Here is a 72089-nt window from a genome sequence, read left to right as displayed (position 1 = left end):
TAGTGGCCTGTTCCACAAAAATACCAGGAGGGATCAAGCTGCACACAGGGGATGGTCCCTAGAAACTGGAGGAAGAGAAGTAATTTCCAACAGTAAAAACCGAGGCCCAGGGTGGCTTCAAGCGCCCCGGGCCACAGCCCACAGCAGAACCTCTGGAAAGGGGGTAGAATACCCACTAGGCAAGTGTGTCGCCCTGGGCAAGCCAGGGGACACAGGTCACACACCACCACACCCTACATCCCAGGTAGGAACACCAAAGCTAACCAAAAATCCTTGTTGTCTTCCTCCAGGGGCTGATGATTCACACCAGGGGGTGGGCCAGGCGGTTGGCTCCGCCCACCGATGAGTTCACAGCTCTGGAGGCGGGAAGAAACCAGGCAGTTAGAGCTCAGGGAGAGCTTGAGTAAACAGCTAAGTGAAAGTGAAGGAAGTAAAGTAGAAAAGGAGGAAAGCAAGAGTGGTGACAGAGAGAAAAGCCTGAGGTAGTCCAGCTGTGTGCAGGACAGGTCAGCAAGGTCAGCAACGGCGGTGACTGTCTGGAGGGGGACCATTTGGAAGTTCCTGGAAGGACCCCGGAGGCTGTGTGCCCGGCGGTCTGGAGCAGTGTTCCGAAGGACAGTCAGCACCAGGGCAGGGGCCTCTCGGACCCCGGCAAGGCTAGGAGTCGCCAAATTTGCCGAATCCGTCAGTGAAGGGGACGTAGATCCCCCAACAACCAAGTCCCGATTGAAGGCAACAGCCCAACCTGTACAACAGAGACACCGCCACCGCCAAGGCACCAGTTTCTGAGGGCCAGCGCCTGCGGGCAAAGAGTAGAGCTCCTCCGGCCCAGCTTGAAGCCGGGGAGCGGGTTACCGGTGGGGACCCATCGCAACCAACAAGTACACAAAGGTGCAAGGAAGAGGGACATCACCGTCACCTACTGGGAGAGCAATCGCAGCCGTCCGTGGGACCGTCTTACCAGCCGTTTGGTTTACCGTACAAACTGTGTCAACGTCTCAGGCTGAGTGAGTACCACAGTGCCGCAAGGCACAGCGCTGCCCCCGCGTCCCTGCGCCCACCAGGCCCTGCACCTCCCAAGCCATCACCGGGCCCCGGTATCACCAACCCCTACCCACGGAGGGGCAATACAACACCTGGCTGCTCCGCATCACCATCCCCGGGATCCCCGCACCGAGCAGCGGTGGTGAAATCACCACAACCGTGGGTGGCGTCACGGACAATAAACAATCCCCTCACCCAACAACCCCCTTTCACTCACGGGCGAGGAGTGCCGCTCGATAACCCCCGGGATCCGGCCCACAGCTCGAGCCACCACTGAGCAGCAGCCGCCGGACCCGAGCAGAAGGGGTGAGCGTGGTGTGCTGACACCCTCCTCCCCGCCCGCGACACAAGCCCTCGGCCTTGAGGCTGTAGTGGAGGCCAAGCCAGGTTCATCCAGCAAAGGCAAGGCTTAGAAGTCAGCTGAAGAATGGAACACAATAGAGGGGTGCACCGGCTTTTATTCCCAGATCTAACCGAGATCAGCGGAGGTTCCTGACAGGGGATTCCAGCACACCAGTGGGCAACCGGACAGCTGCCTTGGTAAACAACCATCGTGAGTAAACATCTTGAAACTGCACCCCCTGGTGTTGTCTCCGTTATTTTACTGCATAGACTTCCATCACTACATCGACACTTACAAGCACCAACTGTGGGGAGCAGGACCATCCAAGCTGCCATTCCACCAGCCCCGTAGGCCTCTTACAGCAGCGGCGGCTTAATAGCCGCAAACCACAGGTGGCGTCACGAATATAAACTTTAATCACCCCCAACACTGAAGCCATATTAATTCACTCCCGTCAGGGTCACGGAGTCGGGCCCCGCCACCACTGACGACCCCCGGACTAGTCCGGCCCGGCACCGGGTGTCCCATAGCCCTGGGGTGGGCGAGTCAAAACCACAACTTCTTTATAAACACAAAGTCTTTACTGAACAGACGGCTGATGATAACACTATACACACGAAAGTGGGCACATTGCTTCTTGGACGTTTCATATGCATCAAAGAGTAACTCCAGTCATATTGCTGCAGCGTGTTCATTCTCATTTGTCCTTACACTTCCACAAAGGCCTGAGCAATTCACCACCACGCAGCTCCACTTCACATGACAGTCCTCTAGAGTCGCTCCGTCCTCTCTGCGGCTTCACGTCATATTCCTCTACTGTAGAGAATGTGCCGATATGGCTGGACCAGGCTAATCGCTTCCTGACGCTTCTGGATCTGCCACCCAGGACTATCTATATGATTCACGCACTGTTTCTTCTAGGCCCGTCCCTTCTTAAGCTATAAGCCATTAAGGGCCATACTGCTGAGCGTCTCCCTTAGGGATCAGTCTCTCTCGGTCACTCACTCAGTGGATTCAGACTCTACTCCAGTCACTCTGTATTGTAGGTGGCTCTTTTCTCTGCTCAGAACCTCACTTTCGTGGCTCTTGGTCTCCTCTCCTGTTACAGGTCACCCATTGCATGTGGCTCTGCTGCTCCTTAGACCTGACGTCTGTCTCTGTCACAGGCTGGGCCCTGACTGACGTTTCTACAGCAACTATTTCTCTCCCTCAGCAGTTGCTCTTTCCCTATTGGCTAATCGTAGAATCTCAACTGTCACCTGTCTGTCACCGGGCAGATTTAACTTTTCCCCTGCATACCTATAAGGCTAGTTTCACACTTGCGTTCAGCGCATTCCGTCACTATGGAGAATAGCGTGGTCCGTTAACGCACTGCGCTATTCTCCATAGACTTGTATGGACGACGCACTGTAACGCAAGTGTCTGTGTTGCATCCGCTGGACGACGCAGTATCGTTATTTTGATGCTGCGTCGGGCGCATGGAACGCAGCATGTAACGTTTTTCTGCGCTTGGCGGAGTGTCAAAAAAACGTAACCTGCAGGAATCCGTTAGGCGTCCGTTGTTTTTATAATGGACGCCTATGGTGGCGGATTCCTTTAGAATGCGTCATTTGACGGATTTCGTTAACGCAGCTGTCTTTACACAACTGCGCATGCTCAGATGTGTAAAGACAAGGAAAAAAAACTACAACGGATTGCGTTATTTTGTACGATCTGTAGCATGCGTTGTGCCACTATATGCAACGCATCCGTTGCATGCGTCACACAACGCAATGCTACGGATCCCGTCCAACGCAAGTGTGAAACTAGCCTAACACTAATAATACCTTATTAAGCATCCTACATTATATACTACATAACATTACACCTTATACCTATACACATGCATTACATCATCAATACTGCTACACCTCTACATAGTGACATTCTCTACTCTGCTACATCCTATACATTACAATAGCTTACACTACACATATCTACATAACATTACTTTATATCTTATCACATGTATATATTTAATAACACATTTGGTATCTTCAGGGGTAGGAACTCGACCACCATCTTACATGGGAGCGAAAGAGAAAGAGAGAGAGATGCAAACACATTCTCCAGTCTGTCCCCATTCAGTTTCATCACTTTTCCATCAATTTCAGCCTTTTCCTCAGGTCCCCAGACCTCTTTGTTGGGTCCAGCAGAAAATTACTCTCATTTCCCATTGACTTGAATTGTACTCGCTATTCGGAATGAATGCGCGATTATTACTAAGTACTTGTTACGAGTGTAGTGATTACGAATATTATGGTACTCGCTCATCATTAGTCATTTGTGCCTTTTTTCGGTCATTTCCTGAGCAAAAACAATGGTGAAACGCTCCAAAACATGTCCAAGCATATTTTAGACTTTTGAACTTTCACATTGACTTGTACTGTAAAGTACAGAGGGTCTTCTGAGCAGAAAAGACCTGAAGAAAGGTCCGGTCACTGGTTTTAAATTATTGGTGTTTTTAGAAATCTACAGTAGTTGATAGACACTGAAAACATATGAAGACCAGCAGGGGTTAGTAATTCTCATCGCCCATTGAAGTCCCTGTGATGATTAAATCATGGGGCGCCGATGGGGATTCATGACAGTCGGGGGTCTGCTGAAAACCTCCATACCCATTATGACTGTGCTCCCATGAAAGCCAGCTAGACTGGTGTTCATAGTAGAAAGTGCTTTTTGCTATATAAAAAATACTAAAAATACTACGGTATTGCTGTATATAGCACAAGCGATCAGATGATTGCAAGTGCAAATAAGGTTAAAATGAGAATAAAGTTTTTTAAAAATAAGAAATATAAAATTCTGGACTTTGCCCCTATTTTGCACTCTTCCACTATTAAAAATTAAGAAATATATATATAAATAATAATAATCTTTATTTCTATAGCACCAATATATTCTGCAGCGCTTTACAATTCAGCGGTTTATATACCAACAAGCATAAGTAACAGGTATAGAGGATATAATAATTAAAGCAAAAATAATGACAACCCTGCTTATAAGAGCTTACAATCTACAGTGGGGTGAGGTGAGGCTGACAAGGTACAGGGGCTTATTACCAACAACGGTCCAGCAATCTCGATGATATGGGGGATAGATAAAGGCTGCATGAGCCAGTCACCAGCCAATCTTTGTAACGCTTTGAGTACAGAGGAGTTTGAGGGAAAATGATGTTCTGAGAAATAGTGGATGAGCTCTATATGAATTGATATTGATTAGGGAGGATTATAGGCCACCCTAAAAAGATGTGTTTTTAGGGAGCGTCTGAAGCTGTGCAAGTTGTGGATCATCCTAGTTTCTAAAGGCTGCTTTACACCTTCCAATTAAGCATACGATATCGTATGTGATCGCACACACCCCCATCGTATGTGCGTTACGTTCAATTTGTTGCCCGTGTTGCACAAACTATTAAATCCCGTCACACATACTTACCTTCCATACAACCTCGATGTGGGCGGCGAACATCCACTTCCTGGAGTGGGAGGGACGTTCGGCGTCACACCGACGTCACACGGCAGCCGGCCAATAGAAGCGGAGGGGCGGAGATGAGCGCAACGTAAATGTCGCGGGCGGGGAGGACGCCGCCGCTGCTGCGCTCTCGCTAACGCTCGGGTCCGGCGCTGCTGCGACTGCTGCTCGGTGGCTCGAGCGGTGGGCCAGATCCGGCACCCCTCGCCCGTGAGTGAAAGGGGTGGTTGGTTTGGGGGATTTAGTCCGTGACGCCACCCACGGGTTGTGGTGAAGATGGGCACAACCGCTGCTGGTGACGGGGATCCCGGGAGCGATGGTATGGAGCAGCTGGGATGTTGTTTTCCCCCTCCGTGGGTAGGGGTCGGTGGTCCCGGGGCCCGATGAAGTGACGGGGAGGCAGTGTTGATGAGGTGCAGGGTTGCAGGAACAGAGCGGCGTGGTGGCGGATGGCACGGGTGTACTCACTCAGTAAGAAAGGTACAAAGTCCTCGGTAAACCAAACGGTTGGATGGATGGGTCCCGCAGCCGGCTGCAGTGTCTCTCCCCGGACAGGTGATGGCTGCTGTCTTTCCCTGCACCTTTGTGTACTTGTTCGACTACGATGGATTCCCAACGGTAGTCCGCTCCCCAGTGTGTGGGTGCCGGAGGAGCCCGTTTGCCCGCAGGCGCTGGCCCTTGGGTCTCTAGCCTTAGGCGTTAGCTGTTACCCTCACGGTGTGGGCGGTTGCCTTCAATCGGGTCTTTGGCTGCTAGGAAACCTCTGGGGTTCCGGTCGCACTCGGATTTGACTATTGTCGGCAGCTCCAAGCCTGGTCGGGGTCCGATGGCCCTGCCTGTGTGTGCTGGCTTCACTTCGCTCCCCGGTCCGTACCGGCGGGCCGTCGCCCGTCCCCGGTCCTATGGTTCCGCGTTGCTCTCCACCACTCCTGCAGATGGCCACCACCGTCTGCCAACCTTGCTGTCAGTGCCTGGGCCACAAACCCAGACACCCAAGTGTTTACTCCTCACACTTCAACCTCCTCCACTGTTCTGTCACTTTTCCCGCCTCCTGGCCTGTGAACTCATCAGTGGGCGTGGCCAACCACTTGGCTCCGCCCCACCTGGTGTGGACATCAGACCCTGGAGGGAGGCAACAAGGCTTTTGTGTTTGGCTGGTGTCCCTATCTAATGGGGGGTGGGGTGTTTGTGTGTTATCTGTGACGACCTGGCTAGGCCAGGGCGCCACATAAACATCCCGCCCACCTCACCTCCTTCCTTCCGCATAGCCGGTGGGAGCCGCGGGACGCAGGTACGCTGAGTTTATCATTCCCGGGGGTGTCACACGGAGCGATGTGTCCTGCCTCGGGAACATTGAACAACCGGACGTTCAATTTTTAGTAATTGAACAATGTGTATGCGATGAACGGTTTTTCGTTTAGTCGCAATCACACGTAGGTTTCACACACTACAATATCACTAACGATGCCGGATGTGCGTCACTTACGACATGACCCCCGCCGACACATCATTAGATATATTGTAGCGTGTAAAGCCCACTTTAGGGTAGAGCATTCTAGAGAATTGTTGCAGCTCGGGAGAATTCTTGGAGTTGGGAGTGTGAGGTTCGGATTAGTGTGTATGATAGTCGAAGGGCGTTTGCGGAGCGAAGGGAACGGGTAGGGTGATAAACAGAGATTGAGAAAGGAGATGTAAAAGGAGTGCCGTACTGTGGAGAGCATTGTGGTGAGACCAAGCAATTTAAAATGGATCTTATAATTTATCGGCAGCCAGTGCAATGACTGGCACAGAGCAGAAGCATCTGCAAATAGATTAGCCAGATAGCTGACCCTGCAGCATTAATCTCACCATTTAATGTCTCTGTGTATATCGCAGTGCACTCCGAGTGCAGTCCGATGTTTCATACACACCCATAGATCTGTATGGGTGTGTGTGATTTGATATACGCTACCAAACACAGCATGCTGTCATCATTTTTTTCTAATGCCCAATCGGCATGCAAAATAAATTGCAAATGAACACTGCCTAATTGTTTAACATTGGCGCAAATACAAGACGATGTTTGATCAGATTGTACTCATCAGTATTAGGGGGGCTTTACACGTTGCAACATCGCTACCGATATATCATCGGGATCACGTCGTTAGTGACGCACATCCGGTGCCGGAAGCGACATCGCAACGTGTAAATCCTAGGTGCTACGATGAACGAGCACAGAAGCGTACAATATCGCTGATCTGTGTAACGTCGTTCATTTCCATAATGTCGGTTCGACCGCAGGTACGATGTTGTTTGTCGTTACTGCAGCAGCACACATCGCTGTGTGTAAACCCGCAGGAGCGACAAACTTCTCCTTTCCTACGTCCTGACGGCAATGCGGAAGGGAGAAGGTGGGCGGGATGTTATGTCCCGCTCATCTCCGCCCCTCCGCTTCTATTGGCCGGCCGATTAGTGATGTCGCTGTGACTCCGAACGCACTTCCCCCTTGAAGGAGGGATTGTTCGGCAGTCACAGCGACGTCGCCGAGCAGGTATGTGCGTGTAAAGCTGCCGTAGCGATAATGTTCGCTACGGCAGCAATGACCACATATCGCATGTGCAACGGGGACGGGTGCTATCGTGCTCGACATCGCTAGCAATTGTTAGCGATGTCGCAACGTGTAAAGCCCGCCTTAAACTCAAGTGGGAGCAAGGTCTAAAGATGAATATGTGCTAGAGATGTAAAGGAGCTAATGGCTGGAATACACTGCAGATATTACATACAAAAATGCACTGTCACTGCTTATTAAGTGCCAGCATTGTGGATGACACTGTGCAAAAATCTCATTCACACATTGTAGAAAATATGAAGTAGTAACTGTCTGGAACTACATATTTGGCATCAGTGACGTATCTAGAGCCTGATGGTCCCTGGTGGAAGCTTTGAATTTGGTCCTCACGCAACCCCTATCTACACCCCCCCCCTCCCACATGTTGGTCAGATGTATGAGCCCTTGTAGCATTTTAAATACTATAAAGACATATATGTTGCCCTCTCTATGTTTATGTAGAAATGGCCCCCCTCCTGTACTGATGTCCCCCATCCTTGCCCGGTTCCAGGTACTGTATATATGCCCTCCATCCTTCTATATATGTCCCCCATTGTGGTATATATGGCCCCCATCCTAGGCCCCTACCAGGTATATATGGCCTCTATCCTAGGCCATATACTGGTATAAATGTTTCCCATCCTGTTATATATGTCCCCCATCCTGGTATATATGCCCCCATCGTGGTATATATGTCCCTATCCTGGGCCCCATCCTAGTATATATGCCCCCATCCTGGTATACTGTATATGCCCCCCCATCCTGGTAAATATGGCCCCAACCTGGGCCCCATCCAGGTATATAAGCCCACATCCTGGTATAAATGTCCCCCATCCTGGTATATATGGGCCCATCCCAGTATATATTTTCCTCATTCTGGCTCTCCATTTTAAAAAAAAACAAACATTCTACTAATCTTCCTCCGTTCCTCCGCCACGTGGCGTCTTGTTCTACAACCAGCGCAGTAGTAAACAGATAACATCACATAACATCAAACCCAAGAGCCCCCAGCTGATGTCAGCTGCCAGTATTTGCCTCAAATTTGCTAAATACACTTCAGCATAGGTCCTGGCGTCAGTAGGTCCCCCTGTAGAATGGGCCCGGTTCCCTCAGAAATTACAGCTGAGGTCATTTAAGTTGCCACAATAAGTTCTTGGTGAATTTTTGACACTGAGTCTTTTCTTTGTGCAAAAAAATGTGTTAGGGCTCGTGCGCACGTTGCGTAATTGCATGCATGCACTGCAGCGTAAATGCATGCGTCCTGCGTCCACTGCACAATCTATGTAGATTGTGCATGATATGTGCGCACAATGCTTTTATGAACACAGCGATTTGGGTGCTAAAATTTTGAACGTAAAAGCAGCATGTCAATTAATTTGTGCGCTTTGGATGCAGCTCCTACTCTGTCTATGGTGGGGGCAGCAGCCATAGTGTATGAAATCGGCTTTTTTTTTTTTTCTGAAACACTGCATCCATTATGCAGTGTTTCTGTAGCAATTTGAAGCGCACTTGTGCTATCAAATTGCTGCAGAATATTCATCAGTTACGTGCACATGAGCCCTTACAGTTCCAGAAAAGTGGAGGGGATTTCCATAAGTCTCATGTCCTGCCTTTTTTTTGCACTGTGTAAACTGACCTATGGCGCATTTTAATATCCACAACATGTACATTTGTGTTACAGATGCATTGAGTTTAATGCGCTTATTTTCTCAATAGAATTGCATTAGATGAGGAAAATCTGCAGGTAAAAATTGCTTGTGCTCCAGGGCTATAGGGGGCTTTACATGCTACGATATCGTTAATGTTTTATCGTCGGGGTCAAGTTGTTAGTGACGCACATCCGACGTCATTAACGATATTGCAGCGTGTGACACTTACCAGCGACCGTAAGCGACCTCAAAAATGGTGAAAATCGTTCACCATGGAGAGGTCGTCCCAAAACCAAAAATCGGTAAGGGTTGTTTATCCAGGAGGTTCATCGCTCATGCGGCAGCACACATCGCTATGTGTGACACCGCAGTAGCAAGGAACGTCTCCTTACCTGCCGCCGGCCACAATGCGGAAGGAAGGAGGTGGGCGGGATGTTATGTCCTGCTCATCTCCGCCCCTCCGCTTTGATTGGCCGGCCGCTTAGTGACGTCGCGGTGACGCCAAACGTCCTTCCCCCTTGATGGAGGGATTGTTTGGCAGTCACAGCGACGCCGCCGACCAGGTAAGTGCGTGTGACGCTGCCGTAGCGATAATGTTCGCTGCGGCAGCGATCACACGATATCGCATGTGCGATGGGGGCAGGGACTTACACGCTCGATATCGCTAGCAATTGCTAGCAATATCATAGAGTGTAAAGCCCGCTTTAGACCGCACTTTGCTTTTTACCTGCTTTTTACCTGCTTTTTTGCTGCTTTTTCAACTGCAGCGTTTAATGCCAAAATGGATGTGTTTTGCTTTTCAAGCATAGTCTATGGGAATTTGGGTTTCTTGTCCGCACTATGCAGTTCAAAATGCTGTCTTTTTGTGGCACAAATTTGGGCAAAATCTCTGCTTTGCAGTGCAAAACCCAAATGGCAAAAACAATTGACATGTTGCTTCTTTGAAAAGCAGAGTTTTTGCCCAAATTTCTGCCACAAAAAAGCACCTATTTGAACAGCATAGTGTGGACAAGAAACCAAAATTCCCATAGACTTTGCTTGAAAAGCAGAACACAGCCATTTTGGCATTAAACACTGCAGTTGAAAAAGCAGCAAAAGAGCAGGTAAAAAGCAAAGTGCGGACATAGCCTTAGTGCATTTCCTCTGCTGCAGAAATGCATAAAAACGCATGCAATCCGCACATGACTGTGTCGCGGGCGGGGAGGAGGGTGTCAGCACTGCGCTCACCCCTCTACTCGGGTCCGGCTGCTGCTGCTCAGTTGTGGCTCAAGCGGTGGGCCGGATCCCGGGGGTCTCAAGCGGCGCTCCTCGCCCGTGAGTGAAAGGGGATTGGGTTTTGGGGTATAGTTTATTGTCCGTGACGCCACCCACGGTTGTGGTGATTTGTTGACACCACCGCTGCTCTGTATGGTGATCCCAGGAGTGATGGTGTGGAGCAGCAAGTTGTTGTGTTGCCCCTCCGTGGGTAGGGGTTGGTGATCCCGGGGCCCAGTGATGTGGTAGGAAGATGCAGGGCTTGGTGGGCGCAGGGACGCGGGGGCAGTGCTGTGCCTTGCGGCACTGTGGTATTCACTCAGCCTGAGACGATGACACAGTTCTCGGTAAAACACACGGCTGGAAAGACGGTTCCCACGGACGGCTGCACTTGCTTTTCCGCAGTAGTTGACGGTGACGGTCCCTTTGTCCTGCACCAAAGATGATGGTGGTTGTGATGGGTTCCCACCGGTAACCCGCTCCCCGGCTTGGATATGGGCCGGAGGAGCCCTACTTTGCCCGCAGGCGCTGGCCCTGAGAAACTGGTGCCCTGGCGGTGGCAGTGTCTCTCCGTTACGGTTGGACTGTTGCCTTCAATCGGGACTTGGTTGTTGGGAGACAGTCGTCCCCTTCACTGACGGATTTGGCAAATTATGGCGACTCCTAGCCTTGCCGGGATCCGAAAGGCCCCTGCCCTGGTGCTGACTGTTCCTTGTACACTGCTCCAGACCGCCGGGTCACCACCCATCCGCGGTCCTTCCAGCAACCTCCGAGCAGTCACCCCTGCGGACAATCACCGCCGTCTGCTGACCTTGCTGTCTCTCAGCCCGGGGCACACACCCGGACCAACTTCAGGCTTTACTACTCTCACTTTTCACTTTACTTCAACTTCTCTCCTAAGCTCCTCTACCACTTCACTTCCTTCTACTTTCACTTCCTTAACTGTGGTTCTTCCCGCCTCCAGAGCTGTGAACTCCTCGGTGGGCGGAGCCAACCGCCTGGCCCACCCCCTGGTGTGGACACCAGCTCCTGGAGGAAGGCAACAAGGATTTTAGGGTTAGCTTAGGTGTTCCTAACTGGGGTGTAGGGTGTGGTGGTGTGATGACCTGTGACCCCTGGCTTGCCCAGGGCGTCACATTCCCCCTTAGCAAAATGCAGACCGTCCGCGGGCTGCCCGTCCAACACCGGTTTTATTTTCTGAAAAATATAGAAAGGTAAAACGGTAACATATTTACATCTTATAGCATCATCCCACATCGGGAGGTTCAATACTTAAACGTTACGGTAACAAACATTTTAACGGTTGCGGCTCCGCTCTCTCCCACCCAAGTAACCTGGCCCTGATGCTGCCCCTAAAGCCCAGGCAGCACCCCTTGACTCAAGTCCAGCACAGGTCACCCGAGCGGGATCTGTCCTTCCCCTCCAGAGGGTAGCCACCGGTTCCTGTGGTGGCTGGGCCCCAGCCGGCTCTACTGCGGGCCCTCCCTCCAACCTGCCTCTCCGGAGGCGGTAACGGTAGCGGCAACAAAAGATTTTTATTTACATCCCACTAACGTTTGTGGTTGCCCTGCAAGTTCTCGGGCCTGTTCATAGAGAGTTCCCTATGCAACTTTTCAAACAGTCCCCACGGGGACAACGGTGCCGGCAACGGCCGGTTCGCTCAATCACGGTAAATCAGGTGAAGCTTCGGTAATCATTTTCTCTTATCATCTTTAAACTTGCAAACAAACACACTCTGGTCCCAACGGGGGACGGTGCAACGGTGGTCCGCTGCCTTTACTGGGCATTTTCGTCCTCCTCACCCTGCTCGGGGTGGAAGAACACGGGCACCAGCCCCTCCAGTGCATAGCAAGCACGGTGTGGAAGGGCCGCCCGATACCCGTTGTTTCCAGTTCGGGGAACATATGTGGCCTCCATGCCAGGCAGGGCAACGACTCCCTCCTCTTCCTCCGACACGGGCTCAGTGTCAGGCCTGGAGTCGCTATCTTCTGCCCCGGCGCCAGGCGGGTTGCTGCCAGCTGCCGCAGCCTCCAGGCTCGCCACTCTTTCAGCCAGGAGGGGTGTACACTGGACGGGTCATACGTAGCGCGATGCACGGGTACGAAGAAGGGAGGCAGCATGGGGGCCAGGGGCAGACCGGGTCCCTCAGCCGCAGCGGCCGGTCCCTCGGGGACACAGGGGCGTGGGTCACTCACCAGCTCCTCCATCATGGCCTCCACTCCATACACTCGCGCAACAGCAGCTATCGCCTCCACCTCTGCAGTCCACTGCTCCATCAGTCTGCAGATCTGGCTCCGGTAGTGACGGCAGATCCCCGCCGTCCGGGCCCTCAGCTATGCCGCTGTTCCGGGCACCAGCTCGGTAGCCTCCGCATAACTAGGTGGGGCGAACATTCCTTGCCAAGGTCGGCGGACTGTGGGGGGTCTCAGCGTTTCTGCTTGTACCGCCACCAGCTTCTTTTCGGCCCCTCCTCTATTGGGGCGGGGTTTTGGCCTTCGCGCCTCTGCTACTCGAGAAGACGCTCGAGCGGGAACTTTTCGCGCCAAAGATGGCGACTTCTGAAATTTTTCAGCCGGATACCTCCGGCGGTCACAAGGCGCACCTCTACCCAATGACAGAGCGGTAAGATCCTGTTCGTGACGCCAAGTTGTCGCGGGCGGGGAGGAGGGTGTCAGCACTGCGCTCACCCCTCTACTCGGGTCCGGCTGCTGCTGCTCAGTGGTGGCTCGAGCGGTGGGCCGGATCCCGGGGGTCTCAAGCGGCGCTCCTCGCTCGTGAGTGAAAGGGGATTGGGTTTTGGGGTATAGTTTATTGTCCGTGACGCCACCCACGGTTGTGGTGATTTGTTGACACCACCGCTGCTCTGTATGGGGATCCCAGGAGTGATGGTGTGGAGCAGCAAGTTGTTGTGTTGCCCCTCCGTGGGTAGGGGTTGGTGATCCCGGGGCCCAGTGATGTGGTGGGAAGATGCAGGGCTTGGTGGGCGCAGGGACGCGGGGGCAGCGCTGTGCCTTGCGGCACTGTGGTACTCACTCAGCCTGAGACGATGACACAGTTCTCGGTAAAACACACGGCTGGAAAGACGGTTCCTACGGACGGCTGCACTTGCTTTTCCCCAGTAGTTGACGGTGACGGTCCCTTTGTCCTGCACCTAAGATGATGATGGTTGCGATGGGTTCCCACCGGTAACCCGCTCCCCGGCTTGGATATGGGCCGGAGGAGCCCTACTTTGCCCGCAGGCGCTGGCCCTGAGAAACTGGTGCCCTGGCGGTGGCGGTGTCTCTCCGTTACGGTTGGACTGTTGCCTTCAATCGGGACTTGGTTGTTGGGAGACAGTCGTCCCCTTCACTGACGGATTTGGCAAATTATGGCGACTCCTAGCCTTGCCGGGATCCGAAAGGCCCCTGCCCTGGTGCTGACTGTTCCTTGTACACTGCTCCAGACCGCCGGGTCACCACCCATCCGCGGTCCTTCCAGCAACCTCCGAGCAGTCACCCCTGCGGACAATCACCGCCGTCTGCTGACCTTGCTGTCTCTCAGCCCGGGGCACACACCCGGACCAACTTCAGGCTTTACTACTCTCACTTTTCACTTTACTTCAACTTCTCTCCTAAGCTCCTCTACCACTTCACTTCCTTCTACTTTCACTTCCTTAACTGTTCTGCCTGGTTCTTCCCGCCTCCAGAGCTGTGAACTCCTCGGTGGGCGGAGCCAACCGCCTGGCCCACCCCCTGGTGTGGACACCAGCTCCTGGAGGAAGGCAACAAGGATTTTAGGGTTAGCTTAGGTGTTCCTAACTGGGGTGTAGGGTGTGGTGGTGTGATGACCTGTGACCCCTGGCTTGCCCAGGGCGTCACAACTGTATCAATAAACTTTTGTCAAAACCAAATATCAGTATCACAAACAAAACAAAATTATTTAAAATATGATATACCAAAAAGAGAAAAAAACCTGAAATAAAAACACACATATATTAAATCTGCAACATCAGAAACTCACCAAACAGGCAAATAACTGCCCTAATATTTAATAATGATTTCCTGCTCAGAATACATTATTATTCTGGATATCTTACAGCTATAATGTATATTTTCTATCACATGTTTTGCAGAGATAATAAGATTCAATATATTTTTTAAAGAAATCTAAACTTTTTATTGCACTATTATTTGCTGTTGTACATTATACTGTGTGCATCCTTCCTTTCCAGAACCCTCTCTGGAGGAAAGCACCATCGTTTAGGCAATAACAATGTATTCCCTTCTTCCTCGGATTTATTTTTGGACATTTTCCTCTGCCTGAGCTTCCTAGCAACTAATTGCCTTAACTTCCTAGCTGTTTTAATGAGCAGATGTGCAGGGACAAGTCTCCTCCCCGCCAGGTACTATCGGCAGTCCTAGGTATGCTGCTACACGGGGTATTGAAATCCTCAAATATTCCGGTGATGAAAGTGCACTATGCCAACAACCAATCAGCGCCAGGTGACGACTGACGCAGGACACTCACCCATCCTCATTGGTGATGGAGGAGATTTTACATTTTGGGAACACCTGTGATTTAGTGTATAAATAACCAGGTGCGGAGATTTCTTTACCTGATTCTCCTCCTCTTCTCTTTTTTCTTGCAGCGGACGCTCAGGTATGAAGAATAATACCTTTTTTTCACTTTTTCTTACATAATCTTCTTAGTTAGCCCTATTTCATCCTGCATACATTTTACGCAGGTGGATCAGCATTATGGCAATCATTTACTCTATGGTAGATGAGGATGACGGGTATAGTGTTTGTAATACTTTTAGATTGTTTGAAAGTTTCTTCAGCGCTGAATCCTGATTGGCCAATATAAGGATTTGCTCATTCTATCCTCTATTCTCTCTTCTAGCCTCTCATCTTTATCATGCCTACCCAGTTGGAAGGTGCCATGGACACTATGATCAGGATCTTTCATCATTATTCTGGCAAAGAAGGTGACAAGTACAAGCTGAACAAAGGAGAACTCAAGCAACTCCTGCAGAGCGAGCTGACAGACTTCCTTGCTGTAAGTTCACAGAGACGAATGCTCATGGCAATGTAAGATTTAGGCTCCTTTCACATGTCTGACGCTCACAATGTCCAGACTGGGCATAGGTTTCCTGATACAAACACAACAGCATCAAAGGCAAATATGAGGCTGTTGAATTTGGGTCAGGAGGTTTGGGGATGGTCCACACATTGTGGTTCATATTCGCATCCCCAATGGTGGACATGGGAAACCCGTAGGCTGAGTTGACATTTGATATCATGGATATCAGAGCCAGAGAAATTTCTTGGCAAAAGCAAATGAGTTGACATATGGTCTGTTAATTCTGGCCTTTGTGCTACGGAATCTAATGGAGGACTTGGTCCTATTGTTCGCGTTGTGATTGTTCTTTTCTGTCCGTTCCATCAGTTCTTATGCTGGATAGGTGCAGGTTCTGGTCCAATTGACTGATCCCAATGTTTTATACAATATTGGAATCTGTCCCTCCACTAATGTCTGGGAATAAATGTTGTAAAAGCAAGATGGCAACTGTTGAATTTTTTCAGTTTTGACATCCATTCTCAACCATTGACCATTGAGTTGCATGAGACTAAAAAAAAATGAGTCTGATGCAACATGTTATATATGTGAACTCAGCCTTATAGAGGACCTTTCACGTGATTTTATTTTTTAAACTACCGTAAGTACCTCCACGCAATTGTCATTGTTCTACTGACTCTGAATACTCCTATTTTTTTCTGTGCCGCTTTGTTCCAAAATTATTTCTTCCCTGGTAATAAAGCTGAAAATGTTCCTTTTAATAACTAGGCGTATACCACAGAATGTCTGTCGTACAGGAGAAAAAGCAAAAGCGCAAAGAATATCTCCGTGGTGTATGCCCAGATGGTTAAAGGGAAAGGTTGAATCTATATCTATGGAGAGAGGCAGTTGGAGGAGGCAATCAGTTTAACTTGAAAAAATCTAGAGGAAGGTGAGATGACAGTGTATTAAATCTGTCACAGTGGTAAAATATGGATCATCTTGGGCTCAGATAGATAGAGGTGGGCTTACAATTGGTTCAAACTGCAGCCGCACTGCAACCCAGGAGGTGAGGGCACCACTTCTACCTCCAAAGCTGGTGGAATTGTGCATTATGATTAGCTAATGGATGATGCCCAATATCTGATTAGTAGGGGTGTGATCCCTGTGATCCCCAATGTCTGATCAGTGGGGGTGTGATCACTGTGATTCCCAATATCTGGTCAGTGGGGGTGTGATCACTGTGATCCTCAATATCTGATTAGTAAGGGTGCAATCACTGTGATCCCCAATATCTGATCAGTGGGGGTGCGATCACTGTGATCCCTCTGGACATGCTGCCAATATCTGATCAGTGGGGGTGCGATCACTGTGAGCCCCAATATCTGGTCAGTGGGGGTGTGATCACTGTGATCCCCAATATCTGATTAGTAAGGGTGCAATCCCTGTGATCCCCAATATCTGATCAGTGGGGGTGCGATCACTGTGATCCTCTGGACATGCTGCCAGTACTTGGATCAGTGGGGGTGCGATCACTGAAATCCCTCTGGACATGCTGCCAGTACTTGGATTACTCGGGGTGGACGTACAATTGGTTCAAACTGCAGCCGCACTGCAACCCAGGAGTGAGGGCATCACTTCTACCTCTAAAGCTGGTGGAATTGTGCATTATGATGAGCTAATGGATGATGCCCAATATCTGATAGTAGGGGTGTGATCCCTGTGATGCCCAATGTCTGATCAGTGGGGGTGTGATCACTGTGATCCCCAATATCTGAACATGCTGCCAGTACTTGGATTAGTCGGGGTGGACTTACAATTGGTTCAAACTGCAGGGGTGCGATCACTACTATCCCTCTGGACTTGCTGCCAGTACTTGGATTAGTGGGGGTGCGATCACTGAAATCTCTCTGGACATGCTGCCAATATCTGATCAGTGGGGGTGCGATCACTGAAATCCCTCTGGACATGCTGCCAATATCTGATCAGTGGGGGTGTGATCACCCTAAACCCTGTGGAATGTTGACAATATCTGATCAGTGGTGGGGAGGTGCGATCACTGTGCTCACACTGCACATGCTGTCAATAGTTGATCAGTGGGGGTACGGTCATTGTGATCCTTCTGGACATGCTGCCATGATTGGATCGGTGGGGGTGCAATCACTGTGATCCCTCTGCACATGCTGCCATTATTGCATAAGTGGGGGTGCGATCACTGTGATCCTTCTCAATCACTAGCATGTTAGTGACAGCCGTTCATAGAAAATTCCGTGCATCTTGGTCTCCTTTCTCCATTGGATACAAAGCAGTCTCAGTTGATCATCATAATGGATGAGCTAGTGCTCCCAAATGGAGATTTGTATTAGCTCACAATGTGCCTTGATGGCTTCTTGCTGGGACTTGTGGTTTCACCCCAGTTGTAGACTTACAGTTTGGCGATAATTGGAAGGCTATATATATGTATGTATGTATATTGCAGGTAGAGCTTAGTTCATCACAATACAATTCTAATAAGGCTGCGGTAGCAACACCAATCCTCAGACTAGTTGTCTGCCCAAAATCTTTTGTGTCACCACTTGTCCGTGACTTGCTGTCTTGCAATTATTTTAGTGATTGTGATTTTCCTGTAAATAAAAAAAAGCAAAACCGCAGATAATTGCATTGAAGCCTATGGCAAGCGAGTCGTGTGTTGTATCCAGCAACGGAGAATTGAACACATTTGGAAACATTTGTCACTATGTGTCGCAGGTGTGGTGGATCATAAGTCATAATACGACCCCAGAGGGAATCCTTGGAGGTGACAATGTAGTGTCACTTGACACATGTAGCCCCAGTTTTATCACCATGTTTACTGCAATGTTTGTATTGAGTCGTTGGGTCAGTTTTGTCAGTGAAAAGTATTCTATAGGGTTTGTAGTGGAATTCTAGGGTTGGAAAAAGAAAAGAGCGAGATTTTGTATTTGACTGGGAAATGTCCTGGTGGTTTATTTCAATATTCTTTTATATAAGTATTTGCATGTGGATTTTAGATTTAGGAGGCGGAAGGCTCAGACTGTGCCCGACATCCCGGCAGGACTGGCTTTGCATAGCGCTGTTTGTCTTCATCTGCACTTCTCACCTAACACAGCACTGTCAGAGAATGCAAATCCCCCGGATTAGATCTTTATATGCAATGCTAGGGAGGTTTGAATACGCTTTATATTACAATAGCCAGGTATTTGAGAATAATCCTCAGCTGCTTCAGAGCCTCTTGGGAAGCAAAGTGGTCAATTACCTGGCAGCAGAAAGATTATTTCTATAGAAGATACAATTCAGAGAAGTGAATGATGTCCGAATAGAAGCGCGCTGTACTTTGCTTGTAGCATCTTGTGCCTACGTTTACCAAATAATCACATTTCTATTGATCTCTTGATAGCACTTTCCATTACTCACTGGTCTTGGTCGTGTTTCTGACTCCGTATGTTGGACCCATGAGTCATTCTCACCAGTGGCTCATTCATTATCTAATTGACGTGAATTGATTACACCACAAATGTATTCTCTTTTATTATGTTGTGGAAGTAAATGACTGCGGTGCAGAGCAGAAATGGTGATGGCGGTTTTATTAGAGAATTGTACTTTCCTACATTATATTGTATGTACATGATGGAAAATGAAATTCTCCAATTAAAGTGAATCTGTCACCAGATTTTTGCCACCTAATCTGAGAGTAGCATAACGTATGGGCAAAGATCCTGTTTCCAGTGATGTGTCACTTACTGGGCTGCTTAGTGTAGTATTGATAAAATCACAGTTTAATCAGGAGTAGATTATCATTACAGGACTACTTGTCCTGCTGCAGGTAGTCCAGCATATTCATGAGCTCTGTATAACTGCTAGATATGCAGCAGAGAAAACATTGATTTTATCAAAATGACAGAAAACAGCTCAGTAAGTGACACATCGCTGGACTCAAGGTCTCTTTCTCTACATTATGCTGCTCTCAGATGGGGAAGCAAAAACCTGGTGACAGATTCCCTTTAAAGAATAACTAATTTGATAAAAATAAACCTTATTAAATTAGGAGAGAGTAGCATACTATCATGAGTACAATGAGCCAATGTTTGTAAGGCTGGGTTCCCATGTCCATATCTTCTCCATCCAAGAAAAAAATGGTTCAAATATGCTAATCAGACTCTTAAGGGGGCTTTACACGCTGCGATATCGTTAGTGAATTATCGTTGGGGTCACGGTGTTTGTGACGCACATCCGGCTTCATTAACGAGATCGCAGTGTGTGATACCTACGAACGACCTTAAAGTATCGCAAAAGTGGTCAAAATTTGCCATGGAGAGGTTGTCCTGAAACCAAAAATTGTTGTCTGATTTTTAGCGATGTTGTTCCTCGCTCTTGCGGCACCACATATCGCTGAGTGTGACACCGCAGGAGCATCGAACATCTCCTTACCTGCGTCCACCGGCAATGAGGAAGGAAGGAGGTGGGCGGGATGTTACAGCCGCTCATCTCCGCCCCTCCGCTTCTATTGGACGTCTGCCGTGTGAAGAAAGTAAGGAGAAAGAGAAAGGAAAGGAGAAAGAAGGCGGTTCGCCGGCCAGAGCGACGTCGCAGGGCAGGTAAGTCCGTGTGACGGTGACTAACGAGGTTGTGCGCCACAGGCAGCGATTTGCCCGTGTCGCACAACCGACGGGGGTGGGTACGATCGCTTGCAATCTCACTAGCGAGATCGCAGCGTGTAAAGTACCCTTTAGAGTTTACATTGGGATCCATTTTTCTTAGAGCATTTTAAAGAAATATAAAAGTTTCTCCATTTTGTAAATATCAGACCTCAGTTGGATGTTGGCCAATTTTTATTGGGTTTTTTTTATGGACTCACAGACTTGAATGGCCGAGTGCTATCCGATTCTACGAGTAAAATCGTGCATGCTGAAATCTTTTTCCATGGGCTGCTCTGTCTGAGGAAAACAATCTGACATGTGCACAGCCTCCTTGAATAATATTTGTATGAGTGCAATCTGATGTTGTGACGGATCACTCTCAGACTGGAAATATGATCGTCTGCAGGGCTGACTCCTGGTTTTTGTGGGCCCTGGGCGCAGAGTCTCAATGGACACATATAGATATGCACAGATACATACACATACAGGCATACGTACACATACTTATTTAAAGAGAAATTAAATCTAGACACAGTCATACACTGACATACATAGATACACATCATACATACACACACAAACAAATTAGAGATATTTCAATTATTGGGAAGCCGACAACAGCCTCATTCACCTCCCTGCTTGTCTCCATCCAGCTCCTCCTGGGCATGTGTCTGTGCCACGCTGATTGGTGGCAGTCACTAACAGACATTGCTGCACATAGAGCACACTGACATTGCTGTGTATACATCACAAGAGAGGCTGAGGACATACACATTACTGGGGGGCATACATATTACTGAGGAAAGGGGTATACAGCAATTGGGGGCATACAGCTCTAGAGGGGGCAGTGGCTCTGGAGTGGGGGGACAAACAGCTCTGAGGTGGGGGGTGACATGCAGCTCTGGGGGTATACAGCTCTGGGGTGGGGGGGACATACAGCTCTGGGGGGTATACAGCACTGAGGTGGGGGGACATAGAGCTCTGTGGGGGTATACAGCATCGGGGTAGAGGGGACATACAACTCTGGGGGTATAGTAGTATGCAGCCCCCATATTCCTCTATATAGTGTTATGAAGCTGCCATAGTCATCCATATAGTATTATGTAGCCCCCATGTAGTATAATCTAGCCCCCTTATGGCATTATGCAGCCCCATATAGCACTACGCAGCCCCCATATGGCACTACGCAGCCCCCATATGGCACTACGCAGCCCCCATACGGCACTACGCAGCCCCAATACGGCACTATGCAGCCCCCATATGGCACTACGCAGCCCCCATATAGCACTACGCAGCCCCCATATGGCACTATGCAGCCTCCATATGGTACTATGCAGCCCCCATATGGCACTATGCAACCCCCATATGGCACTATGCAACCCCCATATGGCACTATGCAACCCCCATATGGCACTATGCAACCCCCATATAACATTAAGCAGCCCCCATATAGGACATGGCAGACCCAGATAGCATTAGGCACTGTTATGATTCAGTGACTCAAGAGGATCAGAAAATAGACAAAAAACTCGGAAACCAAAAAAATAACCAGAGTGGTTGGAACCTTAAAGGACTGCAGACCTAATACTGACACACAACTAGAAGTAGCCTTGGGGCGTGCCTATGATGACCTGGTCGCCTTCATTCAGCCGGAGAACTAAATATTCTTACAGAGAGAAATATTAGAAAAGCTAATCTGTCTTGGAGCAGTCCCCAAAGATATAGATAGCCCCCCACATATAAAGACCACGTTGATATAGGAAAACACAATACGTAGCTAGAAAACAGATTCAGCTGAGATGAGGTTCAAACTATCTGCACTGACTGCAGCCGTAAAAACCCTAGTAACTTCCAGCACACCTGATATGGAAAAATACTGAGCCTACACAGGCTCTCCCCCACTATATCAGTACTCTGGTGTTACTGGGATCCAAGAAAAACACTGATATAGAGGAGGGACTGAATTTTGTACCAAGCATGACAAAACACAATACATAGTAGAACATGGAGCAAGGTACACAGATACTCCCAGCAGGGAATGATCCAATTCCATCAAGAACTCCACACAGGCAAAATAACAAGAAAGTGGAAACCATAAGCAGAGGTACAAAGGCCAACTTATCTGAGAGGAGTTCTGGTAGACACAGAGAAAAGGGCTTGTTTCAGAATGTCCTTAGCACACAGGAGATACATTGAGCACCAGCAAGGAACAGGAGGAAACTACTCAGTTATATAGGCCCAATCCAAATGTCCTGATTGCCAATCCTCCTCAGCTGTCTGATTCCCATTCAGCAAGTCAACTGCACTACCAGCACTGACCACAAGAGGGAGCCCCAAACTGGAATCTAATTCAAATGTATTCACAACAAGGCACCCTCATGTAGTATACAGCCCGCATATAGCACAATGTAGACTCAGATAGCATTAGGCATCTTCATGTAGTATACAGCCCCCATATAGCACAGTGCAGACCCAGATAGCCTTAGGCTCCCCCATGTAGTATACAGCCTCCATATAGCACAGTGCAGAATCAGATAGCATTAGGCTCCCTCATGTAGTATACAGCCCCCATATAGCACGGTGCTCATTAGGCACCCTCAGGTAGTATACAGCCCGCGTATAGCACAATGCAGACCCATATAGCATTAGGCACCTTCATGGAATATACAGCCACCATATAACACAGTGCAGACCCGGATAGCATTAGGCATCTTCATGTAGTATACAGCCCCCATATAGCACGGTGCTCATTAGGCACCCTCATGTAGTATACAGCCCGCGTATAGCACAATGCAGACGCAGGTAGCATTAGGCACCCTCATGTAGTATACAGCCCACATATAGCACAATGCGGACCCAGATAGCATTAGGCACCTTCATGTAATATACAGCCCGTATATAGCACAATGCAGGCCCAGATAGCATTAGGCATCCTCATGTAGTATGCAGCATGTATATAGCACAATGCAGACCTAGATAGCATTAGGCACCCTCATGTAGTATACAGTCCCCATATCATTTAATGCACCCCCATGGTCGTCTGGCCACAGTGATTGAATAGATACTTTTCCTCGTTCCCCTGCTGCTCCGATCTCCTCAACGTGTCTGCTGTTGTCGCTCTGACCTCACTGCAGGCGCACAGTGTTAACGTCACCGTGCTCCGCTGCTGAGCTGTCAGAGCGCCAACAGACACAGAGGGAGAATGATGAGAGAGGGAGCGCGCCACTCCATCACATCATTGCTTTCAATTGTATCGGCAACTGCAATGCTGATACAATTGAAAGTGCGATCCTCGGCGGGGGAAGTGGCCTGTGACAACGTCGGCACCGGGCCCCCCTGAGTGTAGCGGTGGTGTGGCTTGCCACTGCGAGTGGGTCCCCCGGCAGCCCAGGACTCCGGCACTTGACCGGGTTTGCCGGGTGCTGACGCCGGCCCTGATCGTCTGCATGAGCCCTTATAGACAGCTATACAGGAAAGACAGGATTGCCCATGATGTCAACTGTGTGAGCAGGGAATGTGGTGGAATGAAAAAATAAATTCCATATTTTTGGTTTATTAAATGCACTGGATTATAAGATGCACCCCAAATTTAGAGGGGAAAAAAGGTCGCGGTCACTTGGTGGAGTGGGGTCACAGGAGGCAGGGGCGGTAGTGGAGCCGATCAATGCTGTGGGCGGTGCGGCCAGTGGGTGTCCCAGATGGTGTGAGGTAGGCAAATTCCAGAAACTGTCAGTGGTGTGGGCTTCAAAGAAATGGCATCAAGACTCGGCGCATGAGCAGATTGAGCAATCAGCACAATGACATGCTGAGATCTCATCTGCGCACGCGCCACCTCCGGGCACCATTTTCCTTAAGTCCGCTGCTGAGAGATCAATCTGTGCATGCGCTGACTTCGAGCGCCATTATTTGAAGCCCACACGCGACATCTTCAGGATACCCCTACCTCACAGCTCAGCAGCCTACAGCACCGCAGCACAGCGCCTCGCAGCTTCCAGCACAGTGCCCCGCATCCTCCAGTACAGTGCCGCGCAGCCCCCAGCACAGCGCCCCGCAGCCCCAGCACAGTGCTCCGCAGCCCCCAGCACAGTGCCCTGCAGCCCCCAGCACAGCACCCCAGCATTGTCCCTACCTCCTGCTTCTCCTCTCCACCACCTCCCGGTAAGGTGCATTCAAATTTTAAGACGCCCATGTCATTTTTCTCCCCAATGTTTTTTTAAGAAAACTGCGTCTTATTATCCAAAAAATATGGTACATAGAAACTAGTACTTGCCCGTAATGCGGGCTTTACACGAGACGACTGATCGTGCGATGCATCATCGGGGTCACGGTTTTTCGTGACGCACATCCGGCATCGTACACGATGTTGTCTCGTGTGAAACCTCTGAGCGACGCAGTATCGCTCACAAATCGTTAGTCGTGTACTCGTCGCTCAGTTTCATAATATCGTTTATTTTTCCTGCAGCAGGTTGTTCATCGTTCCCTTGGCAGCACACGGCGCTCCGTGTGACACCCCGGGAATGATGAACACAGCTTACCTGTTCCCCGCGGCACCCAGCGGCAGTGCGGAAGGAAAGAGGTGGGCGGGATGTTTACATCCCGCTCATCTTCGACCCTCTGCTTCTATTGGCCGGCTGCCGTGTGACGTCGCTGTGACGCCGAACGTCCCTCCCACTCCAGGAAGTGGACGTTCGTCGCCCACAGCGAGGTCGTCCGGAAGGTAAGCACATGTGACGGGGGTTAAACGAGTTTGTGCGCCACGGGCAGCGATTTGCCCGTGACGCAAAAACGACGGGGGCGGGTACGATTGATCGTGCTATCGCACGATCAGTCGTCTCGTGTAAAGCAGGCTTAAGTCTTCATTTACACCTCAGCCTTTCTTGTACAAATGCTATTTGTGCTTTACGCGGATAGCACTCGTACCTGTTTTGTTTTTTTTGTTTTTTTACTGACCAGACCTTACGGAAAAATCATGGAGACATATCCTACACTGATCTATGCGTTGGATTAAAATCAGTTGTGCTTGTCTATAGGTCTTTGAAGAAATTAGACAGCACTCAGACGCCATTCGACTGCTGTTCATTTTTCACGGAATGCTAGATAACAGAAGATAGTTTTGGGGGGGGTTTCTAATTCGAAAAAAACTAATGAAACTTTGACCAATCTGTCATGGTAAAAACTAACATTACTAAACTCTGATGAAATTTGGCCCCCTCGAAAAAACATGGAGGAAACGTGGATCAAGGTTCTCATACGAAAAAATCAGTGACATGAAGGACACCTACAGCTTTGCCTATACCTGTGCTGGAGGATCAATTGCAGATCCCCCTATTTGTTTTTTTTCAGCACAACATAATGCACTATATTGTTCCAATACAGTGACACACACCACAAGGGAAACCCAAAACCCCATTACATTCAGAGATTTGTCATATACTGCTGGTGTTCAGCATGTAAGTGGCGTGACACTAGTGTTTCAGGGGTTGTCCAAGTTAGGCACAAAAGTCTGCAGTCATTCAGTGTGACATTCAGACATGTGAACCCTCACTGTGCACATCATGTACACTCAGAATTCTTCAGTGTAGGCCCCAGGAGCCAGCGTCATGTGCCCGTAAGTATACGATATGCATACTGCCAGCCACATTCTGACTATACTTGCGCGGCGTAGCTCAATACAAGTAAATACGAACTCGGCCTCACACGACTAGTTGGAAAGTGACCAGACGTATGCATAGTGCACACTTGAGGTCACATGACTGAATGATCTCACCACCGGCATGAAAGAATCCTGACAGCGCGCACTGACTGCAGACTTTCATGCCCAACCTGGACAACTCCTTAAATCTCTTTGCTGTTTGTTCTACTCCTATGATGGAATTAATTAATGAGCAGTGAACAAAGCCTATTTATTGCTAGTCATTTTTTTTCCTGCAGTTCTGATGTCACGTGCATCCATATGACTGCAGCCAAGTGGTTGCACATGAATGTATGGCACGTGATCCTTGCAGTACTGTAAATATTTTCGGGAACCAATGGAGTAGCATGGGATGTATATGGAACATGTCACAATGCTGCTACTTATACTGGTGTTATGACTGTATAGGTCCTAGTACAACAATAAAACTTAGATCTGTTTTGTAATAATCCAATGTGTGAGCGGTGAGAAATCAAGGTTTAGAGCCACATGCAAATAAGCCTGGAAGTGAACAGGTAGCCAGAATTGAATTATATACCGTAAATCTAATAACGATAAATTGGAAAAATTATTACAGAATTTCTCAATCAGTATTTTTTTTTCGCTTTTAGTGTCAAAAAGATCCACAACTAGTTGACAAGATCATGAACGACCTGGACTCCAACAAAGATAACGAAGTTGACTTTAATGAATTCGTGGTACTGGTGGCAGCTCTGACCGTGGCATGTAATGACTTCTTTGAAGAGCAGCTGAGAAAAAAAGGAAAATAAATATTATTTGATTTTTACCATGATGAATCACAAAGGCAGCATTTGTTCAAGTGTAACATTAGAAAGTATCAGCATTGTGGATATAACGTATCAATAACTGTTACATAATAAATAATGGAGAAAGTCATTTTTGTCTTTGCAGTTAATTCATTAGTCTATTTCAGTGACATGTCATTGTGCTGAAACGTGGGTACACAAGCTATCATGATTATAGGCAAATTTAGTAAAATTATTCTATCCACCATCACTTATTTTTAAAAGGCACATTCACCAGGGCCATATTTGCCACTATGCACTGGAGGGCCAGTGCCTGGGGCGGCGCCTTCCAGGGGGCGGCGCCAAGACCAAAACAAAAAAAAATAATATATATATATATATATATATATATATATATATTTTTTTTTAAAAATCTTCCTCCCTCCTCCAAATTCTTTATTAAATCCAGTATCTTTTTGGAGGAGGGAGGGGGCGCCGAAGTAATTTATATTCGTGCCTATAAGACATGCGAATATAAATGGAACTGTGCGCGCGTCGGCACTTCCGGGGTCAACGGCACTCCAATCAGCTCCCTTCCCCCGACATGCAGCCGTGCGCTCACAGCAGCGTGAGGCAGCGTGGCGCAGAGGAGAATGGGAAATGATGCAGCCGCCGAGGATGGGAGATGCAGGTGCCGCCGAGGACGGGAGATGCAGGCGCCTTTCACCTAAACTATTTAGCAATCTAAGTTTTGTGGTGTAATTATATTGCAAACATATGGCGATCTAAACAAATTCTGTATTTTTAAAATGTATTTACAGAAAACCCATTTCATGAAGCAGATTATCCCAGGTGTATGGAGTAATACTGCTTAAAATGTCACAAAACATTTGCACACCTCATGCTTGCTCTAAAATTTTTCACCTCAACATTTTGTGCTTAAGAAGATTCATCAGAATATTTGGGTGTACATTTTGACAGAGCGTTACTGACTGGATTATGGCATACTAGCAGTTTTGGGAACCATAAATTAGTGGGCATGATTGGCTTAGTTAGGGGGCATACCACCTGCCTTAGGTGTGATTGGCTCAATTGGTGGGTGTGGCCCAGTTTTTTCTTCTATACACTATATTGAGGAGCCAGCCTGCTTATCATTGGTTGTCGTACCTGTCATCTGTGTACTGATATTACCTGATTGCAGTACACCGCTTGTCGGGTTTGTAGCCTTGGTCGATGGATGTACTTTTCTTGCAGTGTCTGGAGTGAGTGGGCATAGTGACTAGCTTAGTGAGTAAGCGTGACCAGCTTAGTGGGCACAGCCCGTCATCTCCTGGGCACTAAGGTGGACTGGCCACTTTTCGGGGCATGATCACTCACAGTGTCGAGGAACTGAGTCAGTCAGTTGGTGTGGACGTGATGGCGACCAGGTATAGTCAGTCGATGGAAAACGACCTGCCAAAAAGCACTCACTAACCAGTTAGAGCATGCAGAAGGAATGTCAAGCCACACCCACCAAAGTGGGGGGGGGTCACACCCACCAACTAAGCTGGTCACACCCACTAACTTCCGGTCCTTAATACTGCAAGTATGCTCTGAATTACATTTCTTATACTAGCAAACACCAAGTGAAAGATGAGCCAAATTCAATAAGATGACCACACCTTTTAAAGGTAACCTGATAGGTGAAGTGTTATTCAATCAACAGGCTGGCAAACAGGCAAAAAGGAGCGCTCCTTGAGAAAGCTACTGCGAAACACGTGTCGGAGTGTGAGGGTCACGGCAGGACAATATTTTCAGGTGATGTAATCTATTATTGCTATATTTTTTCGTGCCTGTTTGCCAGCCTGTTGATTGAATAACACTTCTTCCCTCCTTCGTCCTGGCTTGACTGCCTGTGCATGGCATGTATTGTGCTTTGTGAACACACCTACCTATTCACCTTATTTTTTTGGTGACTTTCACATTGTGTACTTAGTCCCACCTTTTTGATGGTGTCCCGTTAGGGGGTGGGACCTACACCAGAAAAGTCATTGGTACATGCTATGCACTAGTAGTTTTTGAGTTGGGACCATGGAGGGGTATTAATTGGTTTCACTATGTTACCAATGGAACATGTTTTTGCTGCGCTCTGAGTTTTGCACATGGTGACTTATTACATATACAGTGCTGGCCAAAAGTATTGGCACCCCTGCATTTCTGTCAGATAATACTCTGTTTTTTCCTGAAAATGATTGTAATCACACATTTTTTGGTATTATTATCTTCATTTATTTTGCTTGCAATGAAAAATCACAAAAAAGAATGAACCAAAAATCAAATCATTGATCATTTCACATAAAACCCCAAAAATGGCCCAGATAAAAGTATTGGCACCCTCAGCCTAGTACTTGGTTGCACAACCTTTAGCCAAAATAACTGCGAACAACCGCTTCCAGTAACCATCAATGAGTTTCTTACAATGCTCTGCAGGAATTTTAGACCATTCTTCTTTCGCAAACTGCTCCAGATCCCTGAGATTGGAAGGGTGCCTTCTCCAAACTGCCATTTTGAGATCTCTCCACAGGTTTTCTATGGGATTCAGGTCTGGACTCATTGCTGGCCACTTTAGAAGTCTCCAGTGCTTTCTCTCAAACCATTTTCTAGTGCTTTTTGAAGTGTGGTTTTGGGTCATTGTCGTGCTGGAAGACCCATGACCTCTGAGGGAGACCCAGCTTTCTCACACTGGGCCCTACATTATGCTGCAAAATTTGTTGGTAGTCTTCAGACTTCATAATGCCATGCACATGGTCAAGCAGTCTAGTGCCAGAGGCAGCAAAGCAACCCCAAAACATAAGGTAACCTCCGCCATGTTTGACTGTAGAGACTGTGTTCTTTTCTTTGAATGCCTCTTTTTTTTTCCTGTAAACTCTATGTTGATGCCTTTTCCCAAAAACCTCTACTTTTGTCTCATCTGACCAGAGAACATTCTTCCAAAACGTTTTAAGCTTTCTCTAGTAAGTTTTGGCAAACTCCAGCCTGGCTTTTTGGGAAAAAGCATCAACATAGAGTTTAAAGGAAAAAAAAGAGACATTCAAAGAAAAGAACACGGTCCCTACAGTCAAACATGGCGGAGGTTCCCTGATGTTTTGGGGTTGCTTTGCTGCCTCTGGCACTGGACTGCTTGACCGTGTGCATGGCATTATGAAGTCTGAAGACTACCAACAAATTTTGCAGCATAATGTAGGGCCCAGTGTGAGAAAGCTGGGTCTTCCTCAGAGGTCATGGGTCTTCCAGCAGGACAATGACCCAAAACACACTTCAAAAAGCACTAGAAAATGGTTTGAGAGAAAGCACTGGAGACTTCTAAAGTGGCCAGCAATGAGTCCAGACCTGAATCCCATAGAACACCTGTGGAGAGATCTCAAAATGGTAGTTTGGAGAAGGCACCCATCAAATCTCAGGGATCTGGAGCAGTTTGCCAAAGAAAAATGGTCTAAAATTCCATCAGAGCATTGTAAGAAACTCCTTAATGGTTACTGGAAGCGGTTGTTCGCAGTTATTTTGGCTAAAGGTTGTGCAACCAAGTATTAGGCTGAGGGTGCCAATACTTTTGTCTGGGCCATTTTTGGAGTTTTATGTGAAATGATCAATGATTTGATTTTTGGTTCATTCTTTTTTGTGGTTTTTCATTGCAACCAAAAAAAATGAAGATAATAATACCAAAAAATGTGTGATTGCAATCATTTTCAGGAAGAATCAGAGTATTATCTGACAGAATTGCAGGGGTGCCAATACTTTTGGCCAGCACTGTATGTACTGCTTCAGGGTGGGGATCCACCTGGATGGCAATTAATTACTTATATAAAGGGTACATAGTGTGCAATACTTGTCTATGGGTTGCAGCAATGCATTTAGTTTCTTTAATAAACCCAGAGTTATGCTGGCACAGGTGTATACTCTCTAACCTATAAAAAATAGTGACTTTTGTTTGTCATAATTTTGATATTTATTGTGACTTATTTCAAATTTTCCTGTCTGTGTCCCTCTTTGTATTCGGTGCCTTTTGCTCGTTTTTAAATATTTTTAATGAATATTAATAAAGGTGTTTTTATTGTTTCTTTGCGTCACTCCTTCAATTTGGGCATCTACTGATGTCCATGGTTGTATTTAATCATGCTATATGGAGTGCTATTTGCTACTAAATAGGACATGAGGTTGCTAATGCTTTAAAAGCCACATGGAAAAGTAGTCAAATAGGTGGGTCCCCGCCGGCTTCTCTCCACCCTCTGTCAGTAACAGGTGTCTCCCTATACAAGCACGCAGGGATAGACCTGTCATTCATTGGTAGTTGCAGCGTTTTACTATCTTCCTTGGTGGGTCTCTGACCAAGGGTCACCCACTTTCGCAACTCAGTCACTTTAGGGTCAGACTGCTGCATTTGTACCCATTCATATCTAGGGGATCCCAGTACTTTTGAGCACTGGAGGTCCTCTTCTGACTCTTAGGCAGCTCCCAGGGCTGTGGTGAAATGTCTGAATTCTGGAGTTTCATCTCCCTCCACCTCTTGAGTTGGTCACTCTTGAGTTACTTGGGACAGGGTGTCCGCATTGGTATTATCAGCCTTTGACCTGTATAGGATATTCTTTACTGGAACTTTGACATTTGGGCAACCCACCACTATTTAAGGTCCCCAAGCCTTGCATTTTCCAGTTGGGAGAGGGGATTGTTATCATTCCTCATGTGGACTTCTGACCCTGACAAGTACTCTGCGAACCTCTCCAACATGGCCGACACCAGGGCCAGTTAACTCTAGTTTAAAGGAGCTGTAGTTATCAGGGTTCTTCTGAGATTCGCTCAGAGATCATTTGCGCCTGTCCCTCCTGAACCTGGAGCAACACTGCTGTCAGACCATAAAGCCTTCCTTCCATGTACAGGACAAAGGTTTGAGAACATTCTACATATGCCAAGATGGAGTTATCAGTCAGTTATTGAGCTCTTCAGGGCCTGGAATACCTCCTTCTGTCATGGACCCCACTGGATAGACTGGCTTTCAGCACCTCTGACTGTCCCCCTTAATAATTCATTAATGTAGCTGCGGTCTTAGCAAAGTCTTTTATAAACCATGGATATTATCTGTATAGGCCTAGGAAGGCTCCAAATTGTCTCAGCGTTGTAGGCGTAGGCCATTTTGTACAATAGCCATCTTCTCCTTTGTGGGATACACTCCTGCTCTAGAGACTGTATGCCTCAGGTACTGGATTTTTTATGGAACAGATGACATTTTCGGGGCTTAATCTTTAGCCCATGCTTCTGAAACCGCTCCAGTACCTGCCCAAATCTGAAGTGTACCTCCAGGCTCTGAGCAAAGATTATATTGTCGAGAGATATCAAGGTTTCCTTTAAACTTAAATCTCCTTGGCATCTCTCCATGAGGTGTTGGAACATTCTGTAGGTGTTGGTGAGCCCGAATAGCATTTGGTTGAACTCTAATAACCCCATAAGGAGTTTGAAAGCCGATCTTGTTCGTCCATAGGTACCTGCCAGTAACTGTGAGCCAGATCAAGAGAGGAGAAGTATTTTGCTTTACCCAGAGCAGACAGTGTATAGAATATGAGTCCTGGACCATACAGGCGTTCAGTCGTCGGTAGTCTACATAAAATCTTAACTTATCATTCTTCTTCCGGACTAGCACAATTGGTGCACCCAAGGACTCTGGCTCTCTGGAAGGATCTCAGTTATCAGCATAGTTGATGGCAGATCTTTGACTTCTTTGAACATGTGAGGCAGAAGCTGCCACTATCTCTCCCTGATAGGGTCAGTACTCCCCATTGGAATTTCATGTTGGATGGCCCTGGTGCAGCTGAAGTCGTCATCATGGCAGGTAAATATCGTTGACCCTTCCCATTTATTGAGAGGAAAACTCTGTCAGATTGGCTTCTATTTGTTATACCCTTTTGCCTAACCCTCTTGATGTTTCTGCTCAAAGTACACTTCCAAAGTCCATGGATCTCTCACCACCTCTGTCAGTTGGTTAGCATCCCTATTAGCCACAGGTGATTTTATTCTTTGTAGCAGGTTCCTACTCACCCATAAACATTGAGGTTTTTAAACCCAGAGAGAGGCTTCAGTTCAGTGTAGGTTCCCAGTAATATAGAGACCCAAAGGGCCACGTCTGCAGGCAAACAGGGCTCTTCCGACAATCAGCAAGCCAGGGAGAGGACTACCATTGCTTAGATATAGGAGTCAAACATTCATATAACAAGGTGCAGGAGAAAGGCGGAAACCACCAACCCGTTCAGGGAGAAGCTGCAGCCGGCTGCGGGCCCTGTTCATCATCCCGTTTGGTTTACCAGAGACTCCAGTGTATTGTGTCATAGTGAGTACACCAGTGCCTTTGGGCCGCGCACCGCGCCGCACCGCACCAGCATACGCCCGCACTCGCTCCCACGCCTCCACACCTACCCCCGGGCCCCCGGGACCATCACTCCCCTACCCACGGAGGGGTCAACACCAAGCTGCGCAACACCGTCCCCGGGAGGCCTAGTTAACGGCAGCGGTGGTGTCCATCTATTCACCACAACCCGTGGGTGGTGTCACGAACTTGCATCCCAAACCAAACCACCGCGTCCCCGGCCATGGAACTCCCCGTCAAGTCCCTGCGTGTAGCACCAACCCCCCTTGCAGAGCAACGTGACCCCCGGGTCCGTGAGGAGCTCGAGCCACCACCCACCGTACGAGCACGGATCCGAGCGGCTCGGCGGTCGCAGCCGAGCCCGCGGGGCGGTACAATAGCATCGGACCTGGTGAGATCTTCTGGCATTACATTAATTCGGGCCACTTCTCTTTTTTGGGTCCGTTACAAGCAGTCTTTACTCATGTTTAGGCACATCACCAGCACTTGTCCTTGATTTTTCAGAATGTTCATTATTCTGCTTGCGAGTGCGAGCAGGAGGGAACCCACTGGGCCGCAGCACAGGCTCAACCGTTAGTCTTCACCACTAGAGCCTCTAATGGAAGGATAGGCTCGTGCTGGAAGGTAGCCACCAGGTGTTTGCCCCAGGAGTCGGAGATATGATACTGACAGTCTCTGATGTGGTCAAGTGCAGCCGCAATGGCAGATGCAGACTGCATGGCTGAGCTCCATCAGATATGGAGGATTTGGCTGATATGACAGGGGCAGCAGGCAGGTACGGCAAGCACAGGTGGTATAGATGGATGCAGCAGGTAAGACAGGCTCGACTGGTATAGATAAGTGCAGCTAGTACAACAGTTACAGCGGATACTAGGATACAGGGACGTGTTAGCACAGACAGCAAAAGACTCAGCAAATGGAATGGGACCTGACACCTAATAAAGTGTCTATAACAATAGACCATATTTCCCAGGCACCTCCCATAGGGTTAGGTTATCTTAAATATCTTGTGCTTTTCAGCCATAGGTTAGGGCCCGCTGGCCCTTTAAGTATAGGTGCATGCGTACGCGTGCCCTAAGCATGATTCCAGGAGGACTGCATGACATGCGCAGGTCCTGGATCTAGTGGCTCGGACCGGGGACATGGAAGCCATCGCTGGGTGGCCAGGATAGTAAGTGTGCCAACGTCCCCTCCCGGGAAATGGAGCTGGACAGTACTGGGATGCCGCTAATGGAATTTAGATTCACTCCCTAGTCACATTAGGAGCACCTTCCCAGAGACCTTTACCAGCACTATTCCTTTTCATTCAAGGTTCTGTCCACATATATGTATTTTAATCCACACCTCCCCTCTCGATGGGGATGGGCAATTGATAAGCAGCCATCAGTTGTATGATCATCCCTTTTCTGGAGCAGGCCACCTGTAGGTAATGTCGTCAGAAGTACTCTTCAGGCATGGTAGTGTGACGCCCTGGCAAAACCAGGGTGTCACAGAGCCTGCAGACATCCAGCAAAGTGCAGGCCATTCTCCTCCTTGGTAACCTGATCCCACACCAGTGCAGCAGGACAGACACCCCCCCCCCCCAGTGTAAGAGCAAAACAGAGCAGCAGGGGAGGGGCTGGAGCAGAGTGTGTGGGGAGAGGGAGAGGAGTCCGGAGTTGTAGCTCCTACAGAAGCTTGCTCCAAATGGGCCGGGACAGGCTGTTAGTGAGGAAGGGACCTGAGGTGACCGGGGCAGGGTAGTGGCCCACCGGTATCGAAAGAGATCCCGGATCACTGCAAGGGAGTGGACCCCCCGTTCCCGGCCGAGGAGGAAAGAAAGAGAAAGAGTGGAGAAAGAGGCACCTGACTGCAGGGAAAGAACAGGGGTCTGCTGCACCGTGTGTGGGACTTAAACACCCTCTGTACCGAAGGCTGCGGACTCTGGCAGTTTCTAGTTTACCAGTGACTCTGTGTGGTTCAATTGTGAGTACTCCTGCACCACCCGGTCCAAGCCGAGGACTGCACCCGTTATTCCCCAAACCACCACTCCCAATTGGGCCCCGGGACTACAACTCCCCTACCCGTGGAGGGGATCCCACCTTGCTGCCCCCACACCATCAGTCCCGGGCACGGTCCCCAGAGGCAGCGGCGGTGCCACCACCTTATCACCGCAACCCACGGGTGGCGTCACGGACAATTTCCCCTACTTAATCCCCCTTTTATTGTGGAGCCTGGGATCACAGACCGGGTCGTGCCACCGTGATACTTACTGAAGTGACCCTTGGCCCGGATTTGAGTACCCCTATCCCTGGGTTACACAAAATGGTGTCACGAACAGGATTGAACCCATCTACTTACCGGTGGAAGTGCGCCTTGTCCCGTCCGTCAGCGGCGTCCCGCTGAGGAAAAACATCCCGAAGTCCGCCATCTTGGGCGCGAAAAATTCCCGCCACAGTCATCTTCCCCGAGAGAAAGGGCGCGAAGGTGAAGCCCCGCCCCCTGGAAACAGAGCGGCGCTGCAGAAAGAAAGCGGAGTGCCCCGAAAAGACCAAGGGGGGGCGGGTGAAGATTGCCTATCATGTAACCAGGACTGTAAAGAGCAGGGACACCAGGACTCTGCACCCGTCTGGTTCCTGGAAGCAGTAGCCGCAACCCAGATGACATCTCACCCGGCTCCGGCAGTCCGCCCGGCCGCAACGGTGATGACGTCGGCCCCGGCAGTCCACCCGGCCACAGCAGAGGCGACACCCGATTGGAAGTCTGCCCCAGATGCGGTGCCAGCCGCTCCCAGGTACCCGGTCCCGGCTGTGGAGCAGCCGGAGTGCACCTGCAGAGAGGAGGAGGCCAGTGAGAAATGGAGCCCTCGGCAGTTAGCGAGGCCGGTTGTAGCCGGTGCCGAGGGCATCCGAGTAGGCCTGGCTCTTACGCAGGAGGCGGAACACGGGACCCGTGCCCCATACTGGGAGTGGCGGCGGCAGCAGCGACGGTAGCGGAACATGGACGGCTACCTGCAAGTTAAAAAAAGTTGACTGTTTTATGGATTGTCACCCCTGTTGAATGTCCTCAAGTTCAGGAGGAGGTTATCTGCACCGCAGGTGGGGGTGGCAGAACAGTTTAAAGTTTTAGTAAACGTACCTCCTGATGTGGGAAGATGTATAGTTGTAATGTGTGCACTTTCTTTTTCCCGTTACAATAAATGTCGGCGCCCAGACAGCCCGAGGACGGGCTGTGTTTACCAAGGGGGTGTGTGTGACATCCAGCAAAGTGAAGGCCATTCTCCTCCTTGGTAACCTAATCCCACACCGGTGCAGCAGGACAGACACCCCCCCCAGTGTAAGAGCAAAACAGAGCAGCAGGGGAGGGGCTGGAGCAGAGTGTGTGGGGAGAGGGAGAGGAGAGGAGTCCGGAGTTGTAGCTCCCGGGCTGCTACAGAAGCTTGCTCCAAAAGGGCCGGGACAAGCTGTTAGTGAGGAAAGGACTTGAGGTGACCGGGGCAGGGTAGTGGCCCGATGGGATCGAAAGAGATCCCGGATCACTGCAGGGGAGTGGACTCCCCGTTCCCGGCCAAGGAGGAAAGAAAGAGAAAGAGTGGAGAAAGAGGCACCTGACTGCAGGGAAAGAACAGGGGTCTGCTGCACCGTTTGTGGGACTTAAACACCCTCTGTACCGAAGGCTGCGGACTCCGGCAGTTTTTAGTTTACCAGTGACTCTGTGTGGTTCAATTGTGAGTACTCCTGCACCACCTGGTCCAAGCCGAGGACTGCAGCCGTTATTCCCCAAACCACCACTCCCAATTGGGCCCTGGGACTACAACTCCCCTACCCGTGGAGTGGATCCCACCTTGCTGCCCCCACACCATCAGTCCCGGGCACGGTCCCCAGAGGCAGCGGCGGTGCCACCACCTTATCACCGCAACCCACGGGTGGCGTCACGGACAATTTCCGCTACTTAATCCCCCTTTTATTGTGGAGCCTGGGATCACAGACCGGGTCGCGCCACCGTGATACTTACTGAAGTGACCCTTGGCCCGGATCTGAGTACCCCTATCCCTGGGTTACACAGTAGTCTTTCGTGAGCCTATATCCATCAAACACCAGAAGTTTCTTCCATTAAACTCGGCCCACTTTGTGGTTCTCTCAGAAACTAGGTCTGCAGAGTTTTCTGCTTCCTCCCCAGCTATATCGAACCGCAAGGTGTGCGTTAGTATAAGAACACCAGCTCAGCTGTTTTTCTCAGTTTGGGCAACTTCTGGAGATGTATCCTCTTCCTCCGCAAGTCCAGCATTCAATTCCACTCTCCCCTGATCTGCAGGGTGGCCAATACTGCAGATCTCTCAAGGAAGGATAGTTCCTGTCTGTTCAATTCTCAAGCCCAGTCGGGCTCCACACTGAGCAGCTCAGAATTAGCTGCCCCATGGCTTCGGATCACACCTATCAGGACTGGCACCCCCCATTCTAAGACCCTGGCTTCAGCTTCGACTTCTAGAAAGATTAGAAAGATCATGATGGGGTTATACCGTAAGCATTAGTGATGAGCGAGTACTAAAAAGCTCGGGTGCTCGAGGCTCGGGCCGAGCATCCCAAGATACTCGTGTACTCGGCCTGAGCACCAAGCCCAATGTTATCCTATGGGAGACCCGAGTATTTTTCTGAAATGACCCCCGGCAGCATGTAGAAACCCTAAAAATGTCACAAAAGTCTCAGAAGAGTGCTCAAATGACATGGCAAAAGCATGGGGAAGACCCCTTGAAGCATTTATCACTCAAAAGTCACAGCTGTGAACAATTTTGTCCGCGTTTTACGCCATTTTTACGGACTCACCAGAAAACCTTCCAAAATGACACCAAAATGAATTTTCATGGCGGAAATGTTAAGGGCACATACCCAATAGTGAGATAGAGCTGGTGTATGTTACTTTTTGAGATTAATACATGAAAGATTTTACGTAAAACATTGTGTGGCACTCCGATGTCCAAAACGCACGTTTTGTGCTTTTTACTAGCGATGTCGGTCATTTTTTTTTTTCATTCTATCTCCCGTCGGTCGGTCTCGCTCTGTCTGTCTCTCTCTGTCTTGTCTGTCTCCCTCTCACAGTCTGTCGGTCATTCTCCCCCCTCTCTCTTACTTACCGTTCCCCGATCACTGCCGCGGCGCTGCACAGCTGTGTTCACTAAACTCCGGTGGCTTTTCCTCTTTTGAAAAAGCCGGAGATTAAACAATCTCGTATTCCCTGCTTTCCTGCTTTTCGGCGCCTTTGATTGTTTGCAGTGAGACACGCCCCCACGCTGAGTGACAGATGTCTCACTGCACCCAAACACAGCAGCCGGTGTGTGTGTGTATACTGTGCAGTGAAATAAATAATTAAATAATTAAAAAAAACGGCGTGCGGTCCCCCCAATTTTAATACCAGCCAGATAAAGCCATACGGCTGAAGGCTGGTATTCTCAGGATGGGGAGCTCCACGTTATGGGGAGCCCCCCAGCCTAACAATATCAGTCAGCAGCCGCCCAGAATTGCCGCATACATTAGATGCGACAGTTCTGGGACTGTACCCGGCTCTTTCCGATTTACCCTAGTGCGTTGGCAAATCGGGGTAATAAGGAGTTAATGGCAGCCCATAGCTGCCACTAAATCCTAGATTAATCATGTCAGGCGTCTCCCCGAGATTCCTTCCATGATTAATCTGTAAATTACAGTTAAAAAACACACACACCCGAAAAATCCTTTATTAGAAATAAAAAACACTAACAAAGTCCCTCATCACCAATTTATTAACCCCGACAAACCCTCCATGTCCGGCGTAATCCACGGACCTCCAGCGTCGCATCCAGCTGTGCTGCATGAAGGTGACAGGAGCTGCAGAATACACCGCCGCTCCGGTCAGCTTCACACAGCAACTGAGGTGAGTAGCGCGATCAGCTGAGCTGTCACTGAGGTTACCTGGATCAAGCGGTGGATGCAGCGGTGGCCGCGGGTAACCTCAGTGACAGCTCAGCTGATCGCGCTACTCACCGCCGCTCCGGTCAACTCCATGCAGCAATTGAGGTGAGTATAGCGATCAGCTGCTGTCACTGAGGTTAATCGCGGCACCGCTGGATCCAGCGGTGGCCGTGAGTTACCTCACTGACAGCAGCTGATCGCGCTACTCACCTCAGTTGCTGTGTGAAGCTGACCGGAGCGGCGGTGTATTCTGCAGCTCCTGTCACCTGAATGTAGCAGAGCTGGATGCGACGCTGGAGGACTGTGGAGTACGCCGGACATGGAGGGTTTGTCGGGGTTAATAAATTGGTGATGAGGGACTTTGTTAGTGTTTTTTATTTCTAATAAAGGATTTTTCGGGTGTGTGTGTTTTTTAACTGTAATTTACAGATTAATCATGGAAGGAATCTCGGGGAGACGCCTGACATGATTAATCTAGGATTTAGTGGCAGCTATGGGCTGCCATTAACTCCTTATTACCCCGATTTGCCAACACACTAGGGTAAATCGGGAAGAGCCGGGTACAGTCCCAGAACTGTCGCATCTAATGTATGTGGCAATTCTGGGCGGCTGCTGACTGATATTGTTAGGGTTGGGGGCTCCCCATAACGTGGGGCTCCCCATCCTGAGAATACCAGCCTTCAGCTGTATGGCTTTATCTGGCTGGTATTAAAATTGGGGGGACCGCACGCCGGTTTTTTTAATTATTTATTTATTTATTTTACTGCACAGTATAGACACGCCCACCGGCTGCTGTGATTGGGTGCAGTGAGACACCTGTCACTCAGCGTGGGGGCGTGTCTCACTGCAACCAATCATAGGCGCCTGTGGGCGTGGAAAGCATGGAATATGAGATGGCTGTGTGCAGAGCACAGCGCGCCCGCCGGTATAAAGGCTCGGTCACGCTGTGCAGGCCGGCCAATCACTGCAATTCCACAACTAACAGGGCTGTGGCATTGCAGTGGTCTGCCAGCCAATCCCTGCATGAGGGCTGGCTCTCAAAAGAGCGCCAACATGCAGGGATGAAGACCACGAGTACAGCACGAGTATCGCGAAATTACTCGGTACCCGCCGAGTAGCCCGAGTACAGTGATACTCGTGCGAGTACCGAGTAGTAACAAGCATACTCACTCATCACTAGTAAGCATTCTTTGAGAGCTTCCCTTAGGTATGGATCCTTCAAACCGGCAATAAACTGGCCCCGCAACACTTCATACAACAGTCTCAGTCTTTTCTCAGTCTTCTTAGGGATATGTGCCATAACTTTCTATAATGCATTCACGTGGTGGGCCACGGCATGGAATAGAAGAATGTTCAGATTACCTAAGTCAGGAATTTTCCCTTGGAGGTTTGAATCCTGCTGAGTACGCCAAATGTAACCCAGATGCCATGGGGTGTGATGGGATCACTAGAAAGGGGGGGTCCTAAACTGGCCCTTAGGCTAGGGGAACTCAGGGTCGATAACAAAGATACTCTTGAAGGTGATGATGTTTGGGCTGCCATCCTTACCCTAGCTTGTGAATAGCCCTGGTCTAGTGGCCCCCTCCGTCAACCCAGGAGAGGGCCAGGGTAGGAGTGATTACTCCCACACAAACATACGGGGGGAAAAAACCCTCAAACTCACAGCAATCACTGACAGAGGTATAGATATTACGTGATTGGGTGGAAACTAAATGAAGAGAGGAAATAATCAAACAACAAGAGTATTTCCACAACATACCAAACAGCACACAGAAATTCACCAACAACAGGATATCAAAGCACAAGTGTGACGCCCTGGCGCCGCCAGGTGGTCACACAGAATAGGCCCCTGCAGAACTCCTTCCCACACAGGGTTATACCAGCCAACAAAACCCTATAGTCACCCCCCCAGGGAAGGACAGGCACACCAGTGGGCGGGACCAGGCGGATGGAGAACGCCCACCTAGGGGTCTGGAGAACCCGGGGTGGGAAAAGTAGTAGTTGAAAGTTGTAGTTCAAGTGGAGAGGAGTGAGACTAGTGGAGTGGAGGAGTTGAGAGGAGGAAGTGAAGTGCTGAGTCAGAAAAAAAAGGCGTCGGGGTTGGAGCCCCAGCGTACTGGCTAGGTGGCAGACGGTGGTCCATGTCTGTCAGGAGACGGGAAGACGGCTGCTGGAGATCCAAGGTGGACCGGGACAGGATAGGAGCCCGCCGGTACCGACACTGGAGAACCGACCCGGAAACCATGCACAGAGGGGGTACTTGGACCGGAACCAACGGCCTAGCTAATTAACCAATTGAGGGCAGGATTATAGGTCCTGTCCCAACCAAAGTCCCAAAAGCAGACAACCACCCACCGTGGGGGATAGCGCATCCGCCAGGGCCTGGTAGATCCCAAGGGTCAGCGTCAGCGGGCACGGCTCCCAACCAAAGTACCGGGAGCGGACTCCTGTGTTTCACACAGGGAAGTCCATCACACCAAAAACACAGTCTAGAGGAAAGTGACACAGACCATCAGCCCGGGTGTGGGACCAGAACACACCTGGCCGCGGCAGCCAGCCACCAGCACCTTGGTTTACCATTGGACTTGTGTGATTCATTCAATCATGAGTAAACTAACATCCCCCAGTCTGACCGGGCGCGCTGGCCCCTGCAATCACCCCCCTCAGCACAGAGACACTGGGCCCCGGGGCATCCATCCCTACCCACAGAGGGGTTAACATCCAGCTGCCATTCCATCGCCCCCGGGTGCCCCACAACAGCAGCGGTGGTGCCACACTTCACCACACACTGTGGATGGCGTCACAGACTGTTTACGGCAAATCCCGTACACATACGTCCCATTTTATTTGAAGTGTCCATGCGACCCCCGGGTCCAGTAGAAACCCTCGAGCCACACTGCGGATCCGGATCCGAGCAGCCCGGCTGCTGGCATGGGGGCGGCACACAAGGACCAAGGATCATATAAGCTATCATTGGCATTGGAGACCAGGGTCACCATCTTAAAAAGGGTGGAGGCGACAGTGATAGATCTCCTGCAACATGTAAGGGGTACTTTACACGCTGCAACATCGCTAGCGATTGCTAGCGATGTCGAGCGCAATAGGTCCCACCCCCGTCGCTTGTGCGACATTTGGTGCTCGCTGCGGAAGCGAACATTATCGCTACGGCAGCGTCACACGCACATACCTGGTCAGCGACGTCGCTGTGATCGCCGAACAATCCCTCCCTCAAGGGGGAGGTGCGTTCGGCATCATAGCGACGTCACTGCGGCGTCACTAAGCGGCCGACCAATAGAAGTGGAGGGGCGGAGATGAGGGGGACGTAACATCCCACCCACCTCCTTCCTTCCATATTGACGGTGGACGCAGGTATAGAGATGTTCATCGCTCCCGCGGTGTCACACATAGCAATGTGTGATGCCGCAGGAACGACGAACAACATCGTACCGGTGGCTGCAGCGATATTAAGGAAATGAACGACGTGTCAACGATCACCGTTTTGGAACGATTTTGCAATCGTTGATCGTCGCTCGTTAGTGTTACACGCTGCGATGTCGCTACCGGCGCCGGATGTGCATCACTAATGACGTGACCCCGACGATATATCGGTAGCGATGTCGTAGCGTGTAAAGTACCCCTAACACAAAAGTAATTTACAGGCTAGCAAAAATTAACTCCTGCAAGCCTGATTACTAACAAGAGCACAGCTAGTTAATGCCCAAGCCTGTCTGTGCAATTTAGCAGCAGATTCGTGTAAGTGTCTGACTCTGCTATATGAACAGCATCGGACGTAGTCCTAACACTCGGCTAGTCTTGATCCAGATACCGTATGACAATGTTCCGCCCCCACGCCAGCGGCCAAGCCGCTCGTATCCAGAGCCAAGGTGGCTCGAGGGCTCTCCGGATCCGGGGGTCCGCGCGGACACTCGATTAAAAAGGAGGGGATATGAACAGGGGGGGTTTTGGAAAGTTCGTGATGCCACCCACGGTGCGTGGTAATGTGAGAGACCACCGCTGCCGTTGGGGAGCCCGGTGACGATGGTGCGGCAGCCTGATGTTTAACCCCTCCGTGGGTAGGGGGTTTGTGTCCCGGGGCCCGTTGATGATAGGATGGTCTTTGTGCCGTTGGGGATAGGAACAGGGGTTTCCAATGTACTCACTCAGTCCTGGAATAACTACACCGACAGCTTGTAAACCAGAATTCTGAGCGCCACTGTAGCCTGTAGGGAGCTTGCCTGGATCCGTGCCCTTGGTGTTGCTGTTAGTCTGTGGCCCTGTCCTTGGCACCTTCATCTCTGTTGGACCCGTGGGTCTAAAACTCTTCGGGTCCCGCTCACCCGTATGTCTAACGGAGTGAGCTTGCTCTCAGGGTTCACGCGTAGGATTTCATTGGACTGTATTGGGAAAGTCCTATCCCATCGGTGCGATAGTACCCCGATTTTGGTGTGGGTTCGGGATGACACTTGAAGTCGTCACCCCCCGTCGGGTAAATTAACGAAACGCGTGAAGCTACTTTCCGGCCTAGGGTCCACGTACCCCGTCGTGCCCTGGCCCCTGCCCGGTAACAGCTCAAGGCCGCCGGCCGCCCTCCTCGGCAGTCCGTGCCCCTTGACACTGTCCCCTGCGACCGGGGTTCCAGCTCCTACCAGGCCAAGACCAACGTCTGCCACCTAGTACACAGGAGCTCTCCTCTGTGACCTCTCCCTCTCAGAGAGTCACTTCTCCTCCTCTCACCTCCACTGTCTCAGGTCAACTCCTCAGCTCAACTGTCACTTCCCTCACTTTCCCCTCACCAACCCCCCATGTGGGCGCCCCTATTCCCTTCAGGCCCCCCAATGGTGTGTCTGGTAGGTTAAAGTGGGAAGTGTTCCTAGGATTTTGATTGGCTAAGTTGTTAGCAACACCAAAGGACCAGGATCCGTAACCAAGGAGGGTGGATACTGTGCAGAAGGGCAGATTGCACAATACCCTGTGACAACCTGATAGGCCAGGGTGTCACATTAACAGAGGCCAAGAATGCAACATGCAGTAAAGATGGTCCAGTGGTAAGGTCCAATGGTTTAACCTGTTCAGTGAAAACGGTAAAAAAGAAAAAAAATGTAGCTAAAGATATTTTTTTTTCATGTTTTTTTTTTATGTTTTTTTCCGATACATGTCACATCCGTGTGATGTCCGTATTTGACCCGTGCTGCTGGAGAAAACTGACTTGTCTCCGAGTGACTCACATAGACACATAGGTGTTTCACATGGCCTGTGCGAAAACACGGAGGTGTGAAAACCTCTATAGACTTTACGGCCGGAGTTTTCTCACAGCAACGGATTGTGACTGAGGGAAAATGACGGAAATGTGAAAGTTGCAAAATCAATGGAGTTAAAATGTGGCGCCCCTGACCTGGTCAGGCACCACTGAGTACTGCACCCATGCTGGGGGCAGTACAATACAGGTAATCCAGAAGGCTGACCGAGGTGTGACTACACAGGCGCATAGTAATCAGGTCTCACACATCTACCTTTGGGAGGACCCCTGGGAAATCCAGGAGGGGGCGTGGCCTCCATGTCCACTCAAGGGGTGTGGTAGAGAGCCTGGTTGCTAGGTTGCGTAGGCAAGAACAGGAGAGGAGGAGCAGTGAGCCAGTTAGTGAGTGCAGCTCAGGGAGAGCAGACGCATGCAGCAGACCCTGGAGTCTGTCACAACTGACAGCATACGCGCAGTGACTACTGACGGGGGAGATCGGTCACCTGGTAGTGCCGCCCGAAATCCACCCAAGGCTAGAAAGAGCAAAGGGGTGGCAGAGTAAGGGGACTGCTAGGGAGGTACCAGGCCCGCAGGGGTAACAGGTCTCAGTGCAGAGATAGATTCACCTTTCTTCTGCAAAACCTGCCGGTGTGGGGCTCTTAAAGCCCACACCATACCACCACAGAGTCCGCAGCCACATAGCGAAGAGATGGCCCATAGTTCACAGGAGGCAAGTGTGTCGCCCTGGGCAAGCCAGGGGACACAGGTCACACACCACCACACCCTACATCCCAGCTAGGAACACCAAAGCTAACCAAAAATCCTTGTTGCCTTCCTCCAGAGGCTGATGATTCACACCAGGGGGTGGCCCAGGCGGTTGGCTCCGCCCACCGAGGAGGACACAGCTCTGGAGGCGGGAGAAACCAGGCAGTTTAGCCCAGGCAGGGCTCAAGTGCAGTAGAGTCCAGTGAGGGACATGAAGGAGTAAACAAGTAGTGAAAGTAGAAAAGCGGTAAAGGAGGAAAGCAAGTGAGGTGACAGGAAAGAAAGAAAGCCTGAAGGGTCCAGCTGTGTGTAGGACCAGGTCAGCAAGGTCAGCAACGGCGGTGACTGTCTGGAGGGGGACCGTTTGGAAGTTCCTGGAAGGACCCCGGAGGCTGTGTGCCCGGCGGTCTGGAGCAGTGTTCCGAAGGACAGTCAGCACCAGGGCAGGGGCCTCTCGGACCCCGGCAAGGCTAGGAGTCGCCATAATTTGCCAAATCCGTCAGTGACGGGGACGTAGATCCCCCAACAACCAAGTCCCGATTGAAGGCAACAGCCCAACCAGAGTAGAAGAGACACCGCCACCGCCAAGGCACCAGTTTCTTAGGGCCAGCGCCTGCGGGCAAAGAGTAGAGGCCCTCCGGTCCAGCTTGAAGCCGGGGAGCGGGTTACCGGTGGGGACCCATCGCAACCAACAAGTACACAAAGGTGCAAGGAAGAGGGACATCACCGTCACCTACTGGGAGAGCAAGTGCAGCCGTCCGTGGGACCGTCTATCCAGACGTTTGGTTTACCGTAAAAACTGTGTCAACGTCTCAGGCTGAGTGAGTACCACAGTGCCGCAAGGCACAGCGCTGCCCCCGCGTCCCTGCGCCCACCAGGCCCTGCACCTCCCTCACCATCACCGGGCCCCGGGATCGCCAACCCCTACCCACGGAGGGGCAACGCAACACCTGGCTGCTCCGCATCACCATCCCTGGGATCCCCATACTGAGCAGCGGTGGTGAAATCACCACAACCGTGGGTGGCGTCACGGACAATAAATACTTCCCACACCCAACAAACCCCTTTCACTCACGGGCGAGGAGTGCCGCTCGAGAAACCCCCGGGATCCGGCCCACCGCTCGAGCCACCACTGAGCAGCAGCCGCCGGACCTGAGCAGAAGGGGTGAGCGTGGTGTGCTGACACCCTCCTCCCCGCCCGCGACAACTTGGGGTCACGAACAGGATCTTACCGCTCTGCCGTCTGGTAGAGGTGCGCCTTGTTACCGCCGGAGGTATCCGGCAGAAAAATTTCAGAAGCCGCCATCTTTGGCACGAAAAGTTCCCGCTCGAGCGTCTTCTCGAGTAGTAGAGGCGCGAAGGCCAAAACCCCGCCCCGAGAGAGGAGGGGCCGGAAAGAGCTAAGGGGGATGGAAACAAGATGTCTGCGCCCGACGGAGCCGCTGGAGGAGCGGTGGTCGCAGCCGCAGCGGCACCCGCGGATGGGAATGGGCCTGCCCAGGTCCCGGCCGTACCGGCGGGAGGTGCCGCGGCCCCCGCGCTTGCTCAGGTCATGCCGTTTTCCTTGCCCTATGCGCCCGGAGCTGCCTGGCTACCGCAGTATGACGGGAAACCGGATGCCCTACAGGTTTTCCGGAAAAAGCTTAACCCGTTGCTAGAGCTGTACCCCCTGACTGATAAGCAACGTGCAGCGATAGTGCTAGGCCAGTTAACCGGTGCGGCGGAGCAGGAAGCGGAGACCTGGGCCGAGGGGGACCGGCTCTCTGTAGCCACCATCTTTGAGAAGCTACAGACTGCCTTCGAGACCCGGACTGAAGCTGAGCTGAGGATGCAGTTTTACCAGTGCCGGCAACGAGCTGGGGATAGCATTCGGGACTATGCTCTACGTCTGCAGACCGCCCTCCGCACGCTGAAGCGGGTGAACTCAATTAATGAGGCGGATAGCAACAAGATGTTAGTGGAGCAATTTGCGCAGGGGATGAGGTCCCCTGAGGATCGTAAACAACTCCGGCTGTGGGCCCTGGAACACCCTGATGTGGACTTTGCTGTGTTAAAGGAGCGGGCTATCAAAGCACTACAGCCCCCAGCTGCCGAAGTTCTGGAACCCGTCCCGTGGCCCGTCGAGACAGCTCCCGTTGTGGCGGCCTCAGCCAAACCAACCTCCCCAATACCTGCAGCCCCGAGCAGCACAGTAGAAGAGCTGGCAGCCCAGGTCCGTCGAATGGACGGAGACCTTGCCAAAATCCTTGCTGCACTGCAACTTCTGACCAGATCTCAGCCTCCAGCACAGATACAGCTTGCTGACAGTCCCGAGGATGTTCCCTGGATGCAGTGGAAAAGTGCTAACAACCCGCGGAGCAGACCTCCAATCTGCTACAAGTGCCGTAAGCCGGGCCATTACTTCCGACAGTGCCCGTTAAACGAGCAATCCCTGGGGCCCCGGGCCAATCCTCAGGAGTAGAACATCGTGGCCCCCCGGACTGGCGAGACCGATATATCGGGGCCCGCCCCATCATCCCCGTGGCTGTGGACGGCATACCAGTGATGGCTCTCTTTGACACTGGATCACAGGTAACTACCATACCGTACACGTTGTACCAGCGGTATTGGGCCATAGACGAGCTGGCGCCCCCAGACAATAGTATAACGTTGATTGCCGCTAATGGACTTCCATTGACCCAGGTGGGGTATAAACAAGTGGCTATGACAGTGGGGCAAGCTGAACTGCAACACCAGGGTATGATTGTGATCATGAATGAACCCAGTGATCATAACCCGAAAATAGTGCTGGGAACCAATGTGATGGAACACTGCATGGCTGATGTGTTGACCCTATTGCAACAGCTAGCCGCCACAGCAGCAGGGAGCCGGCAGAGGGCTGTGCAGCGTGAGATCCGCGCCCTGATGTACCGCCAGCATGTAAGCTCAACAGGAGGGGAGATTGGTGGAGTGAGAGTGATGGATGTTGCTCCGTTGACTGTGCCCCCTAGGAGTGAGATGATGATCTGGTGTAGGGCAGCAGTAGGGCCTCAGGGGCGTGACTACCCTGCGATGATGGAGCCCATGCCTTCCGAGCACTGGCCCACTGTAATGGCCGCCCGAGGGGTGGTGGATGTGAAGAAAGGGAGAGTGCCTGTGAGGGTGTTGAACTGTGGAGAGGAAGAAGTCAGGCTTCCCCGGTATGCCACCATTGCCAAGCTGCTCACCCTGGACCCTCACACTATCCATGAAGCCAGTCCATCCACACTCCCACCTACCACCAGCACTTCCCCACCCCAGCGGGAGACAAAGGAGTGGCACCAACAGCTACATGTAGGCACTGATGACATCCCTACACATCACAGGGCAGGGGTATACAGGGTGGTGCAGGAATACGAACAGGTTTTCAGTAAGCACCCCCTAGACTTTGGGCAGATCAAGGGGGTCCAGCACCACATCCCCACCGGTGAACATCCCCCTATCAAAGAGAGGTATAGACCTATTCCCCCTGCACATTACCAGTGTGCCAAAGATATGTTGAGGAATATGAAGGAGGCAGGGGTTATTCGGGACAGCTGTAGTCCCTGGGCCGCTCCGTTGGTACTGGTCAAGAAGAAGGATGGTACCATGCGGATGTGTGTGGACTACCGGAAGATCAACCAGATAACCCATAAAGATGCCTATCCATTACCTCGTATTGAAGAGTCTTTGGCTGCACTGAGAACTGCAAACTACTTCTTGACCCTTGATCTCACCAGCGGATACTGGCAAGTGGCCGTGGCCCCAGAGGACCGGGAGAAGACCGCCTTCACCACCCCAATGGGGCTCTGCGAATTCAATAGCATGCCGTTTGGGCTGTGCAATGCCCCTGGAACCTTCCAACGGCTGATGGAGTGCTGTCTGGGACATTTAAACTTCGAGACCGTCCTGTTGTACTTGGATGATGTGATTGTTTATTCCCAGACGTATGAGGCCCATCTAGAGCACTTGGCTGAGGTGTTCGCATCCCTTGCCAAGTACGGGATGAAATTGAAGCCCTCTAAATGCCACCTGCTGAAACCCAGGGTGCAGTACCTAGGGCATGTGGTGAGTGCGGACGGTGTCGCTCCCGACCCTGAGAAGATCACTGCCATCCAGAGCTGGCCGAGACCAACTACAGTGAGGGAAGTAAGGCAGTTTCTGGGTCTGGTGGGGTACTACCGGCGCTTTATAGAAGGGTACACGAAGATGGCTGCCCCCATGCAGGACCTCCTTGTGGGACAGACCAAAGGTGGTAGACCCATTGGAGCCCCACTGTCGTGGGAGGACGAGCATGAGGAGTCCTTTTGCCAGTTGAAGGCGGCCTTGACCGGAGAAGAGGTCCTGGCGTACCCTGATTATGGGCGCCCGTTTATCCTCCACACGGACGCCAGAAACGTGGGGCTAGGAGCGGTCCTATCCCAGGTCCAGGATGGAAAGGAGAAGGTGATTGCCTATGCTAGCCGAAAACTCCGGCCGACCGAAAGGAACCCTGAGAACTACAGCTCCTTCAAGCTCGAGCTGTTGGCGTTGGTATGGGCTATCACGGAGCGGTTCCGCCACTACTTGGCGGCAGCAACATTCACCGCGTTTACGGACAACAATCCGCTGACTCACCTGAACACGGCCAAGTTGGGCGCACTAGAGCAGCGGTGGGTAGCCCGGCTAGCCAACTATGATTTCACCATAAAGTACCGAGCCGGTCGTGTGAACATAAATGCGGATGCACTCTCCCGAATGCCCCATTTGTCAGAAGAGGGGTGCGAGGATGACGACCTCGAGGAGATCGAGGTGCCTGCGTTTCACCAGCCGCCTACTGAGAGGGTACAAGTACATCAGCAACGGGTGGATCTGGACCCACGGCCCAGTCAAGAGTGGCAGGAAGCTCAGGACCAAGTGCCGGCTGTTCGCCTTGTCAAGACTCTGGTTTAACAAGGTGCTATGGGAATAGACCCTGCCGCTCCAGCCGAAGCCCAACGCTTGTGGAAAGAATGGAAACGGCTTTACCTACACCAAGGGAGGCTGTACCGTGAGCTGATCAACCCGAAAACCCATGAGAAAATATGCCAGTTGGTCGTTCCTCAAGCTGAAGTCGCTACTGTCCTGCGGGCCTATCATGATGGTGCTGGCCACTTCGGGTGGAAAAAGCTGGAGATGCTGTTGAGGGAGCGGTTCTATTGGAGTGGGATGCGTGAATCGGTGGAAGCCTGGTGCCGAGAGTGCGGTCCTTGTACGCTGAGGAGAAAGGATGAGACTAGCCAGAAGGCACCCTTGCATCCAATAGTCACCCATCAGCCGCTGGAGCTGGTCGCCCTAGACCATGTCAAGCTCACCCCTAGCCGAAGTGGGTACACCTACGCATTGACCATGGTAGACCACTACTCAAGATTGGTAGTGGTAGTCCCCGTTAAGGACCTGACTGGTCGAACTGCTGCTCGAGCGTTCCAGGCTTATTTTTGCCGACCCCATGGGTACCCCGAAAAGGTGCTGACTGACCAAGGCCCGGCCTTTGAAGCAGAGGTGTTCCACGAATTCTGCCAGTTGTACGGCTGCAAGAAGATCCGGACCACCCCGTACCACGCCCAAACCAACGGCATGTGCGAGAAAATGAATCACTTGGTCCTGGGGCTCCTCAAGACGCTACCCCTGGAAGAACGGAACCTGTGGCTGGAAAAGTTACCCGACTTGGTCGACATGTACAATAATATCCCGTCCAGCTCGATGAAGTGCACCCCAGCGTATCTGATGAGGGCTCGGCCTGGCCGCCTGCCGGTGGATCTGGAGATGGGGTTGGAGGCCCCAGAAGCACTCCCGTCGACGGCGGAGTGGGAAAGTCGGAGGAGAGCACAATACCGGCAAATCCAGGAATATGTGGAGAAAAACCTCAATCGAAGTCGAGAACAGCAGGAGCACCGGTTCAATCAGAAGGCATCCGCGGGTCCTTTCCAGCCAGGAGATGTAGTGTTGAAACGGAAGAGGAAGGCCCACAAGCTGGATGATCAGTGGGAGCAAGTCCCTTACGTCATACAACCCACAGAATGGGGAGATGGGAAAGCCTACCAGATCAGCCGTGACCAAGGGGGCACCCTGGCCACAGTTTCCCGGGACCATCTAAAAAGGTGCCCGCCAGCGTTGAAGGCAGAGGCTGAAGTACCGGTTCCTCCACCAGCAGAGAAGTCAGCAGAGGTAATCCACACTGTAATGGGTGACTTCCCAGCAAACTGGCCTACACAGAACGGCGCGGTGATTCTTCCAGTGATACTGTTCCCACAACCCTTGGATGAAGAAGTAGTGGAAGCGGTTAACCGTGAGCCAGAACCAGTGCCAGTGCCCAGGGATGAACCTGTACCCAGCTCCCCTACACCTCCGCCTGCCCCACACTATAGCAGGGAGGGGGAACCGATTGTTCCCTCTGTTCCACTGTCTGGCACCACTGACACCGGGCCCCGAAGGTCCACCCGACCCAACCTAGGTAGACCCCCACTTAGGTACAGGGAGACCGTTCTGTGAGTAAAAGGGGTCCGGAAATGAAAAGGAGTGGTTGTTTGTTTGTTTGAAAGTTTTGAAAAAAATGATAAGAAGATGATTACCGAAGTTTCACCTGATTTACCGTGATTTGCAACCGGCTGGAGCCGGCACCGTTGTCCCTGTGGGGACCGTTTAAAAAGTTTTGCATGGAGGACTATCCATGGACAAGCCCGTGAACTTGCAGGGCAACCACAAACGTTAAGTGGCTTGTAAATAAGTTGTTTACCGTTACCGTTTTCCACAATGCCGCCTCCGGAGAGGCAGGTTGGAGGGAGGGCCCTGAGCAGAGCAGGCTGGGGCCCAGCCACCAAAGGAACCGGTGGCTACCCTCTGGAGGGAAAGGACAGATCCCGCTCGGGTGCCGTGTGCTGGACTGTGGGTCAAGGGGTGCTGCCTGGGCTTTAGGGGCAGCATCAGGGCCAGGTTGCTTGGGTGGGAGAGAGCAGAAACTGTAACCGTAAACCGTTATGCAACGTTTAAGAAATGTGCCTCCTGTTAAGGGAAGAGTTATTAAAAATGTACATATGTTATTCTACTATGTTATCTTTTTCAGAAAAATAAAACCGGTGTTGGACGGCAGCCCGCGGACGGTCTGCATTTTGCTAAGGGGGAATGTGTCGCCCTGGGCAAGCCAGGGGACACAGGTCACACACCACCACACCCTACATCCCAGCTAGGAACACCAAAGCTAACCAAAAATCCTTGTTGCCTTCCTCCAGAGGCTGATGATTCACACCAGGGGGTGGGCCAGGTGGTTGGCTCCGCCCACCGAGGAGGACACAGCTCTGGAGGCGGGAGAAACCAGGCAGTTTAGCCCAGGCAGGGCTCAAGTGCAGTAGAGTCCAGTGAGGGACATGAAGGAGTAAACAAGTAGTGAAAGTAGAAAAGTGGTAAAGGAGGAAAGCAAGTGAGGTGACAGGAAAGAAAGAAAGCCTGAAGGGTCCAGCTGTGTGTAGGACCAGGTCAGCAAGGTCAGCAACGGCGGTGACTGTCTGGAGGGGGACCGTTTGGAAGTTCCTGGAAGGACACCGGAGGATGTGTGCCCGGCGGTCTGGAGCAGAGTTCCGAAGGACAGTCAGCACCAGGGCAGGGGCCTCTCGGACCCCGGCAAGGCTAGGAGTCGCCATAATTTGCCAAATCCGTCAGTGACGGGGACGTAGATCCCCTAACAACCAAGTCCCGATTGAAGGCAACAGCCCAACCAGAGTAGAAGAGACACCGCCACCGCCAAGGCACCAGTTTCTTAGGGCCAGCGCCTGCGGGCAAAGAGTAGAGCTCCTCCGGTCCAGCTTGAAGCCGGGGAGCGGGTTACCGGTGGGGACCCATCGCAACCAACAAGTACACAAAGGTGCAAGGAAGAGGGACATCACCGTCACCTACTGGGAGAGCAAGTGCAGCCGTCCGTGGGACCGTCTATCCAGCCGTTTGGTTTACCGTAAAAACTGTGTCAACGTCTCAGGCTGAGTGAGTACCACAGTGCCGCAAGGCACAGCGCTGCCCTCGCGTCCCTGCGCCCACCAGGCCCTGCACCTCCCTCACCATCACCGGGCCCCGGGATCGCCAACCCCTACCCACGGAGGGGCAACGCAACACCTGGCTGCTCCGCATCACCATCCCCGGGATCCCCATACTGAGCAGCGGTGGTGAAATCACCACAACCGTGGGTGGCGTCACGGACAATAAATACTTCCCACACCCAACAAACCCCTTTCACTCACGGGCGAGGAGTGCCGCTCGAGAAACCCCCGGGATCCGGCCCACCGCTCGAGCCACCACTGAGCAGCAGCCGCCGGACCCGAGCAGAAGGGGTGAGCGTGGTGTGCTGACACCCTCCTCCCCGCCCGCGACACAAGCAGCCGGAGTGACCTGGTCCAGGCTACAAGCAAACGGGCCGAAACGAGGGGAGAAGCAACTTCCCTGGGTGACCCCTGTAGGGACTGCAAGTCGGGGTCATCACAAACAACAGAAGGGCTGGAGAAGGCGAGTCAGTAGCCACCCTCATCAGCCAGCCAGAAGGATTCCTGGTTCCAGCCTGGTTCATCCCAGCTACGCCCGGGTTACTCACCCTGCCACCATCAGTGAGTAAAATCCCTGAAAGACTGTCTGGACTGTGCCTGAGTCATTCTGCGCCTTGTGATTCCACACACCTACCCAGGGTCCTGGGGCTTGCCTCACTCTCGGGAGGCCACTACAACTGACTGCACCCACCATCAGCCCCAGGCATCCCTTAATCTGTAGTGGCGGTCACCCTGACCGCAATACCGAGAGTGGCGTCACGACAATCCTAAAAGAAGGTTCCCTACCTGTGACCAGACTGTTCATCCACGTGGAGTCCCTGAAGGTAATGCACCAGCACCGACACCACACCTGTGGGATTTCACAAGCGCACACGTCTCAATGAATCAGGTGTGCCTGTGTTCCTCCATGTGCCTCATGACAAAGCTTACTCCAATCAGAGATTGGAGCACACTACAGCTCATCATCAATTATACAAGCTGTGGCATCACTCTGCTGTTCCACAAATCTTGGGAAAAACTGGCCTGAAAACACCAAAATTTGCTGATGTTTTGCAAAACTGTCTACTTTATTTACTTTAGAATTTTGGCTTTTCATGAATCAGGGCCTATGTGTCTTGGCAGTCCAGCCCAAGGGAAGTCCCCGGTGGTTTCCTCCCACCCTTATCCCTTTAACTGACAAGTCTCCCCCTATGGACACATGTTGCTGTTTTGCCGAAATGGCCATTAAATAACTGAGCTGGAGCTTGACCCAAAGGAAAATTTCCCCAGGATAAGCACCTACATGTGGGCGCAAGAACACTGGCATCGGCTGCAGATGTGAGGTGGCTTGTTGAGCAGAAATTCTGGGAAATGAGCCATCCAGACGTAACCCCGGTAAAGGAGACACCACTACAACCAGTGATCGAATGCTGATACTAGCAAAGCACCCTAGGAGCAAGTTAGATTACCTATAGGAGCCAACTCCCCACTGGGTAACAAGGTGAGATCCCAAAAAACAGGTGTATGAAGTTCAACCTCAAGGGTAGAAGGCTACAGTAGTACAGTAGTAGAAGACTACATAGGTAAGGATGGTTGACCTCGGGGAGATAAACATCCAACACCGCGGAGACAACATCATGTATTTGTCAATGCAGTGACACTAGAACATGGCCCCCTGGGAAATATGCAAAACAAGAATGCCGCGGAGGCACCATCACATGTTTCTCAACTCTGGCAGGAAACTAGCCAGGTCTTTCACCGGAAAGGAACAACCACGGGAAGGGCAGTCTCCAGTCAAGGAAACCGCCTATACCAAAACTTGGTATCCATCCACAGACAGCTGTTTCGGGGTATTTGCCCCTCATCAGTGTGGAGTAGGAAACTGGCTAGTGGGAGCAATGCCTAGTAGAAGACTAGATAGGTAAGGATGGTTGACCTTGGGGATGTTGAACTCCCTGAGGTCAACAATCCTTACCGAGACCAGTTCTAAAGGAAGATACACAACCAGATTTGAAAGGATGACTGAAACCAGTACCAGGAGAAGATCCAGATCCAAGAGATGACCCAAACGTAGCGGAGGATTGTCTTGATGAGCCATTTCTCCCTGTGCAGACATGTGGTACTAAGTGGGGACTGGGGTCGCACTTCAGCGAATGAAGGAAGTCAACGTGCTGAGCATACGAACTTACCCACCAACTTGGACTTGCGGCTAAGTGGGTAGTGTTATTAACCCCGTTAGTGCTTGTGTGCTGTTTCGTATTAGATCGTTGATGATGGTGACAGGTAAAGAAGTGACACTAACGCTTCCCTGGTTAGAGAATTAGGAATAAGATACCGTTATTTAATGATAGGAGTAGAATAATAGCATGTAAATAGTATTGTGTTATAGCTTGCATATCTGCATAGCTACCTTGGGCACGGAAAGTATTCAGACCCCTTTAAATTTTTCACTCTTTAATTGCAGCCATTTGGTAAATTTACAAAAGTTCATTTTTTTTCATTAGTGTACACTCTGCAGCCCATCTATTCTTGACAGAAAAAATGGAAATGTAGAAATTTTTGCAAATTTATTAAACAAGAAAAACTGAAATATCACATGGTTATAAGTATTCAGACCCTTTGCTCAATAGTGAGTAGAAGCACCCTTTTGAGCTAGTACAGCCATGAGTCTTCTTGGGAATGATGCAACAAGTTTTTTTAATACCTGAATTTGGGGATCCTCTCCAGTTCCATCAGGTTGGATGGTGAACGTTGGTGGACAGCCATGTTCAGGTCTCTCCAGAGATGCTCAATTAGGTTTAGGTCAGGGCTCTGGCTGGGCCAATCAAGAATGGTTACAGAGTTGATCTGAAGCCACTCCTTTGTTATTTTAGCTGTGTGCTTAGGGTCATTGTCTTGTTGGAAGGTGAACCTTCGGCCACGTCTGAGGTCCAGAGCACTCTGGAAGAGGTTTTCTTCCACAATATCTCTGTACTTGGCTGCCTTCATCTTTCCTTCAATTGCAGCCAGTCATCATGTCCCTGCAACTGAAAAACATGTTTCACTGTTGGGATTGTATTGGGCAGGTGATGAGCATTGCCTGGTTTTGTCAGAATTATCTCTTAGAATTATCACCAAAAAGTTCTATGTTTGTCTCATCATACCAGAGACTCTTATTTCTCATAGTCTGGGAGTCCTTCATGTGTTTTTTGGAAAATTGTATGCGGGCTTTCATATGTCTTGCACTGAGGAGAGGCTTCCATTGGGCCACTCTGCATAAAGGCCAGACTGGTGGAGGGCTGCAGTGATAGTTGACTTTGTGGAACTTTCTCCCATCTCCCTACTGTATCTCTGGAGCTCAGCCACAGTGATCTTGGGATTCTCCTTTACCTCTCTCACCAAGGCTCTTCTCCCAGTTCTGGTGGTCCCAAACTTCTTCCATTTATGGATTATGGAGGCCACTGTGCTCTTAGGAATCTTGAGTACTGCAGAAATTTAAAGAATTGTAACCTTGGCCAGATCTGTGCCTTGCCACAATTCTGCCTCTGAGCTCCTGGGCAGTTCCTTTGACCTCATGATTCTCATTTGGTCTGACATGCACTGTGTGCTATGAGGTCTTATACAGACAGGTGTGTGCCTTTCCAAATCAAGTCCTATCAGGTTAATTAAACACAGCTGGACTCCAATGAAGTAATAGAACCATCTCAAGGAGGATCACAAGGAAATAGACAGCATGTGTCTTAAATATAAGTGCCTGACCAAAGGATCTGAATACTTATGACCATGTGATATTTCAGTTTTTCTTGTTTAATAAGTTTGCAAAAATTTCAACATTTCTGTTTTTTCTTTCAAGATGGGGTGCAGAGTGTAGAGAAAAAAAAAGATTTTTTTTTTTAATTTACCAATTGGCTGCAATGAAACAAAGAGTGAAAAATTTAAAGGGGTCTGAATACTTTCCATACTCACTGTATATTTCTTATTGTAACATAATCTTTTTTATTGTTACCAATTCTGTTATTCCCTGACCTCGTGCTAAAAGCACCTTTTCCTTATTTGTGTAAAGTAAATAAACCTTTGTCGATTCAGTTACCGCTGTCTCTTAATTGTCTGCTGAATTCTAGCACCTGTTTACATATGGAATGGATGTGTATGGAGGTATAAACAGAAACGTATGGATTTTTCATTTTATAGACTACCACTCTAAATTCACTTTTTACCACTAGGAGGAGCTCACTGCATTTGCATTAGTAAAGCAACCGAAGATCACCGTAATAGCTGATTAATTTAATGTGTAAGAATTTCCCCCTAGCTGACTATTCTGGCAGAAAACAGTAAACTATTAACCCCAGAGAAATATAACTGGAGATAGAGTAACAGGAAAAATACATAGTAGAGAAGAAGGAGGTGAGTCTTTTAGGACAAAAACAGGACTGTAGAAATTAAAGGGAACCAGCTACCATGATTTTGCTATATAAAGAAAAGGCAGTGCTATACTGGCACTAGGATGCTGAATCCAAGCATATCTTTTGTTAAAAGATTGGATGTTTGATTGCTGAAATATCTGTAAACAAAGTTCCAAAAGTGCACTCCACCTTTGATTGATGTGTGCAGCTGGGTGGAACAATGTGGGTCGGATCCTCGCTGTAGTTTCGTCCTCCTGCATCCTCCATGGCGGGCTCCCTTTTCTTTATTTAAATTTTGTGCTGCGCTGCTGTGACGCCCCTGGACTATTCAGGTCGTCACAGGGTACTGCAGAAACTGCCCTACCCGTGCAGTATTCAACCCCCCATGGTTCTGGGTCTCTATCCTGCAATGTCTTCATCAGCATTCACAAATCCTAGATACACCTTGCACCACACCTGTCAGGCACACCAGTGGGCTGCTTAACCCCTTAACGACCGCCGATACGCCTTTTAACGGCGACAAATTAGGGTACTTCTTCCGATCCGCCGCTTTTTAACGGCGGTCGGAAAAAAGGGTCTAGCGCCCCCCAGAGTCAGAAAATTTCCGGGGTCTCAGCTGCCGGGGGTAGCTGAGACCCTGGAGATCATGATTCTGGCCGGTTTTTCCGGTCCCCGCTCACCTGATGACCGGTATACACCATATACCGATGATCAGGTTACAGTAAATGACCGCACCGGTAAAAAATCATTTATCTCCCATCTGGCAGAAACAAACATGTCAGATGGGAGATAAATCTCATCCCCCGGTCCTCTCCGGTCCCCCGGTGTCGCCAAAGTGTCCCCCCACCCGCCCTTCCTCCCGAAAATCCAACATGGCGCCGCACATGCCGGCGCGCACAGCAGCGCGCCGGCCGCATTTCCCCCTTTCCTATGGTTTCTGTTGCATGTGCTATGACACATACGACAGAAACCTTCTCCCCAGGCCCTGCCAAGTCACCCCCTATCCCCACCCCGGTGTTCCCCGGTGTCACCCGTACCTGTCAGCTCTGATCCCCCACGGCCCCCACCTCCTTCACAGCAGACGCCGGTCACACTGCAGAGCGCGGCTGTCAGCTTTCTGTGTCTGACTCACGCTGGCTGCTGCTGCTGCTTGCACAGAGTCTGTAGCTGTGACCCGGGGAGAGTGGGTGCAAATTCTTTGCACCCACTCTCCTCAAATGGAGGGTTTGCACTCCTAGAAAATGGGGGATATGTTCCCTGAACGTGCCCCCCATATTCTAGAAGGTCAAGGATCGCCGCGGGCAGGGCCGGCTCCAGGTTTTTGTGGGCCCCGGGCGGAAGAGTCCCAGTGGGCCCCATCCACACGCAGACACACATACGTACACATACATATACATATTTAACGACAAACTCACAAAAATACATATAGAACTGACACATCTATACAATCATATACACTGACATACATAGATACACATCATACATGCATACAGACAAACACACACAGCTCTGCTGGATACATACATACAGACACAGCGCTGCTACATACATACACACATAGCTCTGCCACATACATACACAAATAGCTCTGCTATATACATACACACATAGCTCTGCTATATACATGCACACATAGCTCTGCTACATACATAGCTCTGCTACATACATAGCTCTGCTATATACATACACACATAGCTCTGCTACATACACACATAGCTCTGCCACATACATACACACATAGCTCTGCTACATACACACATAGCTCTGCTATATACATACACACCTAGCTCTGCTACATACACACATAGCTCTGCTATATACATACACACATAGCTCTGCTATATACATGCACACATAGCTCTGCTATATACATACACATAGCTCTGCTATATACATACACACCTAGCTCTGCTATATACATACACACATAGCTCTGCTATATACATGCACACATAGCTCTGCTATATACATACACACCTAGCTCTGCTATATACATACACACCTAGCTCTGCTATATACATACACACATAGCTCTGCTATATACATACACACATAGCTCTGCTATATACATGCACACATAGCTCTGCTATATACATACACATAGCTCTGCTATATACATGCACACATAGCTCTGCTATATACATACACACCTAGCTCTGCTATATACATACACACATAGCTCTGCTATATACATACACACATAGCTCTGCTATGTACATACACACATAGCTCTGCTATATACATACACACCTAGCTCTGCTATATACATACACACCTAGCTCTGCTATATACATACACACCTAGCTCTGCTATATACATACACACCTAGCTCTGCTATATACATACACACATAGCTCTGCTATATACATGCACACATAGCTCTGCTATATACATACACATAGCTCTGCTATATACATGCACACATAGCTCTGCTATATACATACACACATAGCTCTGCTATGTACATACACACATAGCTCTGCTATATACATACACACATAGCTCTGCTATATACATACACACATAGCTCTGCTATATACATACACACATAGCTCTGCTATATACATACACACCTAGCTCTGCTATATACATACACACCTAGCTCTGCTATATACATACACACATAGCTCTGCTATATACATACACACCTAGCACTGCTATATACATACACACATAGCTCTGCTATATACATACACACATAGCTCTGCTATATACATACACACCTAGCTCTGCTATATACATACACACCTAGCTCTGCTATATACATACACACCTAGCTCTGCTATATACATACACACATAGCTCTGCTACATACATACACACCTAGCTCTGCTATATACATACACACATAGCTCTGCTATATACATACACACATAGCTCTGCTATATACATACACACATAGCTCTGCTATATACACACCTAGCTCTGCTATATACATACACACATAGCTCTGCTATATACATACACACCTAGCTCTGCTATATACATACACACCTAGCTCTGCTACATACAGACAGAGACAGACACGCGCGGCTCCGGGGGGGGGCATAAATCGGGGTTGGGGAGGGCACATACCGCTCAGGTCACGGTGGAGAGGGGGCCCACACAGCGCCGGAGGGACACGCTGTGCTGGGGGTCGCTGGCTGGCACTGCAACTCTCATCTGTGGGACTGAGCAGGATGCCGGTCTGTAGCTCTGCCCACAGATGAAGTTCAAACCAGGAAGTCTGCGCGCCTTAAAGAGACGGCGCCGCAGATTCCTGCCGAGGACTGCGGTCCCCGGAACTCGGCCCGGGGACCGCAGAACTAAGGAGAGTGGGCCCCGGCCAAGGTGCACCAGAGCTGACGAGGCCGAGTGGGCCCCCCCGGCTCTCCAGGGCCCCGGCATTTGCCCGGGTATGCCGGGTGCTGACGCCGGCCCTGGCCGCGGGACTTTCACAATGGATTACAGCAGGGACCCGATTTTTTTTTTTTCAATAAATTGGCCAAAGAGGGAATGTTTTTGGGGAGTGTTTTTTCAAATAAATTTTTTTTTGTTGTCAATTTTTTTTTTTATTACTGTCAATTAGTTATGTCTGGTATCAAATAGACGCCGTGACATAACTACTTGCTGGGCTTGATGCCAGGTGACATTACACATCTGGTATCAACCCCATTTATTACCCCGTTTGCCAGCGCACCAGGGCGAGGGATGAGTTGGGGCGAAGCGCCAGGATTGGCGCATCTAATGGATGCGCCACTTCTGGGGCAGTTACGGCCTGCTATTTTTAGGCTGGGAAGAGTCCAATAACCATGGCTCTTCCCACCCTGAAAATACCAGACCCCAGCTGTCAGCTTCACCTTGGCTGGTGATCTAATTTGGGGGGACCCTATGTTTGTTTTTTTTTTTAATTATTTATTTATTTATAAATAATTAAAAAAAAAACAGCTTGGGGAGCCCTCCAAATTGATTACCAGCCAAGGTGAAGCTGTCAGCTGTGGTTTGCAGGCTACAGCTGTCTGCTTTACCCTAGCTGGCTATCAAAAATAGGGGGGACCCCACGTCATTTATTTTAATTATTTTTTTTCTTTTTGGGCTAAATACAAGGCTAGGCACCCTTTAGTGCCACATGAAAGGCACTAAAGGGCGCCAGCTTAGAATATGCAGGGGGTGGGACGTTATATATGTTTGACATCTATCCATTCATCCATTGTAGCATTTTAGGCTGTGTGCCCACAATCAGGGTTTGCAGTGTTTTGGGCGCAGAGTGTTTTCCCTGCGTCCATAACGCTGTGTTGTGCAGTAGAAGCACAGTGGAAGGATTTTTAGAAATCCCATGCCCACTGTGCTTCTTTTCTCCGCAGCATAAACCCACCTGTGGCGCAGCTTCCCGAGCCTCAGCATGTCAATTTATGCTGCGGAGACAAGAGTGCTCTCTGCACGTAGAATAGAGCTAAAGTCCACAGCAGCCTGAACCCAAATCATGGGCATGGGCAGCTGCGTTCTCCCATGGACAACACTCACATCTCTGCAGGAAGGCTGGCACTGTGTACTAGACGCCGTGTCGCTGGATCATGGCCACATAGCCTAAGGCTATGTGCGCACGTTGCGTACTAGCCCTGCAGAAATTTCTGCAGCGATCTGAAGAGCACACGTGCGCTTCAAATCGCTGCAGAAAATGTCCGTAGAGAAAAAAAAAAAAAGCCGATTCCATGCGCTCTGCCTGCAGCTCCTGCCGTAGACAGAGCAGGAGCTGCCGGCAAAGCGCACGGAAGAAGTGACATGTCACTTCTTAGAACGCAGCGCTTCGGGCAGCAGCCGAAGCGCTGCGCTCCAAGACGCCACGTGCGCACGGCCCCTGCACAATCTCCATAGACTGTGCAGGGGACGCAGGACGCATGCAGTTATGCTGCGCTACAAAGCGCAGCGTAACTGCATGTATTTACGCAACGTGCGCATATAGCCTAACAGTGAGAAATTTGTTGCAGAGCAACATTTTTGTGAAGTACCTGTGGATTCAAAATGCTTACTATACTCCTGAATAAAATCCTTGAGGGGTCCAGTTTCCAAAATGGAGTCACTTGTGGGGGGTTTCTAATGTATAGGTACCCAAGAGGCCCTGCTAATGTGACAGGGTGCGCGCAATTTATTTCAACTTTTCCAAAATTCAAATGGTGCTCCTTCCATTCCAAGCCCTCCCATTAATCCAAACAGAGGTTTTTGGCCACATGTGGGGTATCCCTGCGCTTACAAGAAATTGGATAACAACATGTGGGGTCCACGATTTGTTGTTGCCTCTTGAAAAAGTGAGGAATGTGATGCTAAAGAAACATTTTTGTGAAAAAAATGAAAATTTTCAATATGGCAACCTAAGCTTATCAAATTCTGTGAAGTATTCGTGGATTCAAAATGCTCAATATACACCTAGATAAAAGCCTTGAGGTGTCTTGTTTCCAGAATGGGGTCACTTGTGGGGGACCTCCACTGTTTAGACACTTTAGGGGCTTTCCAAATGCGACATAGCGTCCACTAATTATTCCAGCCAAATGTTCAGTCAAATGGCACTTTTTCCCTTCCGAGCCCTGCTGTGCACCCAAACAGTTGATTTCCACCACATATAAGGTATCAGCATACTCAGGAGAAATTGCACAATAAATTTTATGCTCCTTTTTTTCCTTTTACTCTTGTTAAAAAAAAAGCTATGTGGTTGAAGTAACAATTTTGTGGTAAAAATGTATTTTTTTTATTTTCACAGCTCAACATTATAAACTTCTGTGAAGCACCTGGGGGTTCAGGGCACTCACCAAACATCTAGATAAATTCCTTGAGGGGTCTATTTTCCAGAATGGGGTCACTTGTGGGGGACCTCCACTGCTTAGGCACCTCAGGGGCTCTCCTAATGCAACATGGTGTCCGCTATTGATTCCAGCCAATTTTGCAGTCAAATTGCACTCCTTCCCTTCCAAGACCTGCCGTGTGCCCAAACAGTTGATTTCCACCACATATAAGATATCACCAAACTCAGGAGAAATTGCGCAATAAATTTCATGGTGATTTTTTTCCTGTTACCCTTGTGAAAAAAAGCTACCTGGTTGAAGTAACAATTTTGTGGTAAAATTTTATTTTTTTATTTTCATGGCTCAACATTATACACTTCTGTGAAGCACCTGGGGGTTCAGGGTACTCACCAAACATCTAGATAAATTCCTTGAGAGGCCTAGTTTCCAATATGGGGTCACTTGTGGTGTTTTTTTGCTGTTTACATACCTTAGGGGTCCTCCAAATGCGACATGGTGCCCGCAATCTTTTTCAGCCAAATTTCCTTTCCAAAATTCAAATATTGCTCCTTTCGTTCCAAGCCCTCCCATTTGTCCATACAAAGCTTTCAGACCACATGTGAGGTATCACCGCGCTCATAAAAAAGTGGGTAACAAACATTTGGGTCAAATTTTTGGAATTAGCTCTTGAAAAAGTGAGAGAATTGATGCTAAAGCAACATTTTTGAGAAAAAAATGACAATTTTCAATATGACAACGTAACGTTATCAAAATCTGTGAAGTACCTGTGGGTCCAAAATGCTCAGAATACCTCTTGATAGAAGCCTTAAGGGGTCTAGTTTCCAAAATGGGGTGACTTGAGGGGGGTTCCTGCTGTTTAGGTACCTTAGGGGATCTGTAAATGCAACATGGTGCCCGCAATCTGTTTCAGCCAACTTTTCTTTCCAAAATTCAAATATTGCTCCTTTCATTCCAAGCCCTCCCATTTACCCAAACAGAGGTTTCTGACCACATGTGGGGTATCGGCGCGCTCATAAGAAAGTGGGTAACAAAGTGTGATATCCAATTTTTGGTGTTACCTCTTGAAAAAGTAAGAAAATTAGTGCTAAAGCAAAATTTTTAGGTAAAATGTTAATTTTTATTTTTTTTCATTCCACATTACTTTAGTTCCTGTGAAGCACCTGAAGGGTTAATAAACTTCTTGGATGTGGTTTTGAGTACCTTGAGGGGTGCAGTTTTTAGAATGGTGTCACTTTTGGGTATTTTCTGTCACCTAGGCCTCTCAAAGTCACTTCAAATGGAATGTGGTCCCTAAAAAAATGGTTTTGTAAATTTTGTTGAAAAAATGTGAAATCGCTGATGAACTTTGAACCCTTCTAACTTCCTAACCCCAAAAAATGTTGTTTCAAAAATTGCGCTGATCTAAAGTAGACAAGTGGGAAATGTTATTTATTAACTATTTTGTGTGACATAACTCTCTGGTTTATGGGCATAAAAATTAAAAGTTTGAAAATTGCAAAATTTTTTATTTTTTTGTCAAATTTCAGATTTTTTCACAAATAAAATAAAAAAATATCATCCTAAATTTACCTCTAACACGAAGCCCAATATGTCACAAAAAAACAATCTCAGAATCACCGGGATCCATTGAAGCGTTCCAGAGTTATAACCTTATCAAGTGACACTGGTCAAAATTGCAAAAAATGGCCTGGGCATTAAGTACAAAAATGGCTTCGTCCTTAAGGGGTTAAACAGGAATATCAGAGTTTCAGTTTACCTCAGAGAGTGAGAGAGTGAGGAGACAGCATGTAGCTGTGAAAGAGAAAGGAGCTCTGTGAGTTCAGAGTGTCCGCAACAGAGAAAGAAAGCAACAGAGAAGGAGACAAACAGAGAGTAGAAGAAGAGCTCTAGTCAGGCAGGAGCTAAAGAAAGAAGAAAGTGACGCTTCCTGGTGAAGACCCTGGGACTCGGAGGGTCCAGGTGACACCAAGCAGGGAACGAAGGGATTCCAGGGCCACAGATAGCTTCAGAGCTGGTGGCCAGTGAAGTCAGCTGAGAAAGGACACAATTAGAGGGGTGCACTGGCATCAACCCCCAGATCTACCCGGGATCGGCGGAGGTCCCTGACGGTGGTTCCAGCAGTCCAAAGGCTCCTGCAGGCCTTGACAAGAACTGTGAGTAAAGACCTTGAAACTGCACCCCTGGTGTTGCCTCAGTTATTTCTCTGCATAGACACTAATAAGCACCAACTGTGCCCCGGGGTATTGCTCCACCTGTGGTGAGCAGTACCATCATTGCTGCCATTCCATCACCCCGGAGGCCTCATACAGCAGCGGCGGCTTAATAGCTGCATACCACAGGTGGTGTCACGAACACAAACTTTATTCACCCCCAACACTGCAGCCATATTTAACTGACACCCACCAAGGCCACGGAGTCGGGCCCCGCCACCACTGACTACCTCCGGACTAGTCCGGCCCGGCACCGGGTGTTCCATAGCCCTGGGGTGGGCGACACACTCTCAGCGGGTGAGGAGCTGGGAGAAGGAGCTCCCCAGTGAGGAGTTGAGTTAGCTCCAGGGGAGTGAAGTGAGAGGAAGCTGGGAGTTGGAGCTCCCAGAGGAGAAGAATCCCAGGTCGTAGGCGGTGGTTTGGACCTAAAGGAGTCGGACCCCCGGTTGCAGGGGATTGAGGCTAGGTGCCAGGACCGGTCTGGTAGACGGTTAGCAGGCTGGGCCTAATCACTGGTCTGGGGCCGAAGGCACGGCGGGGTGCATGGACCCTAAGTCGGGGAGAAGCTCTATGCAACCCGGCAATTAACCTGAGGAGAACGGAGCCATTATGGACAGTTCTCACTAGCTCCAGAATCGGGGCACTAGCGCAACAAGAGGGATAGGGCTTTCCAAACAAGCGGCCTACTGAAATCCCAAGCGTGAGCCCTGAGAGCAGGCTCCTCCACTTAGCCACAGTGGGGAGCGGAGCCCGGATAGCTTCAAGCTACTGGACCACAACGGACACTTTAAAATTTAGTGCCAGGAGACAGGTTGCAGACCACCAACAACACTCCAGGGGACGGGACCCGGACGAGTTCCCCTTGAGAGGCAGCGGTATCCAGACACTTGGTTTACCCAGTTGTCAGCGTCTGCTTCACGGCTGAGTGAGTACCTGACTGACCCCTGCACCGCGTCACTGCATCACCATCCAGAGTCCCGGGGCCTACCCCTACCAGTGGAGGGCAACGTCACCTAGCTGCCCTACTTCATCCCCACGGGTATTCCCAACGGCAGCGGCGGTACTCCCAATTACCGCACACCACAGGTGGTGTCACAAACTATATCAATTCCCCTGTAAATACCTGCTTTACATTTGAGTGTGGCCCCTAAGCCCCCGGGTCTGGAGACCCTCGAGCCACGAACAGACACTACCCCTGGATCCAAGCGGTTCAATCCGCTGCTGGGGCGTCACATCTCAAATTTCTGACGTCACGAACAGGATACGAACTGGGCCCACTAACCTGGGTGACGTGCACCTTAGAAAGCAAAGCTGCGTGTCAAAAATCCTGTTCCCTCTATTTTCCGCCATCTTTTTTGCCAAAACGCCATCTTCCAGACAAAAAGCTTGTGAAGCCGAAGCCCCGCCCTTCGTCCTGAGAGTTTGCAAGCATCCGGAAGTTCCCAGAGGGCCCCAATGCAACAGTGAGTGGCTAGCGAAAACCGAGGGGGCGTGATGGCATGTAGCAGCGGAAGTGAAGCAGGGACACTAGGACTCTGCGATAACGTTCCTGGGCACCGTAGAGGCAAGATGGCGGCACGAGACTGCTCACCAGAGCACGCTGCTCTTGGGAACGCGACCTGGATCGAGCAAGAAACTGAGCAGCTCTGCAGGACGATGCGGACGCAGTTCCTCATTATTCTGGACCATTGGAGGGAAGAAATGAGGAGCCTGCCAATGGCGGTGCGAGCCCGTGAGATCTAAGTCCCACGTGAGGAGCGGGTAAGCAACTACCCAGCCCAGGTTGACCCGGCCTATATGGCTGCGGGTTCCGGTCTGCCCCCGCCCGTAGCAAGCTCTCCGCCATCGTCACCCTCATCCTCGGCGGACACCGAGATGCCTACTCCTATACCGGCAGCGGAACCTCCAGTGCCCATTTGTAGAGAACAAGCTGCAGAGCCCCAGATCTCATCTGACCAGGCCACGACAGCGGTTACCCCAACACCAGCCAGACCAGACCCGGCCACATCACCAGGCCCATACGCCGATACGGAGCACCCGGACTCAGCATCCCCGACTGCAGGAGTCAAGCTACAACCAGCACCAGTGGTGGAGGTGAAGCCCGACATCAGCGCTCATGAAAAAGAAAGGCATTGGCAGTTGCTGATGCGGTTGTGCAGAAAAGTGTTTGCTCGGGAGCGGCGCAGGAGAAGAATCACCGCTCACCTCAACAGAGTAGAGGAGATGGAACTTGCAAGTTCATAAAAGTTTGAAAATGGTTGTATGGACTGTAACCCTTGTTGAACCTTAATGTGTTAATTGGAGAAGACTATCTGGACCCTCAGGTGGGGGGGTGACAGGAAAGTTTACAGTCATATGAAAAAGTTTGGGCACTCCTATTAATGTTAACCTTTTTTCTTTATAACAATTTGGGTTTTTGCAACAGCTATTTCAGTTTCATATATCTAATAACTGATGGACTTGAAGTGAGGTGTATTGTACTAACAGAAAATGTGCAATCTGCAATTTAAACAAAATTTGACCAGTGCAAAAGTATGGGCACCCTTATCAATTTCTTGATTTGAACACTCCTAACTACTAACTACAGGTCGCACAATCTGCACTCCATCCTATATCAGGCGCTCTTGTCAAACCAATGAATGGAAAACAGGAATATTACAAATTCAAGAAGCAACAAACACATGGACTTATAGGAGCAAAACTCCAAACATAGCTGCAGGGAGCTTCCCAGCTAATCAACAGAGAGGGAAGATTCCTGCATGCAAGTAAACTTACAATAACCACAATAATTGACAACCCATATAAGAACAAGAGAACAAAAAACAACATAAGAAAGAACCAAGCACTTATCTGGGGTAGATGTGGTCAGAAGCAAGATGAAAAGGCTGGTAAGCTACAGGACAATGATAACCGTCTCAGACTGCCAGCAGACCAAGGTTTAAATAGGCAGAGAGTTAGCAATGGAAAAGCCCATTGCTCCAGCACACCTGGTCTCTGTCTGTTAGGGCCAGGTGGACGGGCAGACCCAGGAGGTGGATCCACTGGGCCGAACACCTCACTGAAGGCAAGGGGTCCGGTAGCCGGAGCACTACAGGTAGCAGGACAGTCCGTTCGAAGGAGTGGAGTGTAGAAGTCCCTGGGACCACGGAGTCACCGAAGGTAGTCCGGGTGACGGAGCTCAGGTTCGGAGACCGAGATGTTGTCAGGCAGAGTCCGGAACCGACGGAGCGAGAAGACGGGTCACCACAGGGATCAGAGATGGTATGGACTGACGGGATGGCAGACAGTCACCGTTCGGGGTTCGGGAATCGTCAGGACCAGATGGCGAGGCAGGAGCGGCTCTAGGAGAGAGATAGGTAAGTATCCCACAAAACACAAGGAGACCTGACTCCTAGCTTAGCAAAACACGAAGAACAGGCCCCGCCCACTTGGAAAGGATCCCCCTATATACCCAGTACCTGATCCTTCAATATCCTGTTGGAGGACACTGGCCCTTTAAGAGAGGGTCAATGACCGCGCGCGCGCCCTAATGCGCATGCGCGAGGCCCGGGTGCCAGAAGCCAGAGGAGGGAGCGGTGAGCAAGAAGCAGGAGAGCCGGGCTGGGGCCGAGTTGCCGACGGGCGCCGGGAGCGGGGACTGGGCTGCCTGGGGACCGCAGGCGATGGGGCAGGAAGGCTGTGGAGCGGGGGACCGGGAAGCCTGGCACGGGAGCGGCGGAGCGCGACCTGAGAGCGAGGAAGCGTGGCAGGGGAGCCGGTGAGCATGGCAGGGGAGCCGGGGAGCCTAGCAGGGGAGCCGGGGAGCGTGACACTATCCATACCATTACTGGCCACAAGAGGGACCCTCACAGCAGCAAAAGCATAACTGACATTCACAACAAGCTCCCCAGTGAGTTGTTGGCTCCAGGGAAGCAAAGTGAGAGGAAGCTGGGAGTTGAAGCTCCCAGAGGAGGAGAATCCTAGGTCGCAGGCGGTGGTTTGGACCTAAAGGAGTCGGACCCCCGGTCGCAGGGGATTGAGGGTAGGTGCCAGGACCGGCCTAGTGGACGGTCAGCAGCCTGGGCCTAATCGCCGGTCTGGGGCCGAAGGCACGGCGGGGTGCATAGACCCTAGGTCGGGGAGAAGCTGTATACTACCCGGCAATTAACCTGAGGAGAACGGAGCCATTATGGACTGTTCCCACCAGCTCCAGAATTGGGGCCCTAGCGCAACGAGGGGGATAGGGCTTTCCAAACAAGCGGTCCACTGAAATCCCAAGCGTGAGCCCTGAGAGCAGGCTCCTCCACTTAACCACAGTGGGGAGCGGGGCCCGGATAGCTCCAAGCTACCCGACCACAACGTACACCTTAAAATTTAGTGCCAGGAGGCAGGTTACAGACCACCAGCAACACTGCAGGGGACGGGACCCGGACGAGTTCCCCTTGAGAGGCAGCGGGATCCAGACACTTGGTTTACCCAGTTGCCAGCTTCTGCTTCATTGCTCAGTGAGTACCCTACTGACCCCTGCACCGTGTCTCCGCATCACCATCGAGAGTCTGGAAGCCTACCCCTACCCGTGGAGGGCAACGTCACCTAGCTGCCCCACTCCATCACCCCAGGTATTCCCAATGGCAACGGCGGTACTCCCAAATACCGCACACGACGGGTGGTGTCACAAACTATATAAATTCCCCTGTAAATACCCCCTTTACATTTGAGTGTGGCCCCTAAGCCCCCGTGTCCGGAGGTCCTCGAGCCACGAACGGACACTACCCTTGGATCCAAGCGGTTCAATCTGCTGCTGGGGCGGCACACTGCCATTGCTACTGTGATGATGCGCGAAATGAGGAACTTACACTGAGGACCCTGCCCACAAAGGCCTGCCCCAGATGCACATGCCAATCAAAGGTGCAGTATATTTCTCGAACTTTGATTATAGATATTTCAGCAATCAAGCATCTTTCAACAAAAAATATGCTTGAATTTAGCAACTAGTGCCAGTATGGCACTGCCTTTGCTTTATATAGCAAAATCCTGGTGGTTGGTTCCCTTTAAGTGGTCAGAGAAACAGTGTGGTAAATTACATCATATCACAGACTATTGTCCTGCCTAAAATATGTATATTTTCAGTTGTTCACCCTGGGAATGGGTCATTCTGTGCTGACAAAGTTTATTTAATTCTACATGGCCAGGCTCTGCCCCCTTCAATAATGCAGATATCAACATCATTTCCCCTAATAGAAATGTCCACACTCTGCTTCCTAATCTAATTGCTTTATATTACCATTTAATAGAAATTACCTTTGTTGCGGGCAGGGGACAGACCACAACAGGGGGGCCGCTCGAGGCGGTTGGATCCGGGCGCTTGTGTTGCGGGCGGAGGAGGGGACGCCGCGCTCTCCCACTGCTCGGGTCCGGCTGCCGCTGCGGCTGCTGCGGCCTGCTGCTCGGTGGCTCGAGCGATGGGCCGGATCCCGGGGACTCGAGCGGCGCTCCTCGCCCGTGAGTGAAAGGGGATTGGTTGTGGGGATAGTTTATTGTCCGTGACGCCACCCACGGTTGTGGTGATTAAGTAGACACCACCGCTGCTCTGTCTGGGGAGCCCGGGAGTGATGTTATGGAGCAGCCAGTTGTTGATTTGCCCCTCCGTGGGTAGGGGGTTTGGTGGTCCCGGGGCCCAGTGATGGGGTTGGTATGGTGGACAGGCGGGTATGGGGCCTATGGAGGTGCAGGGGCGCAGGGGCAGCGCTGTGCCGCACGGCACGGAGGTACTCACTCAGCCAGTAAACACGACACAGTTCTCAGTAAACAAACGGCTGGTTGGACGGGTCCCTCGCACGGTTACGGTGCTGATTTTCCCTGCAGTTAGCGATGACGGTCTCTTCCCTGCACCTATGTAAAGTCTTTTTGGTAGCGATGGGTTCCCATCGGTTACCCGCTCCCCGACCTGGACATGAGCCGGAGGAGCCCCTATCTTGCCCGCAGGCGCTGGCCCTGGGAAACTGGTGCCTTGGCGGTGGCGGTGTCTCCCCTTAACGGTCGGACTGTTGCCTTCAATCGGGACTTGGTTGTTAGGAGACAGAGGTCCCCTTCACTAACGGATTTGGCAAATTATGGCGACTCCTACCCTTGCCGGGATCCGAAAGGCCCCTGCCCTGGTGCTGACTGTTCTTCGTATACTGCTCCGGTACCGCCGGGTCACCACCCGTCCACGGTCCTTCCAGCAACCTCCAAGCAGTCCCCCTGCAGACTATCACCGCCGTCTGCTGACCTTGCTGTCTCAGTCCGGGGCACACACCCGGACCAACTTCAGGCTTTCTTAACTGTTCCTTTTCTCTGTCACCACTCTTACTGTCCTCCTTTACCACTTCCTTCTCCTTCCTCCTCCAAAACTGAACTCTATCTGCCTGGTTCTCCCGCCTCCAGGGCTGTGAACTCCTCGGTGGGCGGAGCCAACCGCCTGGCCCACCCCCTGGTGTGGACATCAGCCCCTGGAGGAAGGCAACAAGGATTTTAGGTTAGCCTAGGTGTTCCTGCAGGGAATGTGGGGTGTATGTGGTGTTGTGACCTGTGACCCCTGGCTTGCCCAGGGCGTCACATTCCCCCTTAGCAAAACGCAGACCGTCCTCGGGCTGCCCGTCCAACACCGGTTTTATTTTCCTTTTGTTTTTCTGCAAGATAAAAAACGGTAACATATATACAAGTTATGACATCATCCCACATCGGGAGGCACATTTCTTAAACGTTACAGTTTTAAACGGTTACGGTCTCCGCTCTCTCCCACCCAAGTAACCTGGCCCTGATGCTGCCGCTAAAACCCAGGCAGCACCCCTCGACCCCAGTCCTGAACCAGTTACCCGAGCGGAATCTGTCCTTCCCCTCCAGAGGGT

The 72089-nt window shown here is 50.3% G+C and overlaps 1 protein-coding gene across 1 annotated transcript; it reads left to right on the top strand.

The window, feature by feature from the left end:
- The first annotated feature begins 15283 nt into the window (after window positions 1-15283).
- On the top strand, window positions 15284-26586 carry S100Z (S100 calcium binding protein Z). The gene is made up of 2 exons (XM_075342330.1): window positions 15284-15424; window positions 26383-26586. Exons 1-2 carry the CDS (start codon window positions 15284-15286, stop codon window positions 26539-26541), a joined length of 300 nt encoding a protein of 99 aa, XP_075198445.1. The 3' UTR covers window positions 26542-26586.
- The last annotated feature ends 45503 nt before the right edge of the window (window positions 26587-72089 follow it).

The sequence above is a fragment of the Anomaloglossus baeobatrachus genome, chromosome 1, assembly GCF_048569485.1.
Source record: "Anomaloglossus baeobatrachus isolate aAnoBae1 chromosome 1, aAnoBae1.hap1, whole genome shotgun sequence".
Taxonomy (NCBI): Eukaryota; Metazoa; Chordata; class Amphibia; order Anura; family Aromobatidae; genus Anomaloglossus; species Anomaloglossus baeobatrachus.
The sequence above is the reverse complement of the archived record's forward strand: the minus strand, read 5'-3'. Positions and strand labels throughout refer to the sequence as shown.

Coding starts and splice junctions, on each gene's coding strand:
- S100Z (XM_075342330.1), top strand. CDS start 15,284: ATGCCTACCCAGTTGGAAGGTGCCATGGACACTATGATCAGGATCTTT. Junction 15,425..26,382: donor AGCTGACAGACTTCCTTGCT/GTAAGTTCACAG, acceptor TTTCGCTTTTAG/TGTCAAAAAGATCCACAACT.